General features: G+C 31.3%; 7 protein-coding genes across 8 annotated transcripts; 2 read left to right on the top strand and 5 right to left on the bottom strand.

The window, feature by feature from the left end:
- The first annotated feature begins 9,031 nt into the window (after window positions 1-9,031).
- On the top strand, window positions 9,032-11,199 carry LOC100798055 (histidine-containing phosphotransfer protein 4). 2 transcript variants are annotated; one of them, XM_006585508.4, is made up of 6 exons: window positions 9,032-9,362; window positions 9,973-10,103; window positions 10,208-10,279; window positions 10,477-10,548; window positions 10,729-10,801; window positions 10,897-11,199. In XM_006585508.4, the coding sequence occupies exons 1-6, from the start codon at window positions 9,303-9,305 to the stop codon at window positions 10,978-10,980; spliced, it is 492 nt and encodes a 163-aa protein (XP_006585571.1). In that variant the 5' UTR covers window positions 9,032-9,302; the 3' UTR covers window positions 10,981-11,199. The 2 variants fall into 2 exon arrangements, with proteins under 2 accessions (XP_006585571.1, XP_003531648.1); XM_003531600.5 differs by having other exon boundaries at window positions 9,061-9,362; window positions 10,893-11,199.
- A 3,398-nt stretch (window positions 11,200-14,597) lies between these two features.
- On the top strand, window positions 14,598-18,974 carry LOC100797526 (protein PAF1 homolog). The gene is made up of 13 exons (NM_001365109.1): window positions 14,598-14,828; window positions 14,917-15,814; window positions 16,037-16,105; window positions 16,212-16,319; window positions 16,404-16,584; window positions 16,661-16,734; window positions 16,834-16,953; window positions 17,072-17,177; window positions 17,655-17,741; window positions 17,842-17,910; window positions 18,067-18,138; window positions 18,245-18,388; window positions 18,479-18,974. Exons 2-13 carry the CDS (start codon window positions 14,982-14,984, stop codon window positions 18,614-18,616), a joined length of 2,001 nt encoding a protein of 666 aa, NP_001352038.1. The 5' UTR covers window positions 14,598-14,828; window positions 14,917-14,981; the 3' UTR covers window positions 18,617-18,974.
- Window positions 18,975-20,063: 1,089 nt separating this feature from the next.
- On the bottom strand, window positions 20,064-22,330 carry LOC100784303 (uncharacterized). Its single transcript, XM_006585506.4, has 4 exons — window positions 22,133-22,330; window positions 21,816-21,941; window positions 20,891-21,641; window positions 20,064-20,576 (listed from the first exon to the last, which is right to left on the bottom strand). The coding sequence occupies exons 1-4, from the start codon at window positions 22,199-22,201 to the stop codon at window positions 20,356-20,358; spliced, it is 1,167 nt and encodes a 388-aa protein (XP_006585569.1). The 5' UTR covers window positions 22,202-22,330; the 3' UTR covers window positions 20,064-20,355.
- A 1,027-nt stretch (window positions 22,331-23,357) lies between these two features.
- Window positions 23,358-30,498, bottom strand: LOC100796989 (lysM domain receptor-like kinase 3). Its single transcript, XM_006585505.4, has 11 exons — window positions 29,420-30,498; window positions 28,297-28,374; window positions 27,248-27,550; window positions 26,243-26,388; window positions 26,072-26,161; window positions 25,862-25,967; window positions 25,405-25,556; window positions 25,218-25,315; window positions 24,981-25,128; window positions 24,205-24,312; window positions 23,358-23,843 (listed from the first exon to the last, which is right to left on the bottom strand). Exons 1-11 carry the CDS (start codon window positions 30,021-30,023, stop codon window positions 23,679-23,681), a joined length of 1,998 nt encoding a protein of 665 aa, XP_006585568.1. The 5' UTR covers window positions 30,024-30,498; the 3' UTR covers window positions 23,358-23,678.
- An 11,151-nt stretch (window positions 30,499-41,649) lies between these two features.
- LOC100305794 (uncharacterized) lies at window positions 41,650-44,104 on the bottom strand. The gene is given in 5 exon segments (NM_001249845.2): window positions 41,650-41,695; window positions 41,813-41,877; window positions 42,140-42,329; window positions 42,922-43,208; window positions 43,947-44,104. Coding segments are annotated over 5 exon segments (654 nt in total). The 5' UTR covers window positions 44,039-44,104; the 3' UTR covers window positions 41,650-41,675.
- A 3,525-nt stretch (window positions 44,105-47,629) lies between these two features.
- On the bottom strand, window positions 47,630-54,806 carry LOC100783775 (hexokinase-1). The gene is made up of 9 exons (XM_003532990.5): window positions 53,569-54,806; window positions 52,533-52,683; window positions 52,206-52,388; window positions 51,561-51,635; window positions 51,234-51,389; window positions 51,013-51,111; window positions 50,800-50,930; window positions 48,931-49,012; window positions 47,630-48,176 (listed from the first exon to the last, which is right to left on the bottom strand). The coding sequence occupies exons 1-9, from the start codon at window positions 53,829-53,831 to the stop codon at window positions 47,838-47,840; spliced, it is 1,479 nt and encodes a 492-aa protein (XP_003533038.1). The 5' UTR covers window positions 53,832-54,806; the 3' UTR covers window positions 47,630-47,837.
- A 140-nt stretch (window positions 54,807-54,946) lies between these two features.
- On the bottom strand, window positions 54,947-60,181 carry LOC100783237 (nuclear poly(A) polymerase 4). The gene is made up of 12 exons (XM_006585501.4): window positions 59,618-60,181; window positions 59,432-59,509; window positions 58,883-58,990; window positions 58,632-58,694; window positions 58,379-58,540; window positions 57,822-57,935; window positions 57,660-57,722; window positions 57,193-57,522; window positions 56,912-57,076; window positions 56,002-56,814; window positions 55,550-55,626; window positions 54,947-55,462 (listed from the first exon to the last, which is right to left on the bottom strand). Exons 1-12 carry the CDS (start codon window positions 59,729-59,731, stop codon window positions 55,435-55,437), a joined length of 2,115 nt encoding a protein of 704 aa, XP_006585564.1. The 5' UTR covers window positions 59,732-60,181; the 3' UTR covers window positions 54,947-55,434.
- Between the last annotated feature and the right edge of the window lie 767 nt (window positions 60,182-60,948).

Below are 60,948 nucleotides of genomic sequence, written 5' to 3'. Positions count from 1 at the left end.
ACAAACAATATGCTTGTTATTGAAGGGGAAGAGGGTTGAACTAGTCCTTTCAATTCAGTACTGGGGCGGAGGAATTAATAAAGAAAGAATAGAGACAGTATCTCTTCTCCAACACTTATTTCTCCTTTTAAACGTTTCGCTTTCCTGAAATTGTTGAGAGGGACATATGATGAACCACTAAGGTGCATGGCAAAAAATTCTCTCATTATGTCAATCATTGGGAATTTTTCTCTCTTAATTTGTTTCCCTCTTTTTGGTCACTTGCTGATTCCCCTCTTCATTATATTCTCTATGCACCATACCTTGCCACAGTAACATACATGGTTTTGTTCTGTCCAAGTCATGCTAATTTTACATGTACAAACACAAGGCAAAACACTGTAGAAGAGAGCAAGTGAAGTACTTTGTGTAATATATATGTAGCCCTTGAGGGTTGCCTCTACAATGCTTCATCACTTACCTATATGTAGCAATGGTCCATGATCATTACATGGACAACAAGGCAAGAAAATAAAGATTACGGAAGCACCAGAAGCAACAAAAAAAAAAAAAATAGTAGTTGAAATGAATGCTGTTAAATTAAATTTGGGGTTGCCTTTAACTGCTGCTATCGCATTATTCAACTTGGTTATAAAGTGCAACGTGTTTCAATATTCCCATGGAAACAATAAACAATTTGGCACGTGTCCTATATAAATCCTGTGTAGAGTGAAAGGAGTTGACTTTTTTCATACTGAAGAGGTCCCTTTACCTTTTCTTTTTATTGAAAAATATACAAATTATTGTATATACGAGTGTCTGTATAAAGGCAGATACGATTATACATTAGTATAAAAAAGCTTTTTATATCAACAATCTGTATTGTTTCTACCTATATATTTGAGGAAATTGACGACATAGTATATGATACAGTGATATTTTTGTAATATTGAGATAGATATTTAGACCAGTTGTTAAAGAACTTATTTAGAAGGTTGGTTCTTTTGTGACATCTTTTTAGGACTTCAACTTTTTCCTAAGCATCTATAAGATAGAAAAATATGAAGAAAAATAAAATAAATTTCTCCATAGTTAGTATATGCATAAAAATTAACTTTTAAAAAATTAATATGAGGGAATTTTTATAAATTAACATATGTCAATAAAAGGTGAAGGGGAAGATGCATGGATAAGCATTTTCTATTGCTAGAAGGTGAAGGGGGAGATGCAAAACAAGATATAACAATCGATGGCCGCCACGAGGAAAGAGCACATAACAACCATGACAACGTACGTATGTAAATGACAATGTTTATAATTTATATTGTAAATGTATAACAAGTGGTTTACATTATGTGAATTGGTCTGTCAAAGTATAATTTTGCCAGACGTACGGTAAGTATTTTTGAATTGGGTTGATAGGTATATGTTATGTATTAGAGAAGTTGTTTGTGTTGGTATAATTAAAAAAATATTTTCTACATCAATTATACTTATAACTTATTAGAAAGTCACCTTCTAAATCAATCAAGATAAGTTTCTCCATCCATTACTATAACTTAATTTCCTAGATCAATTCCAGAATTAATTTAGAAAGTACTTTTTAATATCAATTGTTTGACTTGTTCTACATCTATTGAAACTGATTTAAGAGGTAAAAAACAATACATATTAAACATACTTTTTATACTTTTTATACTATTGCTATTTTAATATTAGTTTACAAGTTTATATATTAGTGTTGATTCTTACTTTTATATAAAAATAAAAAGTTTACGATTAAGTAAGAAGTTATTAAATTTACATATAAACAAGTTATATTTTCCGCATTTCACCATTGCAATTTTTATTGATACAGTCTTTTGATTGTCCTCCAGAATATATCAATGTTTTTCTTATAAGTGAAATATTATAAGTATGATTTCAGTGATTTTTTTTTCAAAAAATCACGTGTCCAAAATCACATGACATAAAAACATAAAAATGTGCATTGATATTAAATGCTCTAAATTACTGTAAAGAGAATGTTAATTAATATTCTTAAGATATTGATTAAGAAATAATTTTTTTAAATTTAAAAGTTATTGGAGTATTAATATATATTTCCATCGACATTTTCAAGACAATCACTTAATGATACACTCAGAAAACAACTACTATTTAGTTTTGAAAAACTAGTGTTGGTGATGGAGGCTGTCGCTAGTATCATCGATTTAGCATATATGGGTTTGACTAACGTTAGTTTCTTTATTTAGCATTAGTCATTACAACAGCGTGATTAGCATTGATCAATCAACAAGTAATATGCCAATGCTAAAACAATTTTTGTTAATGTTTTTACAACGTGGACACAATTTTGTTTTCTTTTTTTCATTTTTTGCTTTAAGAAAATTTGTTGTTGTTGACTGTTTATAATGCGGGTTCTTAAATGGTGGGGTTTCTTGACACAAGGTGGCGACTCATCAAGGGTAGAGATGTGTGGACTAGAGCTTGGTATTGAGGCTCTGGTTGCTAGTTTAAATGTGTTAGGTAGAGCTTATGAGTTAGAATGGTTTGCTTTTGTGATTTTTGAAGGTTCTGACCAGTTATAGGATTTGATTTGTAGCTCTCAAAGAGCAAAAATTAGTACCAACTTAGTTGATACTAATCAAACCATGCACACTCACAGAAAAGGATTAACATTGACTCTTATTTGTGATAATTGTTGGTCTCTTCAACCATAAAAAACAAATTAGTACTATCAATTACATTAATAACAACTTTAAAGTTGTTGCTTCACTTGTACTAAAATAACAATTAGTGTTGATTTCTCGTGATTAGCATCGGCCAACGCTAAATCGCTAATATACATTTTTCTTATAGTAATTTGCAAAGAATGTAAGATAAAAAAAAAGGGGTTATTATCCCTTCTATTCTTAAACTTTTTTGGATTTTTTTTAGTCTCTCATCTAATTTTAATTGAACTTTTTATTTGTTACCACTTTTACTTCTTAATTTCAAGTGATAACATTAACAAATAATATAATGTAACTGCAATGTTGGTGGTCATTAAGAAGTTTGATAAGAAAATTATATGTAATTTTTTAAAAAGTATATTATTAATCTCTCATCAGTTAATTTGATATCATTAATTATTAATTATTATAAATAAATTGGTACTTGATAGAACATTATGGCGGAAGTTGATCCATGTAGCCGACCCCACCTAATGGGATAAGGCATTGTTGTTGTTGTATTATAAATAAATTAGGGATTTAAAAAATAATTTACAAAAAAAATTATGTGATCATTCTCTCAAACTTATCATTGAACCATTAACATTATTGTTACTTAACAATAAAAGTTAAAAATAATAATAACCGAAAAATTTAAAAAAAAATTGACCAATCAGGAACTAAAATGATAGATTAATTCAAGTTTAGAAAGAAATAGTAAATCCATAACAAATTATTATGACATTATTTTCATCAGACGAATAATGCCATTTTCCAAATGATAGATTAATTCAAGTTTAGAAAGAAATAGTAAATCCATAACAAATTATTATGACATTATTTTCATCAGACGAATAATGCCATTTTCCAACACTTGATAACATCTATACATTTCTACTTTCTTTCTTAACTAGATTTGTATCACATCTGATATGAAATACATATTTTCGTCCAGGAATGGGATAATATGTCACTGTCAGACAAGAACAAGGTTTAAATATTAGCAATGTCTTTTCATAGAATCAACGGTTTGCTTCACTTTTCTTTCTCGATCGCTAGTTATTCCTTCTAGAAATCTTATTAATATGTGTAGTACTACTATTATGAAAGAATGGTAGTACAACTAGCAAAGGCGATTTTTTTTTTCTCAATCATAATTACTGGGCTAATTTAGGATAAATTCGTTGTCTCATGCGATACCCAATATTTTAAGGGTATAATCAAATTTGTTAATAAATTTCCTTTTGCTTTCACCCAATATATCCTTCTTTGTATGTTGTTGTCCTTCCACAAATTAACAGATATGGAACGAAAATAACTTACTGTATTTATATTATAATAAGGAATTCACGAAATAAATTTAATAAACAAACAATATGTTTGACAAATTTCAATATAATTTTGACTCTTAAACTATAAATTTTGTTGATAAAAACTATTATTTATGCACAATTAAAACATGATCTTAATAAATTTAATTTAATGTATGTATCTGGCTTCAAAAGTTGTTTGTGGTGAAAAAAATTCCATCCAGACATGACTTAGTCGAGAGCACATGGTATCTGCTAATTTGGTATGTGTCTCGTTAAAAAGGGAAAGGGAGGAGGAAGAGGTTCTAATTATTCTTTTTCTTTCTTTTCACGTCCAATGTTCATAACCTACTTTTTCAATCTGATTTTTGAGCAGTTTGCATTGACGTGGTTCGACATGAAGATGACACGAGACAGTGCTAAGTAGAGATATGAATGGGGATGAGATATTAAAGCATTTATATTCGTGTCTGTGTTTAGAAAAAAAAAAATCTAGACTCAAAATATAAATTGTAACAATAAAACCTTCAAGTATAAATAACAATTTTGGTGTCCACTTTTAAGTTTTAAGTTTAATGAGTAACTATATATTCATACCTACCTCCAATAAGATAATTTTCTTATTTTTGCAGATAAAAGAAATACCTACATCAATTATTTACTGTTATCAAACTAATAAAATAATGAATTATTTTAAAATTAAAAGTAACTATGCAAAATAATAAAATAATAAAATCTTAATTAAAAATGTAACATCAATTCAATAAAAAAATCTGAAAATTATAAAATATTAGTTATAAAATATAACAAACGTGTAATTATTATAAAATTATATTTTGAAAATAAAATCATATTTAAGACAAACCCTACTCATTCTATTATATCCATGTTCAATTATCATCCATAATCCTATGCTAAATATAGCTATAAAAGGTTTAATATTCGTCTCTTACTTTTATTCTTTAATAAAATATCAGTCCTTCCTCAAAAAAAAAAAAAAAAAATAGCAGTCCGTGTTTTATTTTCTTGATATGTGATCCTCTTGCCTTTACCGGTATACGTGTTAGAAATTTAAGATTCTGTAGTTTGGTTTCTGATTATATTGCAATTCTATAAAGTTTGGTTTCTTGATATGTGATTACACTTTTAGATTTTAACTTATATAAGATATTTGTATAAAATATCTGGAAAAAAATCTAAATGTTACATAATCGGGATACTATAAATTTATAATAAACTTGAAAATCCAGACATAAAAAAATTATATTGAAAAAATAAAATTCTAAAATAATAATTTTCCTTTAAGTATAAATTTAAATAATATTTTTTATCTAGATTTGATAAAATAAATCAATGCATGAATCTTTCTTATCTAATTTATAAAATACAAAATTAGTATTAAATATTATAGAAATTACAAATATCTTTTCCTGAAAAAAATAAATAAATATATTCAAGTCAAATAGAATTATATTCTAGATAAATTTCTTTTCTTAATTATTTAAAATAATTATATCTTCTTCTAATAATATATTTATAAGGATCAAATTCAGACTTTACTCACAAATTTAATATGTATTATCAATTAAATTATATTTATTACATAAAAATTACTATTAATTAAATTAGAATAATTATATATCATATATCAGATAATATTTAAAAGAAAAAAAAAAGAATTAAACAGCTAGGATTCAATGGATTTGGACTGAAAATGCGTCCACGTATATCACGTCATTTCAATTTTCTGTAGTAATGTTCCCTATCAACATAACGTTAATGCGATGCTCAATTATGGTCCCCACCGTTCCGTACACCGACTGTTTTTTGCGGCTGTAAGTAAAAAAATAAAAATAAAAAAACAATTGAAACATCTTGACACCAGTTTCATCTTTTCGAAATAATTCTTTTAAATCATACAGTAATTATTTCTTTTTCAAAAATTGATAAAAATAAAAGGATTAATTTTTAAAATAAATTCAATCAAGCACGTGCATTAATTTCTTTTAGTAAACTTTAAATCTCTAAACTTTTTGAAAAAAAAAATTAGAGAAATTTAAATTGATATTTGGTGTGCACTTATCATTTAAAAACTTATTTCATATTAATGTCCTGACAGATATTTATAATTTAGAAAAAATGATCCTGTACAAATAAATATTTTATAAACTCTCAGTCTCTCATCCACGTCATTATAAAAAAAAATTCTAGTCTCGCCATAGCTTTTTTTAATGTTCTAAATGAATCTATCGTAAAGTCTGTAAAAAATAAGTATCATTACTCTTGTATTTTAAATATTTTGATATATAGAGTATCTGATTCTCATGTCTTTTAACTTTTACGAGAAAAAAAATTATCTAAGAATTTTTTTTTTGTATGAATGTAAAACTTGAATCAGTGGCATCAACATTTTTATTTGATATAGAATCACTTAATAATAAATAATTGATTTTCTTAAATATATAGATAAGAGTTTTATTTTTTAGTCATGTATATAAAAAAAATTATTGAAAAAAAGCCAAATTCATTTTTGGAATATCTACGCATTGAGAATTAATATCATGAATTTTAACTTTAGAGATATCTTATTTATAACAAATAATAATAAGTGTTCCACATATGAGTTTATTAAAGTTAGTACAAGATTTGTTAAGATAAGTATATGAACTGTCTTGTATTTTAAATATTTTAGTAGAATATGTGTTTTTTTAACGATAAATGTTTAAGATTTTGAGTAAATTAATCTATAGTACATTAACAACCTAAAGATTTTTATATTATCATTTTAACTTAACATATATAATAAATTAATAGAATTTTATAATAATTATATTAAAAATCATACTTTTTATCAATAGTCATACCTACTATAATTGTTAATTAATTAACTAACAACGTCAAAAAATTTTAGTGAGATTATATAGAAATTAAACTATTGAGACTTTTATCTTCTAACTAAAGTTAACTTAGCCATCCCTAAATTTTGATTTGGAGATAAGCCACTAAATAACAACTATCTTACATTACATCACTTGATCTACCATTCCATACTTAAAAAATAGAAAGAATAAAGGTATATTCATGATATTTACAAAATTGTCATTATTATACAATCAAAAATGGTTTTTTAACTACCGTCATAGATATTGCATAGTAAAAATTAATTTTTTTAGTAATGCATGCCCGTTCAAACTAATAAAGGGTTAATTATCATGCTTATTAATTTCAGTTGTAAGAAGCTTATTTTTCTTTTAAGTAAAATCTTAAGTTCTACAAATGAAAAAAAGTTTAGGGAGTTATTTTTATTTAGACACCAATATACTTGTAAAATAAATAAAAATAAATTGTAATGAAAAAATTACACACGCAATTCTTAATTAGTTTAGGAAGTATCTTTTCTCATTGTTCCAACTTAGTGTCGTGATTCTTCTTCCTCTTTTCTCTCAATCTTGAACTCGGACACACCTTTTAACTAATAGGTCGTCCATTATATTGTTTTCTAAATGTAGGCATTCTTCTTCCTCTTATCGCAACAACATTCGACTTTAATTTGAGAAAATTTCTGTATTTCATTAACTCTTAGAGATGCTAAGTAGAATAGTGGAAAAAGATTTTAGGCTTAAATTTACTATCAATTTTATGATTGTGTGGCTTTGGTCTTTTAAAAACTTTTATAATTCAGTAAAAAAAAAACAAAAAAAAAACTTTTATAATACATTTTATCTTTACATTTTTAAAAATTAACAATTTTGGTTCACAATTAATCATTCATCATCTTTTTAATAGAAATATTTGACATGACATTTAAGTCATGATGTGACATGGACTTACTAATGTGATAAATATGATGATAATTTAATATATATATATATATATATATATATATATATATATATATATGTTGATATCACATGAGTACAATGTCAATAGTATGTTGGTATATGTGTTAGACTAACAAGTCATTCACCACATCAACATCTTAGTATTATGTTACCACTTAAATGATATATTTATAATTTTTGTTAAAAAATTGACCGTAAACTAACAATGATGAACAAAAATTGTTAAATTTTGAAAAATTTGAGGAACTAATAAAACTACACAATTATAAAATTATATGGATAAAAAATGAATTTAAGCCATGATTTCACCTAAAATTACATTTACCTGTGACATATTGTTTTGTTTCTTTTTTTTAATTTGCATTGTTTCTTTTGTATTTGCATTTGTTCTTTTTTTATTATACATGTGCATTTTTAAGGAAAGAGGAATGTTTGCGACAATTTATGTGACGTTTTCTTTCTAACAATTTATGTGACCGATTAAAATTTATTGAAAATAATCAATTTTGATGGATCTTAATTTTGAATTAGAAAAGAATATCATTAAATGAGAACTAACATATTAAAATTGATGATTTTCAATAAATTTCAATGAATTATAAAAAATATTAGAAAAATACTATAAGAAAGAGTATCACTAGAATTACATTATAAGAAAAAAGTTACATACAAATCAAGTATGTTACTTAACACCTAATCAGATAAAAATATAAGTATTATAAGATTTATGAAGTAATAAAAAGAGAGAGGAAAAGAAATGAGAAATTTTGATAGAATATTTAAAATAATGAAGTATTTTTTTCTATCATTATTCATATTTTAATTGTTTTGCCTGTCGTGTTACTATACAAAAATAACTAAGTTTAGACTTTATATATTAAAGAGAGTTTTAATCTCTTGAAGTCCACATAACTTGACCAACATGGCCTTAAATACAGTAGACATAGAAACCACAAAATAAGTATAAGAATTTGATAAAGTGGGATATTTTTCACCTATAATTACAAACTTGGTTTCAATAAAGCGCAAGTACGTAATCCATCAATTTCTGTATATCCATCCATGTGAAGTGTGAAGAAAATATGATCTTAGCGGTGAGATATATAATAACATTCAAATGTGCAAATACCATTCAAGATACTCCCCCCCTAATTGCTTATGAAGTGCCCCTTTCCTTGACACGATTTCACTCTCACAAGTGCATGCAAATGCAACTTTCGAATTTGCAACCAGCTAGCCCCACCCCTCAATGATGAAAAAGAAAAGACGAAGCTTTTTGTCTTGTGCTTCTCACTTCTTAGATCCTAGACACCTGACATCTTTTTTCTCTTGCTATAAAACCCTTCCTCTCCCCACCTTCATATCATGCATTCTCACCCCTTCAATCACCATAAACAACTTTCTCTGCCTAATTCTCTCCCACTTCACCTCTTTTTCTCTCTTAACTTTTACTTATAATGGACAGAAACCAATCCCGCAGGCAGGTTGCTGCAATGAAACAGTCCCTCTTTGATCAGGTTCTTCCCTCATCCCAACACTTTCTTGTTCAACATGATCTTTTTATTTTATTGCAATTTGCAACATACAAAAATGTTAGAGATCACACATTAACTACTTGTATGGCCCCAAATAAATTGCCTTACGAGCTGAGCTAGCTTCTAGGATTGATTTAAATTTAAAGTCAAATTTTAAGATGATATCAGAACCAGATAAGTCACAGTAATTGTCGTTTAGCAATCATCTGACATCAGACAACACAAGTTATCTTGGCTTTGTTTTAGTTTTTTGCATCAACCTCATTCATTGGCAAGTGTAAAAATGCATGTCAATTGGTAGTTAATGAAAATTACATATTCCACTTCATCAGAATCCTGATCACCTTTAATCACAAGACACGGGAAAGTTGTGTGATGTTCATAGCGGGTATAGCATTAGTAACTATGGTAACTGGTAAGGGAAGCATCATGCATTGGAACTAATAACAGATAATGGAGGCTTCCTTCAATATTGTTTCTACCAAACTTAAAGAATTCCACAATTTCAGATGGAATGTATACTATAGACTATGCAATGTTCTGCTAGCTCCATATCAGTTCAATGATGGATTTTAACATTGGTTCTCTGCAGGGGTTACTTGATGAACAGTTTATCCAACTGGAAGAATTGCAGGATGATGCAAATCCTAACTTTGTTGAAGAAATTGTGACTCTTCATTACCGTGATTCGTCGCGGCTTATCTCAAGCATAGAGCAGGCTCTGTAAGTTAATTAATTTCACCATTCTTTCTATTTTCTTGGCTTAATTCTTTTTTTAGAAGAAAAGGATATATATAGAGTTAATTGGTTCATTTTTGTGCTTGTAGCAAAGAGAGGAACCCTCTGGATTTCAACAAGCTGGACACACTTATGCATCAGTTCAAAGGAAGCAGCTCAAGGTAAATTAATATATATTACTCCAATAGAAAATAATAACAACAGTAATTACTACTATTAATATATTATAATTAAAATTATACTAATAAGTCGAGTGAATTATTATTTTAAATTATCATCAGGTACATACTGTGTTGGCTTTATCACAATAAAGAATCCTAATTATTTAAATTCTTTCTTTTTTTGTGATGGATTGCAGCATAGGAGCCAAAAAGGTGAAAACAGAGTGTAATCTGTTCAGAGAATATTGCAGGGCAGGAAATGCAGAAGGGTAATATATCTTTCACTATTATATTATAGTTTTAATCTCGATTTGTTTTACACAAGATGCCAAGTCAGGGCACATAACTGAAGGCATATGTGCAAAACATTAAATAAATAAAAATGTTCCAGTGACCCAATTGTAAATTTTGCTAAACAATGATGGTACTGTTTTTGTTTGAATATGCAGATGCATGAGGAGCTTCCAACAACTGAAGAGAGAATATGCAGCACTGAGAAAGAAACTTGAAGCTTATTTTCAGGTGACTAGACAATAGAAAAGTGGAGTTAAACTATGTATTTGTAATGTAATTAAAATTGTGGTGTTAAACTAATGTTCCTTCTTCTGTGCAGTTAGCTAGGCAAGCTGGACCCCAGGAAACAGCATGTCGCTCCAAATGAAGACTTGATGAAAATATGCATAATAGGGCAAATGTATTAATGTAATAGGTGAAATTTGTAGCATAAAAAAATATATATTCACCACAGGAAAGTGATGTTCGCCCTTTTGAGATATTTTGTTTCAAAATATCAGTTTTGTTTTTTCAGATGTTATAGGAATATTACTCTTTCACTTTATGCAATATATATAAATGATATCTTCGTAATTTAAATGTTTCAAAATGTAATTTATTTATAATATAATATTGGTTACGACGAAGCTTTTAGGCATTGTTAAAACTTACCTAGATACTGAGATACACATTGTGGTTGTCTTTCTCTTTCTCTTGGCAAATCACTAGCATACAAGTATCTAGAATCTTGGACCACAATAATTGTGTATAAAAACAATATTACAAATAAAATGCCTGAAAGTATCTTTTAGACTTTAAGTTTAACCTTTATTTTAGAAGTTTAAATTATTTTACCTGTTTTATTTCCTTTTCTACAAACATTTCATATTTATAAGGATTTTTATCAAAAGACCTAAATTATCATTAAAATTGATTGAATATTAATCATATATGTGGTACGCATATCTACAATTTTTATTTTGTTTTAAAAAAAGTTATATCTAAATACCTTTGCTCTATTTCATTGAAGCGAGTCTATGAAAGAACTAAACAAGTGAATAGATCGCAATAGTTGGACGATGCTCTTGCTGCAATAATGATATTAAGGATCAAAACAATATATCGAAATTTTGCCCATCAACACCTATATTATAAGAGGATTTTAAAAAAGTCTATTTCAATTTATAAAACTCTTATAATTATCTCTTTTTTTAATAACTCTTATAATCATCTTATAAGTTGTATTTAACTTATTTTAGTAAACTTTACAGTGTAGTTTATAATTAAGATTTTATTCGATAAAAAACATATTGAATAAGTATTTAATTAAATTAATTACTTAAATAATCCTAAATCAGAATTCTTTTTCATAAGAATTTATCGAATAAATATTTAATTAATTTTTTTAATTTTTTTTAATCCAAAAATCCTTTTTTTTAGCTCAAGGACTGTATCGTACTATCGTTAGACTTTTTCCTTGTAAAATATAACTTCATTATTTAACATTTTGGTATTTTTATAATTGTACTTATTTGTTTAAATTAATTATCTATATTTCTCTTATAATTTCAAATAATTTTTAAAATTTTATTTAAAAATATTAATACAATTAATGTACGAGATAATTTTAATTTATTAAAAATAAACTAAAATAAAATTTACATAAATATTTTTTGTCCAGCCAAGTTTCAATATTCAAACATTATTATGATATTACTATAAGGAAGGTTTATTTATACTCAAATTAATAAAGAATAAAAGAAATTAATATTGAAATATTATAGCGATGAAGGGCCACCTAAAAATACCAGTATTGAAAGTGCATGTCGTCCTTATACATGAAGATTTAAGCATGAGTTATAGCTCATTGGGTTTCTTGAGTCCTTTTTAAGGGTTTAGGACTTCTCAGTAGATGGTAGGATGAAAAGATATCTAAAACTTTTTTCTATATTTTAATAAGAATTTTAGGATGAAAAATAATATATTTCTTTTTGTCTGGGCTTATGCAAAACATAAAATTAGCTGTAATTAACAATAACAAATAATGCTTTACAAAAAATTAACTATTCGTGTGATGAATTATTTTTCATGGCTCCATCCATTTAGATTTTTTTTTCTACATAAGTTAAGTTTTGTAATGAATGACAAAGACATCTATCAATGATTTAATTATTTTTATTAAAATAAATCTTTAGCTTTTTTTAGATACTACAAGTACTCTTTATTTGAGGCGGTTGGACAACTTCTTCTTTCAATTATTTAACTAACTAAATATTTAAATTTAAGATTATTAATTAAGTTTGAACATTTGTGTGTTAGTTAATCCAAACTCTAAGTAATGTTTTTAGGACCGAAGTTAAAACCAAAGTAATTCCTATTTTATAGAACATCTTTATATTCAATTTGAAGTTTTGCCTCCAAAGAAATAATATAAAAGGGGGGTTATTGTCTAACATTCCTTAATTCCTCAAAGTCTAGCTTCCCCTTTCCTTTTTCAAGAACATTATAATTGATTTTTTTAGATTTTACCCATCTAATTTGTTGTTGACAGTATTATGCCGAGATGCCCATGCATCTTGAACTATGCATAGCAGTTGGTATGACCGTTCAAGAAGCTAATAATTTCAAATGAAGAATTAATTTCTTCATTCCAAATTTAAAATGATATTTATTATTTTTTAAGATTTATTTTTAATGTTCATAAGTTTTTGATCAGGTAAAAATTTAATAAGAATACAAAATTTTAAGAGTGTGTTTGGATCAGAGATTTTGAAATTTTAGAAAATTTTAAATTGTAGAAATTTTAATTGCTTTAATTAAAATTCTTTCATTGTTAAAATTTTTTGATTGGATAACAAGACGACTTTGTAGACATTTAGATGCGCTTAGCTTCTCTCCCTTCCAACGTGCCACCACCACAGCTTCCCCGAAACCCCGTGACCACAAGCTTCTCTCCCTCCTTCATTACCACTAAACCGAAAAAGCCTGACTCGCCTACTCCCACTCAACGCACCTCCCTAACCCCACCTGCCTTAGTTGCTTGGTCTCTCAGCTCTCTTACTAGAGCAACTTTCTTCTCTCGTGTGCGTCCAGTCCATCATCGCGCGCCTCAGCAATGAGCGTCAACTTCACTGTCTCGACGCCAACTGCCTCGACCTCCTCATTGTCTTTGCCACCAAGGCCAACCTCACACTCTACAATGCCTCCCTTCTTTGCTTCAGCTACCTCCCCCACATCAAGGCCTAGACCACTGTCGCCCACCTCGCCTCCTCCCCTGACTACAACGATAGCCCTGCCAAGCTCCTCTGTGAAAGCCACTAGAAATTCTAGAATTCCTTCATTTTTGAAAGAATTTAAAATTCTAAGTTTATAGTTAAAAACAAATTCTATTTTTAAATGTCAAAAATTTAAATTTCTTCTAAATGAGCATCCAAATAGATTATTTAGATAGAGAATATTTTTAATCCTCTTGATAATTATTTTTCCCATTTTAATTCTCTCATCCAAACACACTCTAAAAGTTTCTCATTATATTCCAATTAGAGTTGATCAATGACCTTCACAGATGAAATTTACTACTAAAATAATTGAGTTAAATATGAAATTACAAAAAAAATTCGTTGAAAATAATACTAGGTGGAAAAATGCATCAACTACACACGGGTTCGAAACATGTGGGTTTTACCCTGAATAAGAAATTAAAATAGGGTGCTCGAAGTTAGATCTTACACGGGAAAACTTTTGCAAAAGCTGGGTCATGTTTTAAGCAAATTTTAATAGATAATTGTTTTAATCTTATTTAAAATATACACAAAATTTGGATTAACGAGAAGACTCTGTTTTTACGTCAATGAGAAGACTTTATTTTTTTAGAAAAGCAACAATATTTTTCAAATTAAAAATCGATAAAAAAATAAATAATTATTTTTCAAATTTTCTATTGAACCCCAAAAACAATATTTAATTATTCATACATATAAAAATACATTCGATTTGATTTACTATTAACTTTGTTTTGATATTTTAGCACTGTTTAGTTTATTTGCATTACAACAATTACCATAAAAACTTGTGTTTTCCCCCGAAACAAAAATCCCTCTCAGCTCGAGTCCGAGGAATGATTACCGAAAGAGAAAAAGGGGGAAAGAAAATTATAGCATAGTAAGCTGTAGTATTCATAAGCTAAATTAATTACATTAGTGTTATCAATTTTGCTGTGTGTTCTTCTTCTGTATCGTATCACCGTCTCGCGATTTTCCATCTCCATGACTTCGAGGTACACGACGATGATTCATAATGAGAACCCACTTTGGTTTTGATTATTGTTGCTATTGTTGGTGTTAACTTGTTATTGTGTGTTCTAGGGTTTAGCTGTGTTGTTGAAGCTTCAGAAACGAAACCCTAGCTTGCGAATCGTTTTTTGTAAGGAATGGCCTCTTACAGGCCCTTCCCTCCCCAATCGAGTCAAATTCCAAACCCGATCCCAGGTGGGAATCATCAGTATAATAATAATAATAATCAAAATCAAAATTGGGGTGCTTATGGAGATCCCTCTACTTCTTCATTCCCCCAAATCCCTCCAAATTCCAATTATCATCAAAATCAACATCATGTTCCATATGCACCAGCACCTTCAAATCCCCACCACCCTCCTCACTATCCATATCCACCACCACCGCCGCCGCCGCCGCCACCGGAGGCTTCATACCAGCCGCCGCCGCCACCACCACCACCAGCTCCTATGTATTATCCCTCTAGTAGTCAGTATAGCAACCAGCCACCTCCACCGCCACCGCCCTTGTCGCCACCACCACCACCTCCCCCGGTTTCGCCTCCTCCTCCTCCCCCGGCAACTCAGAACAACAACGAGGAGCGGCGTTTCAAGGAGCCTTCCAAGTCTGGCCGGCGCGAATACGAGCATTCCAATCACGGCATTGCTCACAAACAGCACAAGCAGCAGCAGCCTCCCCTTCCGGTGAAGAAGATGAACAACGGGCCTCCCGGCAGGGCTGAGACCGATGAAGAGAAGAGGTTGAGGAAGAAAAGGGAATTTGAGAAGCAGAGGCAGGAGGAAAAGCATAGGCAGCAGCTGAAGGAGTCCCAGAATACTGTTCTGCAGAAGACTCACCTGTTGTCATCTGGGAAGGGGCATGGCATGATTGCAGGGTCTCGAATGGGTGAAAGGAGATCTACTCCCTTGTTGGGTGCTGAGAGGGTTGAAAATAGGTTGAAGAAGCCCACAACGTTTTTGTGTAAGCTCAAGTGAGTATGTTGATATCATTTTATGTTTGAATTTATTGTTTTAAGTTCCCTTGTTTCATGTTTTTTTTTTCAGTTCAGTTTACATTTTATTGGTGTTGGTAATGGTCCATAAGGTGGGCAAATGATATGTTGTTATATTTGGATGATGCATTATTTCATCTAGTGGTTTTGTTGTGTTTATTTCTATCACTAACACTTTTTCTATGTGTATTCTCATTTAAGATTTCGAAATGAACTTCCAGATCCAAGTGCTCAACCTAAGCTTATGTCCTTCAAGAAAGATAAAGATCAGTATGTAATCTTGTTGTCAGTTGTCACTTTACATCAGTGTGTAGCTAGGAAATATACAGATAAAGATCAGTATGTTATCTAATTGTAATTTTATGATTGTTGGCAGATATGCAAAATATACAATCACGTCTCTGGAGAAAATGTACAAACCCAAGCTTTTTGTGGAGCCAGATCTAGGGATACCTCTGGACCTGCTTGATCTCAGTGTTTATAAGTACTGTCCTCAGTTCCTTTTGTAAATTTGAATACTTGAATGGATTATGCAGATTGAGAAGGTCTGATGAACCTTTTTATACAGTCCTCCCAGGGTCAGACCACCCCTTGCTCCAGAAGATGAAGAATTGTTGCGAGATGATGAAGCTGCTACTCCTATTAAAAAAGATGGCATTAAAAGAAAGGAGAGGCCTACTGATAAAGGTGTAGCATGGCTTGTAAAAACACAATATATTTCTCCTCTAAGCATGGAGTCGACAAAGCAGGTATTAGGCGTATATACTGATATGATGATGCATTACTCTCACTACAAACAAAAACTTACGAACATTTTATTTGTAGTCTTTAACTGAGAAACAAGCTAAGGAGCTGAGAGAGATGAAGGGTCGTGGCATTTTGGACAATCTCAACAGTAGGTGTGTATATACCACCCTTACAAAGTCAATTGTAGGCAGATAAGTTATGATGTGAAAGTTATTAATATCCTCTAACTTAAATTGAATTCTCTCTTGTAGGGAAAGACAAATTAGGGAAATCCAAGCATCATTTGAAGCAGCTAAGTCTGATCCTGTTCATGCAACCAACAAAGATTTGTATCCTGTTGAGGTTATGCCATTGCTGCCTGATTTTGATAGGTATGGCACCATATATAACTTCCATAAGTAAAATTATTACTCACCCATTATTAATTGGCCTTATGTATCTGATATTAAAGTCTAACCTTTTGATACCTTCTACTGTCCTGTTTTGCAGGTATGATGATCAGTTTGTTGTTGCTGCATTTGATAATGCTCCCACAGCTGATTCAGAAATGTATGCTAAGATGAACAAATCTGTTCGTGATGCCTTTGAATCAAAGGTAAGCTATGTTGCAATTGCAAGGATGAGTGTATTAATAATCAATATTTCTAATTCCCCCGTCTTTCAAAGGTTAAAACTTAAAAGCCTGAATCATGTTAATTACTTTTTTTTTAATCAGCTCATGTCAATTACTTGTATGATAGTATAAAAAGGAAATGCGTTGTCACTAAAATTGTTTGCAACCTTGCATACATAGCCGACATGTTAATTTTCTCTTGTAGTTTGATTCAATATGTGGTGGAGCAATCTACTTTTGTAAAGTTCAATTTACCTTTGTTTGTCAGTAGGATAGTGATTGGCTAAATTACCCATGTCTCAATTACCTGATTGGTGATATTTTGGTTGTGTATGTGTCTGAAAGTAGCAACTTATAAAATATGTCTGTCAAGTAACTATTAATTTGGTTTCTCTGTTGACCAATGGTGCCGATTGCTGAATGTTGTTAGACTGATTCCTATCCATTTGTGGCTTGTAGGCAGTTATGAAAAGTTATGTTGCAACGGGTTTGGATCCTGCTAACCCTGAGAAGTTTTTGGCTTATATGGCCCCAGCACCAGGAGAGGTATGCATTAATTTTAAATATGGATTTCAATTTTGAAGCATTAGTTACTGTACATAATTCTGTGCTAACTTCTGGATTTATCTAAACTTTGTGATGGCAGCTGTCAAAGGATATATATGATGAAAATGAAGATGTCTCGTACTCTTGGATTCGCGAGTATCATTGGGATGTATGTAGAAATATTTTAAAAATTCAAAGAATATAGCATAAAATTACATCATGATTTGGTTTTAAATTTCCATATCTAATTTTAAGTTGTTAACCCTTTTAATGTTAAATATATTCTTTTTAACACTATTCTGACATTTTTATAATATCTTAATAGGTTCGGGGTGATGATGCAGATGATCCCACAACATTCTTAGTTGCATTCGATGAGTCAGAAGCACGCTACTTGGTATTTCTTGGGGCCAATATCTGTCTTTCTCAACTTATGGATTAGAACATAGTTTCGTGGTTACACAGTGTCAATGTGTTAATCTTTTAGTAAATTCGATTTGCAGCCTCTTCCAACTAAACTTGTTTTAAGAAAAAAGAGGGCAAAAGAGGGAAGATCGGGTGATGAAGTTGAGCAATGTCCAGTACCTGCAAGAGTGACTGTAAGGCGAAGGTCTAGTGTTGCTGCGATTGAGCGGAAGGATTCTGGGGTATGGTACTAAATTTATCTATTAAATTTGTCATTGCATTTGCATACATAAAATAATTTTCTATATACTGTGATGTTTTCAACTTTCAAGGTATATACAAGTTCAAAGGGAAATTCCTTTAAGAGAGTTGGCTTAGAAATGGATGATGGTCTCGAAGACCAACATAGAGGTGCACCACACCAGGACAATTATCAGTCTAGTGGAGCAGAAGATTACATGTCTGATTGATTATTTGATGCAAATGCTGCTGTCTTGAAGCAAATTGATCCAACGAAATGGTGGTTGGATTGGCTGCAAATAGCTGAATTTGTTGCAGCCTTTGTGCTTCAATGCTTCAATGAAGAATAACCAATGACAACTCCCATATTTTTGTATGCCCATTTTAACTTAATGCACATACTTTCAGATTGTAGCCAGCTGTTAAATCAATATAGATTTTCTTTCCAATACCATTATATTAGAAAAGATTGAAAAATAATGAATTGTAAAAAGCATGTCAGACTAAATGGAATCCTGTCATTGCTCTGAATGTTTTTTTTGTGAACAGCTTGCCAATGAAATTACCCTTCCCGTTTATCCTTGTCTATAACTTTGTGGCATTCTGATTCAGACATGTTTGCTTTTGTTCACATTACTGACTATTAATGTTGTGATATTGCTTTTCAAATTATGAAATTATGTATTTGTGTAACTATTAGATTTCGTTTAAATGTTTGATTTAAGTTTAAATTATATTGTAATCCTAATTCACTAAAATTCAGAAACATTGCTTAAAATTTTCAAAATAATTAGAGAATAAAATGGGTGAAGACAATACACATGCTGTTTGTTTTAGATTTTAAAAATGGTTAGACGTTTACCGACGCATAAACAAGACATCTTGAAAGAAAATCATTTTTTTCCTCCTCTCAAACGCGGTCAGGCGTTGGGAGCAATGTAATTATGAAACATGCTATAAATTAAAAGGGCTAAGCATTAAAGTTCGAAGGTTTCTTTTTCCTTGGATGAATGTTGAGATATATGCAATTTATCATTTTGGACTACTCATGTGCCTGTATGCTCAATCACTAGAAGAGTCTAAATTAGAGAGATTAATATATGATGGTTAGACGTTTAAATTATGATGATTCATTATTTTTTTTAAAAATCAAAATTCCTATTTATTGGAACACCGGTTATTCTTCATTTTGCAATCACTAGAAGAGTCTAAATTAGAGAGATTAATATATGATGGTTAGACGTTTAAATTATGATGATTCATTATTTTTTTAGAAAATCAAAATTCCTATTTATTGGAACACCGGTTATTCTTCATTTTGCATCATTATTTGAAAAAAAAAGTTATATTCCATCGATTGCACCAACTAACTGTTAAAAAATATATGCAATTAAAAGTATATAGTAGCCAAGTATATTAATATCAATGATTTAATCAACCCCGAGTATGAGTTTCGATCGTGCCTCACTACATTTTGCATTCATATTATGCCCAATACAACTGATCTCTTAGCTTTTGATCTCAAGCTCTGAAAGGGCCACGTTCAAACTCAATACTAAATGAGCTTCTGTACAGAGAATAATACCAGAGTCCAAAGTAAGCCCCACAAAGCACAATCGGATTAGGATCCACCCACAATCGTCTATGTAGAGTTAAAAATGACACAAGAAAATGAAGTTGGAGAGAACACTGGCGTATGCCATCCTATCATTATCATAAGCATATGGTATTAATACCAAATAAAAGGTCTGAGAACAGTGATACAGAGAAGCAGTATTACAGAGAAGATAACAAAATGCGCATTTAGCATGCGTCGCCTGTAAGTATATGAATGAATTATTTTGTAGTCTAGGTGGAACAAAGATAGAATGCATCAGCCTCATTGCTACAAATCTTACAACATGAACCAGCATTTACAAGAAAAAAATTTCTAGTGAGACTATTTGCTTGCATATATCTTGGCTTTAATTTATTCATCACAGGAAGCTTCTTCCAGTAAATCAAGAAACCCTTTGTGAGCACTCTTTTGACCAGTGGGTACCTTGGGTTGACATCCCCAAGTGGATGCAGCCTCAAACTTAGTCCATAACTCCTTCTTCAAAGTATTTTCGCCAGGACATTTCCCCGTTTGAAACGAACTTTCAGGCAAGGGAGTGCTCTTTACATGTGATAAGTTGCCAACAAAATGATCTGCACAGAAGAGAAAAATAACAGTTATTTTCATGCATGAAACCCCATGTTAACCCAACAATTGCAATAATAGATTAAGACCATGCTTGAATAAACCTCTCAATAAACAATTACATGAAAATAAGTAGGTAAAATAAGTTAAATTTCTTTCATAAGGTAAAAATCAACTTATGCAAAGATCTTTCATCATCTAACTTCCCCAGAAACAAAGATACATAAATTGATTTTAACTCATAGAAAAAGTTATATTTTCTTCTCCCAAAGTGCTTACTGGGAAATTTATCTAAACAGAACCTAATTGCAATAAGCATTACCTTGGTTGCAAGACTTCTTGGCTTGATCATGATCTTTTGAAACATCATCATCTTCAAACTTGCTGACTTGTTCATTAAGAATACTGTCAGCTATCTGAACACACAAGTGTTCATCAATCTTTTCATCAGGTGGCTCCAACAAAACACAAGTTTTAGGAGGTGAGGTAAACCAATCGGGCGAGGCTTCCACCGTTTTCTTCCCAATTCCTGACTTGTGTATCCCCAGGAGCTCCGGATACATCAACGACAGATCACGCGAAGAATCGTCACTACTGGAAGATTCTGAATCACTGCAATGAATCCCAACAGGATAGGGAGTGCCCTTGCGAGCATTGCGATCTCCCAACCGTGAGATTTCGGATATGGGTTCGAGCAAAAGGCAGGATCTAGGAGGCGACATTTTCAAGCACGGAGTCATCATAAGAAGCATGGATCCGTCTTGGTTGTTTGGAAGTTGCTGCTTAATTGGGGTTGGTTTCACCATAACACTGTCCTTGAAGGTAGTGGTTGATGATGTGGTGGGAGGAGGGAAGTGTGGTTTAGGTTGGTGGTGTTTGGATGATAATGGAAGAGGTGTAAGCATGAACATTTGTCTTCCTCTTTCAACAGTGCAGTTGGCACGCCATGACACAAGGGGTGAAGGAGACACTAAATTCAAGGTTGTCTCTTCAGGACTGTCACATTCTATGGTTTCATCGTCAGAAACTGTGTTTTGAGGGTTAAGGGCTTTTTGAATTTTGGGAACCCATGGCTGAAATTAAAAAAAAAAAAAAAAAACATCATATTAGAAAGAAAAAACATAATGAAGAATAGGGTGTTTAAGGTGGATTCAATCCCCGTGCTAACAAAAAAACTAACAATCAAAAACTAACATTTGTCGATAAAAAAAATGAAGAATGAAGAAAAGGGTTGGGTAGGGTTTTACCTCCAAAGAAGAGAGCATGTCAGAAAGGACACGAGAAAAAGACTCAATTTGCGTTTTGCCCTCTTTGCTTATGGTTTTGTTGTTGTTGTAATTCACTTCAATGGCTTGCACGACAAGCTCGTCAATCTGCGAATTCATTAATTGTAACACTGGTTTCTCATTTACTACTCTTTTTTCATACGTTAGGTTAGAAATATAGGGCTAATAAATAATGAATAATGATTGCTGGTCTTCAACAGTGAAAATTGAAAGGATTTTTTGCATATTATGAAAGGGTTGAATCGAAAGAAAGGGGAAGAGTGAGAGTACGCACGCACCTGATGGAGAAGAGAAGAAAGATAACGAAGGCGATGAAGATCGTCTTCAACCTCACTACCCAAACCCATGTTCTTCGTTTTTCGTTCTTCGTTCTTCGTTCTTCCTTCTTCTCTCTCTCTCTGCTTATTTGAATTTTTCTCCAACGCGGGCGGGGTTGCACCAAACCACGTCGTTTTGGTATAACTTGGGTTTTGTTTTTTACATTTTAGCCCATTAATAATTTAATATTAATATTTAATACACGCACCGAATTAATCATTCCCCATTTACCAGTGTTTTCGGCCCGTGAAATGAAACGCTCTTACTACTGTTTCATTGACAACTAACGAAATAGATATAGAATGAAGAATTTTAATTGCTATCCATAATAAATACACTAATTGTATCACATTATTATCTTATTTATCTTTACATTTTACGTGTTTCATTAAACTTTTTACACATGAAGTATGAGGACATATCATGACAGATGAGAGGGAGATATTTATGAGAGTGAAAGAATTTAATCTAAATCATATAATTAAATATAAACGGTCAATATTTAATGTCATATAATTAATTAAAATATTATGTAATTTTTTTATATTAAATCTTAATATTTCATGTATGATTATATAATTCAAATTTAATCTTCTCATTTATATATTTTTGAAAAATTATGTATATCTATGTATGTATACATTCACCACTATAATTTGAATTTGAATATTAGTATATTTCTAAACTAATTAAAATCTCACTTATAAACATTTACCTATATAATTTATTTAATAATATTTTACTCATGTAATCTTTATACTTACTCGTTACAAATATTCCGTACGATTACTGCCAATTTCGTTATCTACCAAATATACTTGATACTATATTTTTTTATATAAAAAAAGTCTTGGTAGCTGATAAACAATTATTTACACACTGTAGTATTATTTAGTAATTGTGGACGAAAAGTGCAATAAGGCTTAAGTTTATAAATCATTTTCTTTACTTTTTAAGTTAAAAAGGAGTTGGTGCATGCATGCATGCATGAAAGAAGCCGTTCTTCCGCAATATCGTAAACTTGTTCTGTACATACAATAATCTTCTCAACACGGCATGAACGAAGCTAAAAGATCATCAGCAACAATACTAATAACCAATATTTACTCAAAAAAAAAAAATCGCAATTCGCATAACTCTCAATGAAACCGAAATAGAATATTAGAACAGAAGAAATGCAAGGAATCAAAGAATATAAGCATACATAGATTAATGTCGAATTACAACTTATATCAATACAAATCACAGAGCAATAAAATCCTTCTTTAATCTTTAGCTCTGTCATAACACACTCTAAATTACACCCAAAATTTTCTACATATTAAATGCAGCTAAACAAAATCAAGGTATAGCTCGTAAGACATTAAGGAAAATAAAAGGCCAAAAATAGATATTGACCCACCACCATGTCCCAGTTCCTATGGATCCATCACTATCGAGTAACCAAAAAGGTATATAGCAGGATACAGAAAAAAAAATAAAAAAAAAATGAATCCTGCTGTGTAACTATCTTCCCTGAACAAGGCCACTGAAAACCTGGCTATTCCCAGCTAGAGTTGCTTCCCACTCAACTGAAGATAGCAGAATCTGTGAAAGGGATATCACAACTTGTCTCATATCAGGTCGTAAGATGGGGTCCTCATCCACACATTGCTTTGCCAACATGGCCAACTAATGTATAATACCAAAACAACAAAAGAAGAATGAGACGCAATAGTAAAAACATAATGCAAATTGTCATCACTTTAAAAATAAATGGAACAAGTTATTCTTCAGAGACATGAGTTATAAGGTTGGCTTAGTGATTCAAGGAAAAGGGGGTAGGGAGAGGACATGGGTTCGAATCCCTCCCGCTAACAAAAACTAACAAAATAATAACTAACATTGGTCTATTAAAAAAAAGTTACAGGTATGTAAAAACTTTATTTTGATTACACTTTGAGCCGAACAATCTTAAATTTCCTCGGTTAATAGAGTCACGATACCCAAAATCAAGCTGAATGAGAAAAATATGTGAAAAGGAGAAACTAACCTTAAATACACAATCATGGGGATACAGATCCATCATATTTGGATCAATATATTCTCTCAAGCTTGACATGCTCATAGAATCAGGTGAATTCCTAAGAACTCCCAGCATCTGCAATTTTAACAAACATTAAGGCAAATACCCCACAAAAAGGTTGCAATGGTAAAACACAAGAACTGCTATCATAAATGAAATAAGGAGAAATATAGAGGTTTTAGAACATGCATAACCAACAACTAGTACAGTGGGTAGCAACCAAGTTCTGAAAACCAAGAAAAGTATTCAATAAATTCTCATCATATTTTATCCAAGGTTTACAAGTGTACAAAAGTAGCATAAATATGGGAATCCTTTTGAAAAGATTTTACTGATATAAATTTGGTGCGGATGACTTTCTAGAAATTTGTGGCACTCTACTTAACTCACAATATGCCCAAACGACTCCAGAAATTTGTGGCACTCTACTTAACTCACAATATGCCCAAATGACGGATCAGGAAAGAAATCATACACTCAAGACTTTTGACCCTTGAAGGCCCCATATTCAGCTATTGCCACATGGCTCATATGAAATTCAACACAAGTCTCTGCCCTCTATTTAGTTATTTCCAGTCCTACTGGCATTCTGAACATTAAATATTAGGGCAGATATGATGGGATCATCATCATGAATGACTCCTAAAGTTATTCAAGCCCCTTACAATTTTATGTAAAGGCTAGGCAGAACTATATGCTTGTAGAACTGTTATTCAAAACAATGTCTTATAAGAAGAACTTACTATGGATGCCAGTGAACGTCTATCAGGATTTTTTGACATTGTGCCTTCAGATCGAATGATGGCATCTTTTCCTGATATGATCTCAAAAAGGACAACACCAAATGCATAGACATCACTTTTAGTGGTCGCAAGACCATCACTCAAATATCTGCAAAATATAAGTAATGAAAAATAAATATATATATTTTATGCAGGAGGAATAATTTTTCAATAAAATTGTGAGCTTATGATACTTACTCTGGAGCAAGATATCCATATGTACCAACAACTTTGGTAGTTGAAATTTCTCCCTCATTTGCTTTTCCAACAAGTTTTGCTAACCCAAAATCTGAAATCTAGAGAAGCAGAAGAGATCCAAGACAAACAAAATCAACAAATGTGAAACACTTAAAAATGATGTAGTAGTGTATAAATTGTTTATTACCTTTGCTCTAAAGGAAGCATCAAGTAAAATGTTACTTGTCTTGATATCACGGTGAACATAATGAGTTTTTGTGTGCTCATGTATGTATTCAAGTCCCCTAGCAGCATCAAGTGCAATCTGGACCCTCATGATCCAAGAAAGTGGGGAGTGGCCTATAAGCAAGACAGAAAATGGACACAAACAATAAAGAGTGCTCTCAAAATTAATGTTGGAATCAGATTGAACCCCTTAAACCTACTGGGAAAAAGAAAATCCTTCATGTTATTTTTCTTATTGCACATTTGCCCATCTCATCACAATAACCAGGTAAAATGCTGCAAGCAGTTAATTTCCAAAATTGCACTGAAGAAAGCATTTCATTAAATTTTCAAAAAATTTGAAAATTTATAAGCACCAAGTCCACACATATAGTGATGATTAATATTCTAAAGACCAAAGCATAGATGCATAATCTTACCCTTATTTTGAGGATCATGCAAATGGCTTTTGAGTGAACCCTTCTGAGCATATTCATATACCAGGAAAAGCTCCTCATGACTAGCTGCATAGCCAATCAATTCTACCTTGACAACATCAATCAAAAGTACGACTCAGACTTTTGAAATGTGTAAAGCTATTGGCTCCAAAATCAATGCATATAATTTATTTTGATTAAAAAAGAAGTTACCAGATTAGCATGATGAACCTTGCACAAAACTTTCATCTCAGACATAAACTCTTTTGTTTTAGTAGCTGTCATTCTTTTAATAGCAACTTCCTACAAAGATTTAAGCAAAAATGATCTGAGATAAAATACTCACTTTATATCATAACAGACTTAAAGTATAATGCCAAAAACCTGATCACGGAGGAGGCTATAATAAACAGAACCATATGTTCCATGCCCAAGTAGACTTGTATCTGAGAAACCATCAGTTGTGGAGAAAATCTCTTCATATGTAAAAACAACAGGCTTATCCATGTCAAATACGTCAGGCCCAAGAGCTGCAATGATAATAAGCACATTATGCATAAATTCCAATTTTAAAGGTCAAATCATTAATATTGGTAGTACACAGAGATGTATAATAAAACCATCCAAGTTCAAAGTATTGCATGTATACAGGAGGTCATACTAATAACATATTAATGAATAAAAATATAAAACCAAGGGAGAGTTAGTTATAAGTTGTTAATAATACATCTAACTTTTGACTTTGCATCATAATGTTGAAAAATTACTATGGAATTCAAGTACAATCATCTTGACAGACAGAAAGAAAATGAATGCAAGTTATACAATACCCTCATATAGGAGTAAAGTTTTCTGATATCATATTTTAAAAATTGCAGGACCATATAATCTAGGACCTCATGTTTTATGCATGCACAACTATATTGGAGACTGGACCATATGACCACCAATCATCCAGTGCAATATCCATCAATACTCGACAAAATCTGATAAAAACCTGGCATTACAAGCAGGCAAACCCTTTCCCCTATTCCTCCATTAATCAAATTTGAAAAGGAATCTTTAAACAGATAAAAAAAAACTTCGTACCCCATTGCCCAGAGGCTCTTCGCTATGCGAAGGTATGGGGGAGGGATGTTGTACGCAGCCTTACCCTTGCATATGCAAAGAGGCTGTTTCCGGATTCGAACCCATGACCAACAAGTCACCAAGGCACAACTTTACCGCTGCACCAGGGCTCGCCCTCGAATCTTTAAACAGATAAGTACACAAAAATATTTTTAGTAGTGTGCTGGAGAAGATAGAATAAAGCATGGAAAACATGATTACATCATACTGAAATCATAGGTACAATATACAACTTGAGAATCGAGTAGGTAGGTTAGTTACTTGAAGCTTTGGGAATGGTAATTGTGTGATTGCTGGATTCACCATCTGTTTGCTTCTTATCAACATGTTTGCCACATATGTACCTTCCAGAACCACAAAAAAAACTTGGGTTCCGAAGAATATGGAATTTATGAGAGACCTTACCCTCAGCATCTTTCTCATGAGTTCTGGTATCAGCAAAACAATTTGATGATCTCAGACAAACACAAAGAATAACAGTTAATATTATTAGAACAAGCGCAACTCCTAAACCCCCAACGATCCATCCATAGGGTACATGAGCCTTATGATTGACTTGATCAGCTGTAACCAAAAAATTAAATTAATTCAGTAAAGTGTGCATTCTATTATAAAACAGATAACTAGGAAATCCGACCTAAGTTGAGTATCTAATCTATATAAAGAAAACCTCAAAATAATAAAAATAAAACTAGGTGAAATAGAGGGGGAAAAAACAAATATATACAAATGGGTGAAGTCCAAGAGATACAAATAACATGTAGTATTGTATTGCAATTTATTGAATAATGGACACAGATCAATAACTCAAAGCAGAATTTACCAAAAAGCTATTCACTAAAATTAATTTGCAAATGAGAGTATGTTTGTTACTCATTTTTATTATCATTGAATTTGCAGGGATTTTCAACAAGACTTGCGGCATATCCAGACCCCTCTACCACCTGATCCAAACCCCAAGACTATTACCATATGTCACAACTAAAGCCCCATATAACTACCTGTCCACACAAGTGTCTCCTTCATAGAGATCTACATAGCTGTTACATGAAGCTCTTAGTTTCACATTAGGCAATGAAGCCACAAAATAACACTGTTTTATTTGATACAATTGAATTAGAAGCATGGTCATTTTAGCACTGAAATTTCTAAGTTTCAAATAAACAATAAGAATCAGCTGAAACTAAAAGCAAAGGATAACAAACTAAACTTTAACCTCTTTAAGTTTGTACATAGATAGAGACATGACAAACAAACTACTAGCTAAAGGAAAAGTCATTTTCCTTTTTACAGCATATGTTGATCAATACCTGAAAAATTATCGAAGGATGGGGAAGGAACAGGAACTGGTGGAGCAGCATTATTTAGGGGATAAGGATCACCAGGAACTGCAATCCAATGAAATAATTCAAATTGCAGTCAGGATTGGAAGGTGCCTAATATTATTGCATTTCACAAATACAATTGGAACATTTGTAACAAATCCAATATTATTGCATTAAAGAATAGTAGTATGTATTACTTTATCATATCTGTCCCAAATGTAAAGAAAATAAAATAGAAATCAGAGATAATGTTCCTAGACTTAAGTTCCATGACTCAGACAGATGACATCAACATAGAGAATAGAATATTCTTCAACTTTCACTGTACGGAGTGACTAACATAAACCACTCTTTAAAAACAATCTTCTTACAAAGATAACACTGTAATTAAATTTAAAAGTTGATTTAATATTAAAAATTTTCTCATTTTGAAACAGTATGTCCAGAGAGAAAAGACAAGATGCAAAGAAAAATCTCAGGTTCAGAAATTTAACTGCAGTCTGCAATCCCTCCAATCTAGTTCCTTGTTAAAGCAACCGATGCATGAAGAATAGACAATGCTCTGTTTCAATTTTTAGCAATTGATAGTAGTAGGTATTTCCCATACACGCATGAGTTTCTCAACACATTAATTGCTACCAGCCTACCACTCATAACAAACCAAGAAATTTCCCAATTCCCAACTACTTGAATGAAATCACTTTCACTTCATAATCAGCTCATTAAATGTACACATCATCTACACACATTTCATTTGCCAGCTGCTTTATAAATAATAAGATATCATGAAATTCCCTATAATCTTGATAAAGTATATTTTATTTTTTTAATTACGTTAAAAATAACAACAATGCTCGAAACCACTATATCCAGTCACTTTTTTTTCCCAAATTCCAAATGCAAAACCCTCAACATCCCCAACTCTCACATCCCATCCAAATATTCCAAAATGAACTCGTTGCATAAATCAATGAAGACATAAAGTCTAAAACATCCTCCACCAAAAATGACCAAAACCAACCAAAGCAACCCTCTCAAACATATATATTCACAAATCACATACACACAAGAAAAGGATTAAAGAAGATTATTGGAAGGAAGGACTAACCAGAATCAAGGGGTATATAATAAAGTGAACCAACAGTGACATTATCAGGATTACCAATGCCATTCACACTCTCAATGCTATCCATACTAACCCCAAACCTGCTTGCCAAGGACTCAACACTATCTCCATCTCTCATCACATAACTGACCAAATAGTTCCATAATCCACTGGAACAGCCACAAAACAACGTCAGTGACACAACAGCACCATTCCTGGCCATCCTGGTTGTGTTGGGAAGGAAAGCTAGGCCATCATAGGCATCCATCACCATGTCATACAGCAACCCCTCATTGGATTTCACAGTGAAAGTGGTGTTGGACACGTAATTTTTTATGCCAGCAGCACAAGAACAGTTCTTCCTTATGAACATGTAACCCCAACCGGTGCCTTCAACTGTGATGTCACCAGGCAAAACATCAAACATGCTTTGAATCAGAGCAAGTGTGTGGTTCGGTCCAGGCTTGAAGGCCATGAAAGAAGTGCAAACACGGCTTGTGTCCGTACAGTTCATGGGTTCTGTGGGGTAGCAGGTGCTGCTGTGAAGCTGAAAGAGGAGAAAGAGAAGAAGCAACCCCCAATGGGGTTTTTGCAACAGAAGCATCATTGGCTGGTAATATACTTACGTGACGAGAATTTTGAACAAAAGGGTCAATGAAAATGAACCAAAAGAGCGAGCTTGATCCGGAGAAAGGAATGAACTAGATCTAAGTTAGAAGGAAAATAGTACAACGAAGTACAAGTTCCAGTTGGGAAAAAAGGGAAGGAAAATCCAGATTGAGCAGAAACTAGAAAGCAAAGTGATGGGATTTTGATGTTCCAGCTTAAAAAAAACTTGTTTTTGGTTCCTTCTTCTTTAACAAATCGATGAAAGATGACAAAAAAAAAATAGAAAAAAATCAGAGTTCAGGAATAGAAAAGGTGGTGGTAAGTAAGGGAATAAGAAGAAGAAAGGAATGAAGAGAGCATTTGTATTTTGTTGTGTATGTAATTGTAATTGTAATTATAATGGTTAATGCATTGTTGTTTGTTGTTTGTTGTTGTTTCTGGTAACTGGTAAACAGTAAAGAGCTTACTGGACACAGTAAAAAGAGAAAGCGACCTGCAAAGAGGCAACTTTCAGAACCACACACCAACCTCACCTGGCAGACTCTAATGTTTGAAGAGACGTTTTCCCTTTTGACACTTTCACCCCTTCCTTATATGGAATTGCCAATTGGAAACAAGTAAACCACCTTCTGAGATAATTGGGCTAAAAAAGGCAAGTAATTTTTTCTGTCTATATATATATATATATATATATTATTTAAAAAATATTTTTAATTAATTTGGTAGATTGGCATTAATTTATTTTTTAGTTGTAAAAATTGTAAGAAGTTAATAATCTAAATATACGAATCATTTAACATAAATATAGTGATAATATAAATTAACACTAGTATCCAAATTTTGATATTGGGTATAAATAAATTATGTTGAGAGATAAATCGATAGTGATTAATCAGTTTCAACAATAAATATTTTGTACAAATATTATAATAACAAAAAAAATTATATTACAATTCAATCATTAATAATTAGTTTTTTTAGATATTTCTAATTAGATAATAATCTATTATAAGTTGATTCACACATTTAATATTAAAAGGATGATTTTGAAATTAATGTTAACTTTTCCAATGAAAAATTAGTATTTAATATTATAAGTTTTCTATAGAGTTAAATTGGGATTTAATATAATGTGATGTAATTTGACATTTCTCAAAACTTATTAGCCTCTTAGCACACTCCTGGGTCAATAGAAGTGTTAATTATTATTTATGCAAATGTTAATATATGTTAAAATGTTTTTTTCAACTAAAATAACAGTTTCGTATTTGCTCAAAGATCCAACGTTACAAAATATTTTTTTTAAACAAATTGATATGAAAATAATTTGTAGAAAATAAGATAATCAATTATCTGAAATTTAAAAGTTTCAATTAAAACTAGAGCAAATTATATATATATATATATATATATATATATATATATATATATATATATATATATATATATTTATTGAGGATAAATGAACATATATAAATATGCACTTTGATGGTAATATTTTTAAATGCATGTATATATATTGATGGTAGGAAAAAAAATAAAACTACTATTAACATTTTATTGAAGGAAATTACTTTCATAATCGATCGAAATTCGAAATAGGCAAAAAAATCTTGTTTCATAAATGTAACAGTCACAAAATTTTAGAATAATATGTATGGTCAATTCATGAAGCCTTTGAGATTTTTATGGTGTGAGGATAATATGGGAAATAAACACATGGTTACGGAAAAGGGAAGGCACTATATAGAGAGCAAATAGCTGGCAATAGGCAAAAGAAAAGGACAGTTTTGGCAGTGGGTCCCACGCCAAAAACATCGCCGAGGAGTTCTCAAATCATCGGAGACTCGTCCCACAATAAGGTAAGAATTCGTTGACCTTTATGCTGTTTGACTGGGGAAACTTTATTATTACCTCACTGTAACACAGAGCACCACTTTCAGCAGCTCGTGATAAAGTGGGGAAAAAAAATACACTAACGAATTAAATAATATAATTTATAATTAAGGATCGCAATAATTGAATAAACATAAAAAAAAACACTGAACAAAAACTGAATTAAATATGTTTTTAATTTTACTAGTATTTTATTCCATCATTTATTATATCATACGAAAAACAATTTCATTATGGATTTTTAAATAAATTTAAATATTGACATTAAATCTGAAACAAGATAAATTAGGACTCCTTAAATTATTACATGTCAAATTACCTATTTTATAATCATTTTATTACATATGACATTTGATGATATTAGAAAACATAATACTTCGTATAAGAATTGTAGTGATTTCAGGTCAAATGACTGCATACATGATTGACTCTATGCACTTCTCATATCCATACCCTATGACATGTAAATGTAATCATGAACTTACACACATATTGGTTTAATACCTTATTTTCATTCTTATTAATAAATACACGAGACAACCAAGTCGCGTACTTATTATTCTTTCCATTTGACCTTAGGGCTTTTATCATGTTTAAATGAAATAACACAATAAATTAAATGTATCACATTCTTTGAATAAAAGCAAATAACAAATGTGAAAAAAAGTTTAGCCAAAAATACAATAACCTCTGAGGCTTCCACCAACATTATAGACTATAGTTTTGAAAATCACACTGAATCAGTCAATTCAACCACATTAATTGGTGACTCAGTCTAATGTTTGATCTAAATAAAAACACAAAACCAACAATATAAAAAATGGTAAAAAAATTGGAAAATTGGTTTAAAAAAACTAGTAAAATTGGACAAACATAAGCAAAAAAAATTACAATATATTAATGAAATTATTTAATACAATGTTGTTTGAATTTTTCTTAAAAAATGGAAAAATCAACCAAAAGTATTTGTCATTTTTTATTTTAGATTTGATTTTGTTATTATTAATGAATATTGTTGTATATTATTAAAATTAAAATTAAATTTAAGCATTATTATTTGATTTAGACATTTGTTTCTACTTTAATATCCAAGAACCTATAAAATGGTATTTTGTGATTATAAATTCCTGATATTATGTTTTTCAATATTATTTATCATTTCTTCTTATTACTACATTTTATTCATATCCGTTTAACCATAATTAAACTATTAAACTTTGAAATAATGTCTTAATCTAACAATTGTTTAAATTTTTTGTTGTATAATGACGTCAGTAAAATTTGAACCTATCATCTTAATACATCACTAGGTCAATTCTAACTAATATTATTTCAATTTTAAAAACAGTGTTATTAACCACTACAGTTTTTCTCTGTCCTCAAAATACCTCTAGAAAATTCAATAACCCTTCCAAGAAAAATTATAAGACTAAGAGAATTATATATGTCGTATTTTTATAACAAAATAATAAGCCAACATAAATTTATTTTAAAATTTTAAAGTGATTTTTTTAAAATATAAAAAATCTGAAAATAATTATGACTAAAAGAAAGAAGAAGAAGAAAATTATGAGTATTTATGAGTGCGGATCAATCCAACAAATCTAATGATTGAAATCAAATCAATTAAATTTGTTTAATTTTTTTCCTAGTTTGGCTTCAAACCAATTAGAACCAATGATTATTGGTTCAAATATTCGATTGAGAATTTTTAAATTTGAATCAAACTGAATGTATTATTAATTTTTTTATTTTTCAAATGCTAAAGTTATTTATATTTTTATGTCATTTTGTGTAGTTCATTTGTATTTTATGTCTATCACACACACTCACATAAACTTATTTTGACATTTTCATTTTTCTTTTTCACATAATCCTAAAAAGGATATCTCACACTCAAAGAGCCTCCTTAGGAAGGTTATTGATGTCGTCCAGCCTACTCGGACTTCCATCCATTTGACATTGGCAATATAATTTTAACCTCTAAACCTTCTCACGATGAATTTGGTTAATTTGGTATATATCACACGAGTATTTGTTAATTTGGGGATAAATTTCTTATGTTATGTTTTCTTTTCGAAACATATTTTATTGTTTCTTTTATCGTATATATGATGATTCGAATTGAACCAATTCGTTTAACATCAATTTGATTGAGTTAGGATTAGGTAAAAAAAATTAAAATCCAAATTAAACTAAATAAATTAAAATTCATCTATTTAAATTTTATTTTCTCTAATCTCAAATCAACTCGACGCATAAAAACCCTTAAAGAAAATGGAAGGAGGAAGAACGGTAAAAAAAAAAAAGACTAGTTTGAAGTCTCACTTTGCCTCTTGACCGAATGAGGCAATAAAACTAAGGACGTAAATTTCATTGTTGAAGTGCAGAGAAAGTAAAGAAAATACATTTAAATACTAGCTGTTGCCATTAAATAGGGAATGCCTAAAAAAGCACGCGACTCTCTAGTGGAAGATGAAATACTGATCGTCTCTACTTCTGTAACTAGACCCACCATCATAATCACCCCTTTCAATTGAAGTTAGTGATGTCATATTGTTAATTTTTTGCTATATACTTACAACATAATCTTTTTAAAAAATAATACTGTATTTTCTTTTACCAGAATTATTATAAGTGATAAAAAATTTCTTTAAAAATTTTAACGCATTATATTGTTTGAATTTAAATTTAACGATATCAATTAAACTAAAATAATCTCGCAATAGTTCTACTTAATTCAAATAAAATTATTTTTATATCTGTGATCTAAAAAAGTTCTCTTATATAAAAAAATAATGTTATCTAGCTAGTTACTTGCACCATATAATTGTTAGCATGTTCGAATTTACAAACTTAACTTCTAATAATCTCAATTATATAAAATTAATTTTAATTCAAAGTTATATTTTTTCAATTCCTACTCAAGTGTACTATTAACAATAAATTTGATTAAAATTATTACAAGTGAACTTATTCCTAAAAACAAATGTAACCATATTACAAAAATATATTTTTAAAAATTTTTATCCGATAAATGTTAATTGTTGGAGAATATTGTAACCTACAACTTTTTTTTTTCTTTTACAATTAAATCAACCTTTATAATCCCTAAAAAATACATTTGTGATTCTTTGAACTACAAGGACCTCACTATCTCTCAAGTGCGTGTGTGAGTAGACTTCAAGTCTCAGACAATGTACTTTTTTTTATATCTCAAATATGATTTTAGAAAGCTAATCTTAAATGCAATTCCTTTATTCTAAACTAGTTTCCCAAGATATAAATGATATGAGGTACCATTATAAGCGCTTTGAAAGGGAGGTTCAATGACAGTGACAAACGAACTAAAATGTAGTACTAAACAAGAAAGCCGAGTGATATATTTTTTTTTTTTTGAGATTTTCTTTTCTTAGATACTGTTTCGTCCAATTTAATCATTCATTTTGAATTTATTATAATTTATCCAGTATATTCTTGACTAATGTAAGAATAATAATAATTGAGTATAAACTAAAGTGATCGATGTTGGAGTAAGGTTGGCACAAAGATGACACAATAGAAATAAAAATGGGGGACTTGTGTGAGACCCGCACGTGGACTCAAGACAACTGTATTATCTATGGGACACACATATATCTCAGCCAGCATCTTAAATCTTAATTACGACAAAATATAATAAACAAAATTGATTTTGAAAACCTAAAAGATTAGACTTAAAACATATATAGGAGTTTGGGTACTTTATACGGAATATTAAATTCAAACTTAATTATTGTTATTATACAAAAAAAAAAATAGACACAAAAAATGACGATAATGTGGTAAATATTTCGTATTTTTAAGTTATAATAACTTTTTAAAAAATCAAATGCCCTAATTATAATTAGACAAATACAGTAGCGCGCTATACGTTTAAACTACCAATACTGGCGTAAAGGTTTAAAAAATAATAAATAAACTGTTCACATATTTCTGCTCCTTATAAAAAGAATGTTTGCAGGATTGCGAGATCAGAGAGTTGATATCATATTCATATTCATAACTAATAAAACACTTTCATTTTCAATATAAGTATCTTTATTTTGTACTTAAAACGATTTTGTTTAAATTCATTTTTTTGGCAGATTTTTAGTGTATAATTTATGAACTAATTAATATTTTATAGAATTATAAATATTTTATTAATGATACTTTACAATAAGCTAAATTAATATTGAAAACTGAAAATCAAAAGTAATATCACTTACGTTAAGAAGCAAAAAGAAAGTACTCTTTGATTTTGGAAGACGAAAACATGAAACAGTTTTAGTTTATATAATAACGATGAAATGCCATCTACATTAAAAGTATGAAAGTATACCCAATAGCAAAAATTGTTTCAAGATCATTTTCATTCACTTTTAGACATAACCATCGGGTATAATATGTAATAAAAATATGAAAAAGAGAGAGGGGGACAGTGCAATAGATGCAGCATATCATCATGAAAGGGAATGGTTTTCAAGTATTCATAAAATATGTTAACCGAGGATAAGAAACTTAGATGTATGATTGAATTAATACCTAATCAACCTAATCCGTGGAACATAATACGAAATCAATGTTTCGGCAAAATAAGTTGGGCCCATAGTTACGTCAGTTGCATGTGAAACCCTTCCAAAGCTTAAATCATTGTCCACAAGCTAAGGCAGAGCATGTGTATCGAAAGAACAATCATCATACACCAACTCATTATCTACGCTTCATCGTAATAACTAATAAATAAATTGAGCAAAAACTATTGAATTTTCGTTATGTGCACAATAACATGCTTCAATCAAGGTTTGCAATTCCACTATTTAATACAGTTTCTCTCACCCATAATTCTTTTCTTGGTTATTATAAGGTCCCCCACAACACTTGGATCTTGTCTGCGAATGCCCCTCACCATTGCGTGAAAACTTTGTCCTGTATATTTAGCATTCCTTACAGCAGAAAGGATATTTGGTTTTGCTTTGTTTTAATGGCGAAATTAATGGTGTAGCTATAATAGATATTTTGTGACAACAATGTACAGGAGTTGAATAGTTAACCGTAGCTTCTAACAAGCTCGATTATTTACATAACGAAATCAATACCGGCTTATAATAATAAAATTTCTTTTTCTTTTGAATATATATATATATATATATATATATATATATATATATATATATATATATATATATATTAAATTCAGTTAGTTTATAGTGTGTATTTGTTTTAACATTGCACACATATTGAACATGACTCATAATGAATAGACTTTTATTGAGAACCTCCCAACTAAAAACCAAACATAACTTTTATAGTGTGTATTCTTTTGTCTGAGAAGAGACTGATAATACGTTTTACAAAAAGGGAAGTGGGAGAAAATAAAAAGAAAAGAAATATATAAACGGTAGCACATTACTATAACTCTATAAGAAATTGAATACGTACGCTCATACAGTAATGAATACCATGCGACTTACTCCCTCGGGTCAGAAGTATATATTAAAAAAATATTTTTTTCTCAAATATAATAAAATTTCAACTAATTTTATTTTATTTGATCTATTATCTTTAAAATATTTTTTATTTAATTAAAGTGTTAGTTTTAATATCTCTTTCTTATTATTAACATCAAATTTCAATAAAAATAAATAAATTAAAAAATATTTTTTAATTGAAATTGATATAATTAAAGATGATTAAATAATTTTTTTTAGTTAATGTGTTATTTCTTTTCTTGTATAATAATTTGAGACGAAGGGAGTAATCAATTGGATTGACTCATGCACTGATGCCTTACACTTTACACCAGTGAATATAATTGGACAATTAAAACTCAATTCTAATGCCAAAAAAACTGTGTATCAAGTAGGGGTTGGTTGGTTCATAAATAATAGGGTAAATAATTACTTTTTTTTTAATGTGTAATTTATTGATAAATGTATTGTTGAGAAATGAAAATATAAAATTTAGTTTATAAAAGTGTAAAAAGTGCGACAAATATATTCAGTCGTTAACTTTTGTCTCTTACCATTAATAAAATAGCATACGTGGCACAGATGGATAAATTTGTCACTAAAATTATTGTCAACATGACCATGCTTACTAGATTGAATAAAAATATCAATGTCAGTAACTTTTTGTTGGAAGAAAATATCAGTAATTTGTTTTGAACCTAAATGTCAATATATTGTCATTATTGAAGGAAAATGTTAACAATTTTTTATTGGACCTAAATATGAATATGTTTTTATTTAACTAATTTGTTAGACCCAGAATTTTGTTTTATTTAATGATAAAATATAATTTTAAGATAAATTTTCATCATTTTTTTAACGTTATAAACATAACAATACAATAATCATTTAAAAAAATATATTGACAAACATAATTTAAAACAAATATAATAACAGTGATAATATTGATTATCAACTATAATTTGTTTTTCATAATAGAAATTATCTAAAATAAACATTGTATCAGTTTACCAAAATAAACATTGTAATAGTGTATCAATTATTGCAAATTTTTTCAAATTATAATAATTAATCACAATCTACCATAAATATATCTTATATTTCACTTCTTCGAATCTTGACTATTTTATTAATAGTAACGAATGAAAGTTAATGTCCGAATATATTTGTTATATTTTTTATACTTTTGAAAACTAAATTTTATATTTTCATCTTTCAGAGACACATTTGTGAGCGAAGTGAGAAGATAGAAACTCAAGAAAATATTATATAACAAATATATCCTAAATTTTATATTTTCATCTTTCAGGGACACATTTGTGAGTGAAGTGAGAAGATGGAAACTCAAGAAAATATTATATAACAAATATGTCCCTCCAATTAGAGATGATCACGTTAATAATCATTTCAGTAACAAATTTATCCTTTTTGTGTCACGTAAGTTATTTTATCAACAGTAACGAACGAAAGTTAACGATCAGATATATTTGTTGTACTTTTTATACTTTTGGGGACTAAATTTTGTATTTTCATCTTTTAGAAATACATTTATTAACAAATTATATATTCATGGACAAAAGTGATTATTTACCCTAAATGATAATTAAGGGTACATTAATTTCACAGGCTAGGTATTAAATTGTAACTAATGAGCTAAGCTGATTTATGATTGAGACATTTTTTTTAATCATTATGAAACTGTGGGCTTCATTTTTTTCCATAGAATTTAGGGATTGACATTGACGTAATTAAGCAATACGAGTAAAATGGGTATGCGGATAGCGATAAAGTTGCGGCCCAATGCATTGGCAATATCAATTTGACAAAACTTGTGTTAGAAAAGTTTCAAATTAAAGTAGTACTATGATTTAGTCATTTAGCAAAAAAAAAAAAAAAACCTTACACAGAATGTATGTGTATGCTTTGAATGGTATGAATCATACAAATCTTAATTTTTTAATATACAAATGGCATTAACTTAAAAATAATTAAGTTCAATTTTTTTATTAAAATGTAATTTGATTAAATTAAGTTTAATTTGTTTCTTTTTTTATTGGTATGAATTCAACATAGTATTAGAGAATTTATAATATTCACACACTTGTTTAATTAATTAAACTAGATTTTCTTAGTTCATTTTGTTTCCCTATTTATAAAAATTTAATAGTAACTTTAATTTTAAAATTTAATATTAATTGAATAATTATTTAGTATTTATATAAACCAAAAATTAGATCGTTAACTATAGGAGAAATGAGTGTTCAAAAAATATTTTCACCCAATAAAAATAGTAGTATTTTATGGTAATTGATTAATGTGTCACATAAAGACTTCTATGAAATTAAATAAATTTTACTCTAAGAAAAATACTACATCTCGTTAATTAACTTATACATGTATTTATTATAAAGAGAAAAAAAATTAAAATCAATAAAATTTCTTGTAATTTTTAGTTTTTACGTAACAACCATAAAAGCAGATAAAAAGGAACTAAGAGAGTAAATTAAAGAACATGTCATTGATCATCAAACGTGTAACTCAACTCCATACATATGGCTTAGAAAAAACAACTTAACATTCACATTTTTCCTATATTTGTCGTGAGATATTTTCATTGCGTGATCTGCTGGAAACGAAATCTAGTAGTCCCGAAGCTATGAATAGCTAGCTAGTTGTCATTAGATGGTGATTGAACAGTTTAAATCTCAAATATGTGTTTTACGATTAATTTGTTAAGAACTTAAGATATAATTAATATAAGTGATTCAATCTTCATTTGACTGAGTGCATGCATGAATACGTTATATCCGTGGCAGCAAGGAAACTAATCCAGGTCAGTGATGTCCAATTAACCTGCAACAGCCCTATAATCTAGTATCTATATATATACCTTACCCTAACCTCAATATAATAGAAGTCATTTCATTTCATATTCAATATCTATATCGATCAACTAAATGTAGTACGTCGGTTAAAAGGGGGAAAATAAAAAAGTCAAACGTGTGTTTGTTGCCTCTTTTTCAAACTAAACAAATACAGGACCATGGTCCATCACCGCCACAAATGTATGCACATGTGGTAGTATGCTTAGTTCTTGGTCCAAACTACTTCAACTGTTGAACATTAAGCATGTCCGTTCCATCGACCTTAAAATAAATGTCACAAAGGGACCATATGGTCGTGGGTTTGTGCTTTACCATTAGATTGGTTGATGTTTCAAAGCTCCAAAGGACAAGATTTAGGTATGCTTAAAGGCGCTTAGGTTTTAAAGAGAAAAGAAAGAGGGAGAAATTTTACAATGTTGATAAATGATTTCTAACTAGACAACTTTGTAATATGATAAATTAATACAAATGTCATTTTTATTTTTCCATTTTTTTATAAATATTATATACTAATTCTTTTCAATTAAAATTTTGGGCTGCAATCTCCAAATTCATGTGTATGGACCAACATTTACAGACAAGGAGAAGGAGATGAATGAAAGGGAATTAGTGAGTTTGCTTCAACATTTACAAACTTAATATTTGTTGTGTTAACTTTGCAGAACTAGTTTAAATTAGTAAATTAAATTTAAAGAGAAATTACTCATTTCGAATCGTTGATCTCAGAAGTAAGTTTGTTGTAAAACTTAATATAAGATTTCTCCAAAAAAAACTTTATTATTTTAGCTTCTAGTTAAACGTGCTTTTGAGAGCAAAATCAACTTTTCGCATGTTTGGACATGCATTTGAAATGAATGGATGCACGTGTTTCAAATTTTAGTAATATAATATGTAGTTTATGCGTCTTTTTCTCTATTTGGCACGAAAATTGTAAGATATGTGAGTTTAAAACGTGAAGGAATACACACATGCTTTAGATATTGAACAACCAAATATTATTATTATTATTACCTAAAATCATATTCTATACCTCCAAACTTGATTTTGGAGTCTCACACCATTTTTCCAAACATGGCGTCGATCAGAACGCACGCCAACATAAGTTAATGGCAAAATCATGAGTGCACACATCCGTAAAGTTTTCCTTACCCTATTTTTAAAATGCAGAAACAATTCAAAACTTCACTAAAGAAAACAAGATACATTCATTCATACAAACATTACTTATAGACTGAACATTTCATTGCCTAATCTTCAATGTTCAAAGGAACCAAAATGTCAAATAAAAACACTCTTAGTCATCAATTTTTAGCATGGAAGAAGACCTCAAGCTGCTGCTTCATCCTTCATTTCTCATTGTCAAGTCAAGTGGTGTAACTAGTCTTGCTTACTACCAACTGAAAAGTGAGAACAAAGAAAGTTTCTTCAATCATTGATCACAGCCAAAACAAAACATGGGGAGGGGGATATTAATGAACCAGTTGCTCTCAATTAAGTTAAAGATTCCAACTCACGTGTAAAAGCAGGAAGATCAGAACTCTTCAACACCCTCAGCCTCTTCACCGTCGATACAAACATGCTGCCAAGCAAACACATTAAAAAAGAATCGCATAAAAGCAGCCATTGATGCCAATCACAGTTTTCTAGTAAAAACTAAATCATATATAAAATGAAAATTAAACAATAGCATAGGGAAAAACCAATTGCAAGATTTATTTATTGTTTACATACAGAAACATACTCCACTGCATGGCAATATTGTATCAAACTATAGTCATGGAATATAATATTGAATAGAATAAGATAAAAATGCATCAGATCCACATTGATAAGATGCTTACTGCCACGGCACATCTCCAACAAGCATCCTGTCTCCTTCATTATCCTCATAAACAAGAGTATATTCCCCACTTCCAACCAATAAACCCTTATTGGATTTCTCTTCCTGTTCCTTGTTTTGAATTCCACCAGCACAGGAATCTCTTTGACCAGAACAGCATTGGGAAGAGCCAATATGAGATAACTTCATCTCTGCAAAAAATTTCATTCTCACAAAAACATTAATATATATATATATAAAGCTAATCGGTATAAATAAAAGATAACAAGGAAAGTTTACTGTAAAACTTTGTTAGGTGATTTATTTTTACTATAAGCTAATGCCTATTCAATTGCCGCAATCATGATTGTGATTTAGGCTTGGTTTAGATTAGCATCTAGCTGTAGAGATCTTTTTGATTGACATAGGAATTTGATTCCTTATAACTTTATAGGTGTTCATAAAAAAGTTAAATCAGAAAGCTTGTGACAAAGTTGAGATGGTAACAAGAAGTTTATCCAAATTAGCTCTTTTCCTAAAAGGTTAAATTGTCATAACTAACACAAGCACTCTTTTCCTAAAAGGTTAAATCTTTTGAGTGACTCGAAACATACTACCTTAAATTGTCATAACGTAAAATGCTTACTAGTCAATCAAAAGATTTAGCTAACAAAAAGATAATAAGTAACTTTCATCCCCAATGAAACAAATCTCCATATTATGTCAACAACAAATGAATAAACAAATGTGATTAAATTGACCACAAGTACACGATTCATAGGACTAAAATGACAAGAATATTACCTGCAAGGAGGCCCCTAAAGAGCTCATCAACAGCAGAGGAAAGTTTTTCATAGCTGTCATAAGCATTGATGTCCACTTTTCTCCCAATGGGGACACCATCCATATTGATCTTCACAAACAAGCCTTTACCAGATTTGTCAGTAGGTTTTTGGCTAGCAACCTTGTATGGAACAACATTTTGATGTTGCTGGTGGGACCCAGAAGGCAACTTAGAAGTGCTTCCACTTGCAATGTTCTTCCTGAAGGAACGAATTGGAGGCCAACCCACTGCTGGACCTGAAGAAGTTCTGTTTTTGGTGGGTCCATGTACAAAAAAGTTAGGCATGAATATGAACAGTAAAAATAACAAGCACTACCCCTAAGAAGACAAAAGCATATCAGTATCATCACAACTCACAAGCGTATAATTGAGAAATCAATAATTCAATTTCTCATATTTACCACTACTCATTTTTCTATTCAAAACCACCAAGCAAGCCAAAATACCCTTTAATTTAACCATTAGGGACCAAAGAAGATAGTGGAAGAAGAGTGGATGAAGGGAAGATAAAGAGGCAGGGTGAGATATTCACATGCCATGCCATGCCAATGTCATGTTTCAAGATTAGATAAGAAAGCCACATAAATAAATGACATGCTATGGTTAAGCAAGTATACAGAAACCATGTTGCGATTATTAACAACGAAATGAAAAGCTTCATAAACAATTCTTCACTGAAAAGTGGTCTATAACATTATAATCTAAAATACTATTAGAAACACAGCTTTGCATGGACTACAACAATATGAAAGGTGATCTGGGAATGAATATATTCTTAAAAAAATTGAATAAATATATAGATACAAGCAAGATTTTAAAAAACGGTCCGTGACCGTGGTATTTGCTGCAACTTTAAGGTTTTTTGACCCACTGTGACCACAATTGCGGTCACATTTGCCTGCAAGTTCCGGTAATATTAAGGATCGCAACAAAACCATAACCACAATTTAAAGCCTTGAATAAAAAAAGAGAAAAGCAGGAATACCTTTTGGACACCGCTGGATTTGCACAAGAGGGTGAGAATACCTTCTTCTCTACACAAGAGAATTGTGACACATCCTTTCCCATCACTATCATGTTTTGTGGACTTGATTGGAGCTGAAGAAATGATGAAGCTTTAGCTTTAGCCTGGTGTTGGTGATGATAGGATGTGGAAGGCCATGCAGAGGGCAACGTAGTCCCACCTGGACCTTGCTTGTCAGAAGTAAAAAAATTTTGAGTTGAGAAGCAACCAAGAGTGAATTGTGATTCATTTCTTTCTCTGTTGCTTTTTCTGATGCTTTCATTGAGAGACTCTTCACCAGGTGGACCAAGCCTAAGCTCCAGCTTTCTCTCCTCTGATGACTTGTGGCTTCTTTGCCACATCTTGCAAGCAAATTGCAATTGTGCTCCTTCCTTAGCCTTTTTTTTATAAACAAGCTTCAGGTTCTGGATTGAAACAAAACAAGTGGTCGAACCTTTTGATATCTGAAAGAAGAAGCACCTGCCACAAGAATCTATGATAACAATGCCACGTACTAAGAGACCAAATCCAAGACAAATATCATCACAGCACAACAGACACCCCACCAAGAGAAAAGAGAATACATTCAAAGGCAAAGCAAAAGGTAGAGAGGGAACTATATATGTGATGGTATGGAATTGTTGACTAACTTTGCCTTTTATTTTAAAGAAAAAGGATTATGCACTCAAATAATGTAAAAAAAAAATAAAAAATCATCCAATTATAATTTATTATATATAAAAAATTTGTTAACTTTTAAAATGATTATTTTAAAATAATTTAAACAATAATTTATGATTGAATGATAATCTAAAACTATTTTACATCACATAAACATTAAATTTTTTATTATATATATTTTATTCACACGCTTGGTGGGTTATCTTTCTTTCCTCTTTTTAAGGAGAAGGGGATGGTCATTTTCAAAAGTGGCACTGATTGATCAAACAAACTAGTGAGATTCCCTTTTGCCTAACATTTACCAAAACAAGAGTGGAATTAGAGCATGGAGCACGCAACATGAAGCAACAAAAAGTTAGGTTGTTTAGCATAGGAAGCAAAGCAATGCAAGCCTTGCTGCAGCTAGCGCTGACCCCTCATAAATATATTCCTCATGCCTTTGACACAGTAAGCTAAGAAATGACTTTGCCCTGATGGCACTCTACTCCAAACATGCCCCTCAAAACTTTTTGCATCTTTGGGTGGAGTCAAAGTTCAAAGTTAGAATAAAAAGAGGGGCACTAGCACACTCAAGTTCCTTTCTTTGTTGACACAAACGCAGCAAAAAAAAAAAAATCACTTTTGTCAATGATGTTAATTAGTATCTCAAAAGCTGTTTATAAGTGCCGGTTAAGTTGGTTAGATAATACTTCAAATTAGACATGAACACGTATTAAGGGATTAATCAAAACTAAATTAAGTTAGTCACACTTTTTTATTATGTCAAGAAATTGAATATTGATGAATGAGACTACCATAAGTGGCTTTTCTCTGAATTTCTTAATTTTTTTTCTAAAAACTTTTACAAGTGAGAGTGATCTGCATGATCCATATTCCGCAATAAACACGCAGATCCCATGATTTTTGTCCGATCTGTAACTATGTCATGTTCTGCACTTTCCTTATTTTCTGTTTCTCCACATATCTTCATACAATATACTATGAGCGTGAGAGTACTAAATAAGGGTGTGCGAGCTTTAATTGAATAGGCTAGATTTATTTTCTAAATATAAAATATGAGATATAACTTACTATTTATTATTTAATATAGGTATTATTTTAGCCATGACATAATTTTTTAAAATATCATTTAGCTTGAAAATATATTTAAAGAAATATTTGACAATGAAGTTCTAAAATAAGTCTGAGTCAAAATATTTAAATAAGCTAGGGATTCAAGCCTTTAAAAGTCAAAATAAAATAAACTAATGGGTCTAGATTTTTAAAATACGTGAATAAAAAAATGTTTAATGAAATTACATTATTTATAACAACAGAAACGATAATCTATGAATCAGACTTAAACAGTTGTTTCAGAAGTTAGTTTTCATCCCTAGTGTTTTCTATACTATACGTAAATTTGACCCATGAAAAATGTTAATTTTTTTCCTTTATACATTTACTATAAAAAAAAGTGTTAGCTGACTTAGCTCTGAAATCTGATCATAAACAGCTCAAAGAAAGATAACTTTTGCAGTTCTTTTCATGTAAAAAAATATTAATTATATGAAGAAGAAAAAATTAACGCGTTAATGAAAATAAAAGGAAAAATGAACATAGGTATAATTTAGGGAAAATTCATTTTAACTATTATTCTATGAATTAAATAATAACACTATTTAGGTTAATTTATGTTATTGACTAATTATTAAAAATTCTATCAACTAAAACGGAAAAGTTGTTTCTAAATTAAAGTGAAGTCATAACTTTTTTTGATAGGGGGAGGAAAAAGGGATACATTCACAATTAAAGTTAACCTATTAATTTACTAATATGGTAATATTGTTAAAGCATGTGCAAAGACATAAAGTTATTTATTATATGTAAGACTAATGCGGGCCTCTAAATTTTTGGAAATTTTAAAATAGTAAATATGTCCTCATAGTTTCAAAATATCTGTTTTGGTTGGATATTTTTAAATTTTAAGACCTGACAAAACACAAGATAAGATACTATTGAAAATAATTTTGAAATTGCAAGGATTCATTTGATTTTTTTATACTACAAGAACTTATTCACTTTCTAACTTGTTTTAAACATTAATTAAATTTTTAGTCCTTAAATTTTATTTAATTTTTAGTCCTGAATAAAAATTTTAACTTTATTATTTTTATTTATTTAATAAAATTTCAAAGATTAAGAATTTTTTTTTAGTTTAGCAATCTTGACCAATTAAATTTTTATTTAATCATATAAGGAAAGGGGTTGAAAAACCTTAACTAATCAATGTTTTTATTGAGAGACTAAAAATTAAATTTCAAAAAACTTAAGGAACTAAAAATTTAGTTAACCCAACTTTTTAACCTAAATTAAAATAAGAAAATACTAAAACAAATGTTCTCATCATCTTGATTGAGGTATTAAAAGTGATTTGTTTTATGAAAAATATTATCAATGTATTCCTATCCTGATTTTCAATGCATTGCATTGTGATTGTTGATATTTATTGATTTTTTAACTAATATCCTTAATACTTGTTTATATGATGCATGTAGATTAAAGCCGACAAGTCAAATAAAAAAAGAGGAATAGACAAGCTAATGAGATGCCTAATTGTAAATGGCTAGTGAAGATAGAACTTGGCCATCGACTTACCACAAAAGGCGAGAGTCACATGGTTGATTCCTAGTCCCACTTTTGCATGTTTGATCCATAAACTCCTTTAGGCTGTGTTGGTTTGTAGAGATAAAAAGAGTGGAAAAAAAAATGAACGGTAAAATAATGTGGGATACAAATTTTTACACTTTAATTTAAAATTTTATCTTAATTTATTTTATTTTCATTTCTTTTCACTCTATCAAATGGATTCTTAGTAATATCATGAACTAGTAATCCAATAATTTTGGCATATATGGTATCCCCCTATCCTAACACTAAAGTATTGGACCAGTTTTGATGTGAAGTGTGATATTGTATGATGTTAAGGCTAACACGACAAGAGAAAATTGCAGAATTCTCCTGAAAGAATTAAATACATGAACTTAAAGAAATGGTGTAGAGTAAGTTAATGTTGCAAAGATTGGCTTAAATTAAAGTAAAGGCTGTGTACAAATTCAACCCTCCCAACTCCCAAGACTACTGGTGCCATAAATGGACAATGACCTCCACAAAAAAATAATAGTAATACAAACCCCAATATCATGATCATTATTGCTAAGCATCAAGGTACTGGGAGTGAGAGGCTGCAAGAAGGGCAGCACCAACTCCTGAACCGTCATTGAAATGCTCAATGATGATACTTTCTGAGATATCTTCACCAACCAACTCTTTAAGGGTATTCTCTAAGCACTTGCTATACTCAGTGTAATGCTCATACAATCCACCATCCATGGCTATCACATTCTTCTGACCCTCAACTTCACTCTTGGTGTCTTTTCCCAACTTCTTCAGGATACCTAAGATTCCAGCAGCAGAAAGACGAGCACCACGGGTGGCAATGATATTGCAGATCTCTACAACCACCTTCCTCACTTCCAGGGAGGTATCAGATATCTAATATCAGAAAAGAGAGAACAAAGTTAAGTTGACAAAAGTTTCAGTCACATTGTAAAGTTGGAAGTTTCTACTTGAATCACAAGTTTAAATAGAACTAAAATATTGAAAATATGGACTCTAATTATCTATCAAGCACCAATACTTTAATTTCCTTCTCGTAATACGTACTCTTGCAATGCTTCCCCAACACGTATTTGTGAAGTATTTAGACCTTTAATGGTATGAAAATCTAATATAAGTACATATGAGACATAGCAGCATGTGTTACATATATATAGAAACATAGTGGCATTGTCCCTTTATGAACCAAAAAATAGAAATTTTCCCCCTTATGGATAATCTCGAAAAAAGAATGAGATTGATACTATTCGTGTTATTAATGACAATAATTTATAACTTTTATTTTATTTTTACTAGTGTCTAAGAAATAAGAAGAATGTTATTATTTTAGATTTGCAGAAATGTAATTATATTATGTTTTATGATTGTTTATACATATATAGATATCACGTATCATATTCTATATATATTTTTAATAATATATAACCGTATTGAATACATATAGTATCAAATAGTATCTAATACATGTATCATATGTATCATATTTGTGCATCATAATTGATAACTAATTATAAATAGAGAACCTTAATATCACCATCGATTAAAATAATGTTCTAAAGTTCAATGTACACATGCTGTAAAAGCCTTGTTGGAAAATCTTAATCCAAACAGAATAGAGAGTTCTATATACCTCCAAAATGTTCTTCAGTTTGCTTCCTACCACATTGAGATCAGTAGATGAATCATGATGCATTGCACACATGTCAGGTGTACTGCACATCCAATGCTGATGGTCATGATACAAAAATTTTAAACAATACCAGTAAATTATAAGAAACACAACAATCTTGGAAAGAAGGAGAAAACATTTTTATTTTCATTTTTAAATTATAAAAATGTCACCTTGTATTTTCTTTATTTCCTGTTTTTAAAAGTTTGGGCAGGAAATGGTGTAAGCAATTATAAAAAGTTATTTTCGCAAAAGAGAAAGTGAAAATGAAAAATGTTTTCTCAAATCAAACTACTCCTGAGTATCACTGATGGACCAATCAGTGAAAGCTCCAAGTTTTCACCATCTTCTATCTTGTCTCATGGCTAGTTAACTTAAAGGACAAGCACACTGAGAATCTCATAGAGATTGAACCAAAACCTCTGAAGTAGATTAACATAAACTGGGCATACTGAAGATTCATCAACACTACTCCACAAGCGAGTGGCTGAGGAGCGACGAACAAAACTCTCCCTTAATTTTCCATTATGATGGCTATGGCAACCTGTTATGAACATTCGTGTAGGATCAAGTCACAGACCGGCCTAGACACAAAAACTTGTTCTTGTGAGACCTATAGTGAAACCAAGAAGCAAACTTGTCCTTAACAAGAGCTCCCCCTAGAGTAACATAATTTTTTGAAATAGTTTCTTCCTAAGGGGACCTAATTGATAGGATCATAACTAACAATTATCCTTATAAAAATCAATACTATAACTTACAAAGATTCTGTTACACCGGAATCTTATCAAGACAAAAAAAAACTCAAAATTTAAGCGAGACAAAAAAATCTTAACCAGTCAAAGATTATGTTGTTTCCCCTGATGATTTTTTTTTCTGTATCGACAGATGTTAGCAGTTGGTATGTTTGGTATGTTATTTTAGTGAGGGGATTCAAACCCATGACCTCCTAATAACTTCAACTCTTATGGCCTTCCGCCCAACCACCAAACCACCTTATGACTCCTTGTTTTCCCCTGATGATATTGTTTCCCCAATATGCATCCCCATGACAACCTTATTATTAGTTGTATGAATCTTTGTGATTTTCTCCTCTCTAGCCACTTTACTTTCTTTGAGAATGGACAATAGCCAAAAGGATACTTCTATACCTACTAGTGAGGTCATACTAATTTTTTGCTTCGATGGATAAATGTCTGTGTTACGGTCCAATTCTTATTGACAGGCCCAAAAGAATTGTTATTAGTCTATGTAATTAAATATAGGAAATAATAATTGGAAAAATACCTAGAATGAGTTTGTTAGGAATCTGTTTTAGCTTGTGGTTAGTGTGTGTGCATAGCAGCTAGGTATGCAATATGCTGCTATATTATGTACACAACCATTGTACTGCTGGAAGATTAGAAAATGAATTCAGTTTAGCTTCCTATTTATTCCTTCTGTGGAGTTCTCCCTTACTCGAAAAGGGTTTGTATCAGTTTACCCCATAGACAGCTATTTCATACAGAATAAATAATGAGGCATAAATTTCTTCTCCTCCGTGTTTGTCTTTTTGCTTGTTTTTCTTTTTCATGTTTTTGGAACCATAGAATCTTTTCTATACAGGAGCATAAAGGAGATGCAATCCATGTACAACATAATGAAGTTATAATATACACATAATACTCAACTTCATAGTTATCAAACAAATGATGAAATAAGTTTTTGTTCAAATTCAACTGCTGACATAAACAGCAGTTTTAGGGAGAGGGGGGAGACAACAGAAAGAGAAGTAATGAATAAACAAAAATCACATTGACAGAGTGGCTAGTCAAATATCTAGCATTATACCTTAATATGAACGGAATTTTAAGTTTCGGGGGAACATTGTCAGCAAAAAAGAAAGCTTCTTCAGCTATTTTGCATAGTACTCGACGAACAATTTCTCCCAAGTACAAGCCAGAAGTCATCTTCTCAAAAATCTGAAGTATGATTGAAAAACAATTATATAGCCTCATTATTAAGGCAGAAAGATGGAGCTAAGAAGTAACACAAAAAACTCACCTGATCACCAGGGCTGAAACTCTCAGCATCTAATGCACAGTCATACTCAGTTAATGGAAGGTGTGATGACCGGAAGTTTCCCCACTCCATGTTGATAGCCTAGAGTCATCTCATATATCAAAGAAGCTTCAGTATTTAATCTATCATTCATATCAAATAATATGTAACCATTCTTAAGACTAAACACACAACCAAAGGAAAATAAGACAAGAACTTCTCACCATATCTCCAGAATCTGGCAAAGGACCGTGCCATTTTGGTATTGCTTGAACACGTTCCACATAGGCTGCATTTGTACCAGTACCTAAAATAATCGCAGCAATAACATTGCTGTTTGTATATCGACCTCCTGCTAATGTCCCAACTGTGTCATTGACCTAGTATATATAATAAATATAAGTACACAGTGCTCACAATAAAAGATAATACCCTGAAAAGGCATAAAAAAACTTCGTACCCTGAAAAGGCATGATCTATAAAAAAAACTAAGATTTGAAAGTCTTGTGATCTAATTGATGTTATGCAAAAGAGTGCAAAACTTCAATTACCAGAGCATTTACACGCATATCAAGACCTTGTCTCCGAATGGCTTTAGTTAATTCTGCCACAACATCTTGACCAACCTATTTAAACAACAACAAAGTTAAGTATAAATGCAAAGGTGAAAGAATAGTAATTTCGGTAGAATCTAAAACCTTCATTCTCCTAAACCATTAGTTTCAACAATATTAACAAGTAAATAAATAAGAACTTCAAGCTATGAATGACGTTCTGCACTAAATATAAACTACTTCCACATTAATGAGTTCAGGGAACATTGTCTACAAAAATTAAAAGAGATAAAGAACATCTTACTAACAAATTACGATAGATATTTAAAATCAACAAGATGAGAGATTAAGGACTTGTTTAAATAAACTTCTCTAGAAGTGTTTCCGGGAAAGTTTATCCAAACATGCTTAAATGTTAGAATCTGTGGAACATATCCTCATTATGTTGTGTAATGCATTAACATTAGACAATACTTGATATATAATATTAATTTGTGAGGCAACTGTAAATTCAAATTTAGGGTTTTGTAATTGGAGACATAATAAATTATATCTCTGAAATTATATTATCCACAGCAAAGGAGATATTCAATCTGAAAAAAATGTAAAAAGCATCAAAGAAATCAGGGAAAAGGGACTAACTGTGCCGTCTATGTTGAAGCCTTTTGTCCACTTGACAAGGTTCCCAGAAGCAAGTGACGTTTGCATGACAGGAAAGGAAAAGGTAAAACCTAGCTCTCTCTGCCTACCAGGAGACACTTGGAAATCTTGATTTTCTTGGGCAACAAATTTTGCAAGTTCTGCTGCAATATAGTCAAAGAGTTCCTGAATCACAACTTTTTTAGATTGGTCTTGTTTCTCATATGATTTATACAAAGATCAACACGTGTTAGGAAAAAAGAGTAACCAAAAACAGCAGGTAGGCTGAAGGATTTTCAAACTGGTAAGAAAAAAAAAAAAGAAGCTTACATCTGATGTTCCAACCATCAAATTAGGAGGAATTGAAACCTCAGTGAATTCTTGACTAATAATACCACCATACTTGCCTCCCAATTGCACACGTAACACGCGAAAATTAGTCCCTCCAAGGTCCAATGCATAATATAGTCCTTCCTCATTCCTGAAAAGGGAAGGGATGCATAAGAACCACCGAATAGTATAATATTTATTCAAGGCCCCCTAAAATTTCAAAATGTTCCTAAACGAATAAAAAAAACAAACAAGCACATTCACCACAGAAAAGTTTAGCAGTTGATGTATGAAATGTCACTAACTTGGTTCTCTTTCACGAGTACTACATGAATATGATTTTTGTGGGATATTACTGCATCTGAAATATGACTATGAAAAACCAATTACTCCTTAATCACCATAAACATTGTTACTTTGCAATTCCACATCATTTTTCAATAGTGTTACACCAAAAAAGTGAAACAGCACAAATACTACAAATTAAAGGTCGGATCCAGCATGCTCTTAACTTTCTTCCTTTTGGTTAAATCCAGGTTATCCTCCCGCCAAGAGACAAAGACTAATATCTTGAATACTGAGATCCATTCAAGAAACTAACCTTGTCCATCGGATTTTTTTTTTGATAATCCATACCTCGACCTAACTTTTTAATTACATGTTTAAGAGACAAAGTTGTCTACTTATTTGTCAATCATGTCACACCATGATGGCATGTTCTTAGCTTTCTAGCAACCTATATTAGTAACACAAAGGTCTATATCATTAAGGATACCACTGACCGATATGCAACATGCAAGCCACAACTTCCTTTTATAGACATTGCATTTCAATAATCAAAAAGCAGGAATAATATATAATCCTCATAGTAACAAATCTAAGATCTCAACAACATTCAAATTTTTCTAAAAGAAGAAATGTAATATGGAAATGGATTTAGATAATTAGATTGATCTATTAAGGAGAAAGACATTCAATAATAAGATCTTAAATTAAAGGTAGATTGGATCAAGAAAAGAATGCAATGCACTAATACCCTGTTGGGAGCTTATCAACGTAAGTGATGAGCATCTTGAGCTTGCTACCACCTTCTGAAGCAAGACCAGCATGCATCTCCACGTTCATGGCATCCGCAACCAGCTTCAGCTTCCACGTTGGCGTTGCACACTTCTCCTCCAACTCCTTCAATATTTCTATCGCCTTTGCCCACCGTCGACATTTCCTCGCGTACCTATGCACCACCACCGCCACCACCGTGCACGCTCCGATCACTGTAGCACACACCACCACCTTCCTCATTCTTTTGCTTTCACGGACTGAACGCACAACCAACGGTTTCTGTTTTTATCATGCTCGCATCGTGTATATATATAAATAGAAAGCGCAAATAAATAAATAAATATAGTATTATTGACCACTGCGACTAATTAGGAAAGCGAATAACGAATTTAGTTAAAGTGATTGTAATAAATTGAATGAACGTGCATTGCAATTGTTGTGTGTAATGCAAATTGCAATGATTAGCTGACATTTTTTTTTTCTTAGCTGAAATAATTTTGCTCGTACGAGGGTGACAACGATAGCGAACAAACTCCAAATTTGGAACAGCAACGTGACAAAGAACAAAGCCAGTAATTATAACGTCGCTGTTTCTAGTTTGGAGTTTTTTTTTTTTTATCTAGTCAATCAATTTCTTAATCTCTTACACGTGAACTACTGGTAAATATAAAATATGATCATGCTATTATATAGCTGAATTACTGACTTTCTTCCTACGCAAAATAGCAACATACACAATTTTGCTGGGTGTTCATTTCTTTTAGTGACCAAGTACGAACCACTCAAAATTTTAACTCAACATAACGATAATATGTTTGATGACATCTTAAATCTTAAATTAAATAAAATTGTAAGGCAAACGTAATCTCAAATCCCAAAGGATAAGAGGTATTATTATGTTACTCTTTGGTAAAACAAAATGTAAAATCATATTGTTAATTCTAACAACCGCAATCTGAATAATGTTTAAGAATATTTTTAACCAAAAACTAAATTAAAGTTAATTTTAAAAAGTTGAAGGCGGTTCGAGTCATAAAAATTATTAACAAGACACTGATTTCCACAATTCACAATGTATAAATATATTTGTTGTGAATTTTTTCCCTCACATAACTCATCCTACATTTCACTCGCTTCTCTCCCGTTACCAAGTCCAATATTAGTAGGCGGAAAGTAAAAGTTAGAGGCGGAAAAAATTTGTTGCTAGACAATATTTATACATATCGACGTCAGCAGGATTTAAGCACCGGGTTATTATATTTGTAGAATATGGAATATATTGCTAATTCGTTTCTTGTTAACTAAATTGATGGATGCTAAGCAGAGGCGAGAATCAAAGAAATGTACAACAGATAGAAGGTTGAGATCGCAGTTTATCATATCACCACTGTCAAGTTTATAACCTCTCAGAGGCAGTACAACAATATCAGTATTAATAATGTTGCTGCTAACTAAGCCCCCTCTGCTGCTATAAAACACTACCCAAACCCTCCACCACCCTCCCGGGATCTCCCTAGCCCTAAAATAAAGCAAAACAGCAAAGTACAGCAAGAGCCTTTCAAATATGCCACTAAGTTTAGGAAGAATCCTAAACAGAGATTCTAGTAAAGTTAGTTGAGTCAAATGCACAAAAAAATGCAAACTGTACAAAGGCTGACAAATCTCAGCTCCAACTCTTCAGCCTGATGCAGATCAGTTCCAATTTGCATGCTTGAACGATCAAGCAAGCCTGAAAAAAATAGAGAAATGAAAGCCAGCCATTTAAATTAGTACTTACCCAAATTGCTGGCTCTCTTCTTTCTCCACTTGAACAATTGCCACTTCCAGACATTGCCACTGATATCTAAACTGTCGATGGTAGACTCAATCTCCTGTGATATATCAAAAAGCACAAGAGACAGCATAAAGCCAACAGATAGACCAGCTCTAAAAACAATAATTAATAAACAAGAACATGCCTTATCACCGGCTCTTGCACAGCTTCTGAGAGAACCTTTTCTGCAGAATCAAGAACCATCCCTAGCATTGCATTCGGCTTCAAAATAAAGCCCCAGAAAAAAAAAAAGGTAAATTGGTCAGTACACTGTTGTACAAAATAAGCCAACAAAAAAAATTGAAACAATAACAGTAGATGCGCAAATTTCTTGAAATGTGTACGAGCAGCCTTTATTAAGCTATCTAATGCGTAAGCAATACAATCATTGCATTTTGGCTTTAAGGTATTCCAGGGAAGACCTTGCACATCAGTGCACTTGGCTCTACACAATCTATACAGTTGCGGTAAAAAGAGGACACAAAAAGATGATCAAATGGCTAAGAATACTACACTATAATAGGTGAAAAATATATCATGTCAGTTAAAAAAAAGGAACAGATAGCAAAAAATCAGGAAGAAATTGAAAACCAAAACCTGCAACTGCTGCTGTAGCTCATGCTGAAACACTTCATTTCCACTGGCCACTATATTTTTCACCAGTGTGACAGAATCATTCCCATAAGTAGTATCCTCAAACCTTCCATTGTTCATCATTTCAACACCCCTGGAGTTCTCAACACAACCAGCCACTGACACAGATACAATATCTTCAGAAGAACCAACAGATGTAATCACACTAGAATTTGAAGCAGCTTCAGGAGACTCTGTTCTATCCAAATCATCTTGCCCACTGTTTGACAAATGATTGCACTCCACACTTCTCAACTCTTGACTATCAGATACAGCTTCAACAGACAAACCACCAGTACCAAGGCTGTTGCGTCTTGCCAATCTATCCCCAGGAGGACAAGCATATTGCCTTTTAACTATAGCATCCTCCCTCACATCCACACCATCATTGTTCTTCCTCTTACGGATTCTCTCCACATGTTCAGTCACAGAAACCTCATTATTATGAAATGATTTACAATTCTCAAATTGTGATGTTGGCCTTGATGGCCGAGATCGTTTATAACCATCAGGAAACACATAGCATGGAATTTGCCTTCTACGAACATGAGAAACATAAATCTCCATCCCTGGTTTCCAGAACATGTACATATTAACAGAATGCCGAAATTCTTCAACTGTCCCTCGTATATCAAATTGCTGGCCTTCTTGAACAACTTCTCCCTCTTTCCTATGCAAACCCATAAAGAAAGCACAATGGGCACACTGCCTTGAAGTATCGACAAACTCATGATGATAGGGATGACATTGCAACTTCCCAAAAGTATCACGTTCAATCTGCAAACAGGATACAAATTCATAGTAATTTCTATAAATTCTCATGTAACATTTTTTAAGTTGTCGTGATTTCACCAAGATAAATAAATAAACATACCATCAAAGTCAGCTGGCGAAGGCGTGATTCCACCCAACCTTTCCAGCTGCGCAAGTCATCGGCATCAGCAGCAACTACATCAACTTGCAAGTAGTTTTTATAGCTTTCAAAGAAACTATACTTTTCAAACAGAGCCTTCCAACAATCTTTACTCAATTCTATTTCCTGTGATTTTTAGACAAAGGAATAATTACCAATTATTTAAATAAATAAGTATTATTATTTAAAATCAATAAGTATTAATATCCAAAATGATTCAACAAGAAAAGAGTAATGATTACCCCACAGATTTTATTGCCATATTGGAACTGCTCCATCATCACACGAAGTGTGCTCATAGAAACATTATAACTAGAATTCATACAGGGATAGGCAGGGGTAATGATTGGCATATGATGGGATCTGTCACGAGGATTTTTACCAGGATGCCAAACAGGAAACCCAAGATCATTCTCCTCTATTGGACATAACATGACAGGAGTTGGCCACCGCCACTGTGTATATACCCTGAAGAATCTAGAAACAAGCATACTTGGAACTGCTTTTGGATAAAACTGGCACACTCGAGCTACAAGAAGTGCCAAGTTAACACCACCAAGAAAACCTGTCACCTGAAAATAAATATTAACAAAACATAGCACAAATATTTATAAACAAGCCAATAACCATATTAGTGGATACTGGAAGCAAACAAATGAACTAGCATGATTAGAAAGGAAGATGAAAAAAAAAATAGAATATCACTCACATTAGAATAAATGCCTCGCCTTTTGGCCCAAAATTTCAAGCAACGAAGTGTTGTGCGAAAGTGCTATAAGCCATACAAAAGAAAGTGTAGAAGTATTAGGTGAACAGTAAATATTATGAAATGGAAGGGTTAAAGCAATAAGAAGAAACATCCTAAAAATACCTCAACATTAGGAACAAGCTTTAGAATTTGATCTGCAACCCTACAGCCATTCAAACTTCGCACGGTAGGCTCATCAACATTGTGTAGAACAGAGACATCAGATATATCCAAGTCCTGTTCACAAATTCAAAAAGAAAAAGGTTCCAAAATATGACACAAAAACTACAAAACTTGCAAGATACAGATCACTGAGACTAGAATAAAAAAATATTTAATTTTTTAACTTCATTGACATCATAATAACATCAAGCACAACTCAATCTGAATATAATAAACTTAGTAAGACATTGAGTCTGGAATAAAAAAATATTTAATTCTTTAACTTCTTTGATATCATTATAGCATCAAGCACAACTCAATCTGAGTATAATAAACTTAGTAAGACATTTAGGCAGTAAAGATTCATCAAAAACAAATTGAGCAATTAAAAGCCCATTTTAAAATTTTCATTGATAATAATATACAAAAACACAAATTAGATAAATGTAAGCTTGCCCCTTTCATTTAGAAGATTTTTTTATTAAGGAATAAGAAGAAAAGAAAATGATTTCTCTTACTTCAGGTACAATCAATCGAGAAATACTGGCATAGAGGAGATCAATTGATATTCCATCAAACTTGAATTTCATAACTGGGACATGAGCATCCGGAATTGGTTGCAGTTCTGTGACTTCCTCGATGTTAGCTAAGATATCATGCAATGTGTAGAAAAAATCCTCCTGGTGATGAAAACATGAAAAATCAGATATAAAAAGTAAATTGTGATGATAAAGCACACAATAAAATAAAATATCCGCACTCCCAATATACCTCCCGGTTTACATAGGACGGCCCAATGCATAAAGTGTCTAAATCAGCCCCAGGACCATGAACCTGCATCATAAAATTTAAAAAAACAAACAATGAATATGGACAACAATGTTTAATAACAAAAATCCAATAGAATCCCTTGGAAACTGGTAAGATTATGAATTCTCAAACGGAGTAAAAAGATCATTAATTGTGTTGTTTGCTTCACCAGCAATAAACCAAGACGTAAGCAAGGCGGGTAAGATACTCACACCAAGCCGATAAGAACCAAAAGTCAAAATGACAGCATTTGCATCTTCCACCATTTGATCAGTGTATCCCCTAAGGCGGGTAAGTTGCTTCACCCAATTTTTCACTATCTGAATTAAAGAAAACAAATTAAAAGCAAAATGATTACCCTCCTAATGAAGTAACAAAATAGCTTCTCAATAGATGACAAATGAAAGTACACTCATAAACTGATTGGAGACAAGACCCCATCGTCACAACCACAACTACAATTCAAACTACAATTAATATTGCCAGCAAGATAAAGTAACAAAAAAATAGAACTATTGACAAATGATAAATAATAAGAAGCGTGTATATTAACCACTCAATTAGACTAATCCCCTCGTAAGAGAAATAAACACCCTGATCAATTCAAACACATAGTTCCATATTTCACCCCTACAACTCCTAGGTTGGCATCATCACACAAGTTCTTGTCATCAAACAATCAAATACAACAACTCAGCATCGCAAACAATCATTACAACGAAGAATCATCAAAACAAAACTCTCTCTATCTCTCCCTTTACCTCTCCAAGTCGGTGAAGAACCTCTTCCCTTTTGGCAGCTTCCTCCTTGCTCTCGTAAAGCCCCGAAACAGCGAGAAACTTGCACACAAAGCAAAGAATTTTCCAGACAAATAAATAAACAAACCTTAAAAAAACAAAAAAAAAAGGCGTATTATATCATAATATAAACAAAACAATGAAACACACCTTCTCTAACTCACGAGTCCTCTGCAAATCAGTAACCGTTGGGCCAGCCATTGATATGGGCTTCGTGACACCGAATTGCTTCGACGATGCTCCCACCCCTTCCGAGCCCCCCATGATCTCAACGCACAAATATCCGAAAAAGAAAGATATTTTTAAAAAAATCTAAAAAGAACAGCCTCAAACAAACCGACACCAAGAAAACAAATTTTAAGGAGAAAGGAAAAGAAAAAAGGAACGGATCGAGAATTCAGACACGGCCCACAATGGAAAACAGAATTGAACGACAGATCGGAACCCTAGAACGAAGAAAAGAGAAGCGGTGCGAGTAATTGCGGAAATTAAAAGGCCCTAGATCTCAAAATCGAAGAAAAAACCAAAAGGAAGAAAAATAAAGGGAGATCTGAAAGAGGAGGATGAAGGGAAGGGAAGGGATTTGAGAGAGAGAGAGAGAAGCTTCGAAGAAAGAGAGGTTTGGAAAAAAGGGGCGGCGAATTCAGCACTCAGGAGAGAGAGAGAGAGAGAGAGCGCGCTGAAGGGAATGGTGGGGTTAGTCCCTTCTTGATTTTTTATCAGATATTTATAGCATCACACAATTTAAGGATTTTTTCCTTCGTTTCGATTCAAATTATTCTCTCATAATTATTAGTACTGCTTCAAAATATTTTAAATTCACGTGTTCAATATTGTTTTCGATTCTCTCCGTCCATAATATTGTTTTAATGACGTTATCAAATATCAATTAATAATTTCAAATCATTCTGTTTTTAATTTTCAAAATAGTTAGATAAAAATCCCGCGTTGAATATTATACGTAATATTTTACTCTTAAAGATTCCGGCCGACGTTATCAATAAATTAGTTAATATAAAATCATACAACTAAATATAAATTTTAAGATATTTATTACGATTGTGAATAATGTTACTCCTACCTTATCGCTAGGCTCATTTGATTATCAAGATAACATAAATCTTATCATGTTGTAATCAGTTTTTTTTACAATGTAATCAATTATTTGGTGCATTAATAAAATATGATATGTTTTTTAAAAAAATGATTTGTTTATCCTACTATCTATCTTATTTTATTTAAGTCAAAGTTAAGCTAGAAAATAACTAATAGTAGATAAGATAACTTGTCTTTCTTCCTTCTTCTCTCTCCAACCTCACTCTACCTGTTTTCCTCAAGCCTCCCTTACTTTTTGGCTTCATAATAGTTTGTCAATTTACTCAACAAATATATTTGGATAACCGTAGTTTTTGCATGGCATATATAAGTATAGTTTTTAGAACAGACCTAGCAAGAATAATTCTACATGCTCTATTTAAGGT

The sequence above is a fragment of the Glycine max genome, chromosome 8, assembly GCF_000004515.6.
Source record: "Glycine max cultivar Williams 82 chromosome 8, Glycine_max_v4.0, whole genome shotgun sequence".
Lineage (NCBI taxonomy): Eukaryota > Viridiplantae > Streptophyta > Magnoliopsida > Fabales > Fabaceae > Glycine > Glycine max.
The sequence above is the reverse complement of the archived record's forward strand: the minus strand, read 5'-3'. Positions and strand labels throughout refer to the sequence as shown.

Bases quoted from the DNA above. Each gene is read 5' to 3' on its own strand.
- LOC100797526 (NM_001365109.1), top strand. From the start codon at position 14,982: ATGGCCTCTTACAGGCCCTTCCCTCCCCAATCGAGTCAAATTCCAAAC. The intron at 17,178-17,654 runs GTAAGCTATGTT...TGTGGCTTGTAG, and splicing joins GTGATGCCTTTGAATCAAAG to GCAGTTATGAAAAGTTATGT. The intron at 18,139-18,244 runs GTATTTCTTGGG...TTCGATTTGCAG, and splicing joins AGTCAGAAGCACGCTACTTG to CCTCTTCCAACTAAACTTGT.
- LOC100784303 (XM_006585506.4), bottom strand. From the start codon at position 22,201: ATGGGTTTGGGTAGTGAGGTTGAAGACGATCTTCATCGCCTTCGTTAT. The intron at 21,942-22,132 runs GTGCGTGCGTAC...ATGAATTCGCAG, and splicing joins TTTCTTCTCTTCTCCATCAG to ATTGACGAGCTTGTCGTGCA. The intron at 20,577-20,890 runs GTAATGCTTATT...TCTTCTGTGCAG, and splicing joins CAAGAAGTCTTGCAACCAAG to ATCATTTTGTTGGCAACTTA.
- LOC100783775 (XM_003532990.5), bottom strand. From the start codon at position 53,831: ATGAGGAAGGTGGTGGTGTGTGCTACAGTGATCGGAGCGTGCACGGTG. The intron at 51,112-51,233 runs GTGAGAAGTTCT...AGATGACTCTAG, and splicing joins TGCCAGATTCTGGAGATATG to GCTATCAACATGGAGTGGGG. The intron at 50,931-51,012 runs GTGAGTTTTTTG...ATCATACTTCAG, and splicing joins GTTTCAGCCCTGGTGATCAG to ATTTTTGAGAAGATGACTTC.
- LOC100783237 (XM_006585501.4), bottom strand. From the start codon at position 59,731: ATGGGGGGCTCGGAAGGGGTGGGAGCATCGTCGAAGCAATTCGGTGTC. The intron at 58,695-58,882 runs GTGAGTATCTTA...TTTATGATGCAG, and splicing joins TTGGTTCTTATCGGCTTGGT to GTTCATGGTCCTGGGGCTGA. The intron at 55,627-56,001 runs GTTTTGGTTTTC...TTTATTTTGAAG, and splicing joins AGCTACAGCAGCAGTTGCAG to CCGAATGCAATGCTAGGGAT.
- LOC100798055 (XM_006585508.4), top strand. From the start codon at position 9,303: ATGGACAGAAACCAATCCCGCAGGCAGGTTGCTGCAATGAAACAGTCC. The intron at 10,104-10,207 runs GTAAGTTAATTA...TTGTGCTTGTAG, and splicing joins TCAAGCATAGAGCAGGCTCT to CAAAGAGAGGAACCCTCTGG. The intron at 10,802-10,896 runs GTGACTAGACAA...CTGTGCAGTTAG, and splicing joins AACTTGAAGCTTATTTTCAG to CTAGGCAAGCTGGACCCCAG.
- LOC100796989 (XM_006585505.4), bottom strand. From the start codon at position 30,023: ATGATGCTTCTGTTGCAAAAACCCCATTGGGGGTTGCTTCTTCTCTTT. The intron at 25,557-25,861 runs GTAAGATTATGC...TCTTGCTTATAG, and splicing joins GCATGATCCTCAAAATAAGG to GCCACTCCCCACTTTCTTGG. The intron at 25,316-25,404 runs GTAATAAACAAT...CTGCTTCTCTAG, and splicing joins ATGCTTCCTTTAGAGCAAAG to ATTTCAGATTTTGGGTTAGC.